The sequence below is a fragment of the Strongylocentrotus purpuratus genome, unplaced genomic scaffold (genome assembly GCF_000002235.5).
Source record: "Strongylocentrotus purpuratus isolate Spur 01 unplaced genomic scaffold, Spur_5.0 spur5_scaffold_1, whole genome shotgun sequence".
NCBI lineage: Eukaryota > Metazoa > Echinodermata > Echinoidea > Camarodonta > Strongylocentrotidae > Strongylocentrotus > Strongylocentrotus purpuratus.
The window spans coordinates 36,510,071-36,582,159 of NW_022145594.1; the positions used below are offsets into that span (position 1 = coordinate 36,510,071).

The 72,089-nt window shown below is 36.2% G+C and overlaps 3 long non-coding RNA genes across 3 annotated transcripts; 1 reads left to right on the plus strand and 2 right to left on the minus strand.

Moving 5' to 3' along the window:
• Positions 1 to 11,369: 11,369 nt before the first annotated feature.
• On the minus strand, positions 11,370 to 29,038 carry LOC105439346. Its single transcript, XR_971268.1, has 3 exons — positions 28,995 to 29,038; positions 12,382 to 12,479; positions 11,370 to 11,857 (listed from the first exon to the last, which is right to left on the minus strand). It is a non-coding gene; the product is annotated as an uncharacterized LOC105439346 (long non-coding RNA).
• On the minus strand, positions 23,616 to 26,254 carry LOC115921089. The gene is made up of 4 exons (XR_004062737.1): positions 26,114 to 26,254; positions 24,884 to 24,977; positions 24,290 to 24,432; positions 23,616 to 23,785 (listed from the first exon to the last, which is right to left on the minus strand). It is a non-coding gene; the product is annotated as an uncharacterized LOC115921089 (long non-coding RNA).
• A 15,932-nt stretch (positions 29,039 to 44,970) lies between the features above and the next one.
• On the plus strand, positions 44,971 to 46,730 carry LOC105438622. The gene is made up of 2 exons (XR_971024.2): positions 44,971 to 45,135; positions 46,176 to 46,730. It is a non-coding gene; the product is annotated as an uncharacterized LOC105438622 (long non-coding RNA).
• The last annotated feature ends 25,359 nt before the right edge of the window (positions 46,731 to 72,089 follow it).

Genomic DNA, 72,089 nt, shown 5'->3' on the forward strand with positions numbered 1-72,089 from the left:
TTTTTCTTGTTTTAAGAAAGTGGTGTGAATTTCATGTTACATTACATTCATCATGTAGATGTTATTGGTTGTCCGTAGCAACAGCTCGCAAAATACAACTTAATTCTAAGTTCTAAATGGTGGCAGGCAGATGGCAGCATTTACATAAGCGTATATAAGTGTGCATTGTTGTGTTCATTACTATGTTTGACACGAGAAAGCCGGAGTGTAAGAGAGAGAAAAAGAGAAAGAGAGAGTGTGAGAGAGACAGAGAGAGAGAGAGAGAGAGTCAATAACTAGAGAAAAAGTACGTACGGTGTTTCCGTTTGGAGCCCAAAGGGCGTTAACTCATTTATTTCAACACAGAGTAAACACCCTGCTGGCTCTCAACAGACTATAATGATAAAAAAGAGAGGGTATAATGAAAGATAAGGTGGTTTTAAGAGACGGAAAATGAGCAGTTTCATACATTCAACGGCACCGAGTATTACCAAAAACAACTCTTCACAAAGCAAAAAAACAGCAGTAAACAATGACATATATAATTATTTTGTTCTGATTACATATATACTATGTCACGCAAAAAGGAAGGAAAGATCATGAGAGATCAAAATAACATGATATAACACCCACCTCGTATTCGGCCTAGGCCTACATTGTGAAAATATGGGGAAATTCACCAACCATGATCTTGCAAACAAAGTATCCTAATTTTATGCTAATAGTTTTCCAAATTGTTTCAACTGGTATCAACTGGTACCAGTTGATACCAGTTGAAAACAGTAGATACCAGTTTGAATTCCTTACTGGTTTCAACTGGTATCAACTGGAATTTCGACCTGGAAAGTAGGCCTGCAGCAAAATAGGATATGTTGTAGCAAAGCAGATGTACAACACTTTCCGACATCCAGGTGCGTGTTGAAAGTATGCTTTATATCGTCTTTCAAGAAATATACAAGAAATTAGTATTTAAGACTACTGTTACAGTAAAGAATCTCTCCCCCAAACCGCAAGAAATATAATACCTTTCACAACAGATGCTACATATATTAACCTTGGCGTTATTCTGCGAAGAATATTATGTCAGGAAATAGAAGCTGAAAGTGCATTTCGCAATCCTAATGTTTTTCTACCAAAATGACTTTCGCTAAAGTACACTTAGGGCTAATGACTATTCGAAACAAGAAATCAGATGTTATAATCATCAGTGCATTTCAAACGGATGTACAGCATTTCCCGACAGGCCGGGTGCGTGCTGAAAGCATACTTGAGTTCCTCTTTCATCAAATATAACAAATCGTCAGAAATTAGTATTTAAAGAAAAAAAAAGAGTTCTGGTCATGCGATTGCATTGTGAAAGAAACGGTGTGGCATTTTATAAAAAATAGCGCACACGCGTATGCGCGCGCGTTTTCGCGCGTAAAACTATTACACAACATAGAATCGCCATTTTTTTTTCTTTCATCATATTTCAAATATTTTTACAAACAAATTGATACCATGTTTGTCTCTTTATGACTATTAATAACGGAATGATCGACCGTTTAACAAAAATTTCCGTGCGCGCGAGCTCTTGTAATACATAGCATATAGTGGCAAAAACATGCCTATACACAATCCATTGTAGCTCTTTAGGATGCTAGGTGACCCCAATTTTTTTCATATTTTAATAGAGTATGATTCGGAGATATTTTTGTATGTCTCATTTGACCCTCAATTAACTCATGACGTCATCATAATGGCCTTCGAACTCAAAATTCCAATTTGCATATTATGGCGTCAGCATATTTATGAAAAATTGATTGTATCTCTGTAAATATTGATCGATTTTCTTCCAAATTTTGATATGTTCTAGCTGAGACAATGTTCTACAAATGCGGTTACTACTATTCTTCATTTTGACAAAGGCATCATGGCGTATTTTTGCGATTAAAGGAGGCATGTCAATTTTTCACATTTTGCGTGTATTTTCTATGGGACATGACTTTTTCTCAAAACTTGATTCTACATTCCCGTCTTTCAGTTTCGCGAGCAATATCTATGCCGTTTTAGCTTCATTTACGCTGAACTTCGAGTATGTTGTAGCTGAGACAAAAAGCTATCTCAAATGTACCCTTTATTTTGTCTCAATTTTTTGTTGGACCAGCCCACCTATACTTGTTCCAAACAAGTATTACAAATCTAGTTTTATGTGTATTTATTAATAAATTCTATGAAATATATTTAGGCTTTGGCATACTCTAAAATGAGATATCAACGACATTCAAGCTATGTAACATATTTATACCCTGACCTGTAGGCCGATTTTGTACTGTTTAAATAAGCCGATCATGCTATGAATTTAGTATAAATTGGTGTAGAAAACAAGAAAATGTGTTTAATTTGAAACATAAATTATAACAAAATCACTAGATAAAAAATATATGAATAATGGTTTGGTTAAAGTCTGCGTATTGATTGAAATAATTAAAGAGAAACATTTTAGAATGATATGGATGTTATGATATTTATCTACTCTACTACACTATTAGGTTGTCTTTTTGTTCATAAACTATGCTTTTAGGTTACCGCAAATATCACATATTATCATTATAGCGTGCATGCAGCCTTATGGCATGCTATGAGTTAACACCAACACGCAGGTTAGTTGAGCCATGATGTACATCAGTGGCATAAATCCATGTTTGAGTACAAATGGGACACTTTTTATTTTATTTCAGTGATTTTGTTTTAATTCTTCCAAAAGTGTAATACAAACAAAAACATACACTTGAATCAAATAAATACACACACACAATTTCACACAAACACATACACATCGGCTCAAGTAACACCACACCTACCATTTTGAATTCATCATCGTGAAAAGTGAAAGTCTTACTAGACACGAATCAAGTAATAAGGTTAAAATGACATACAATGATACTCCTTTCAACTTCATCATGATAGTCAGTTAATTCTATAAGGTGTAGAAAATATGAAGACATATATGTCCACTTTAAACAACAAAAATCAAATTTTGTTGATTTACACAAGCTCCTAGTCTGCATCCTAAGAAAAAATTGTTTATTTTTGGCACCCGAAATTTGAAAATCGCGCAGAACGTGGTTTTTGGGGCTCAGTAGGGGAAGGGGGGAGGGGAGGTGGGAAGGGTTGTGTGATCTCTTACTAATTTTTTTTTTTAAATTAAAAAAAGGGAAAAAAGCCAGGCCCCCCCCCCCCCTGGATCCGCGCCTGAGACAGGCTGTGTATCTGGACTAGCCACTAAGTGATTATGTAAAATATTATACAGATATCACATTTGAAATGATTTTACATTATCACTTAGCCCTGGCATAAGTAACTTAGTTAAGGCTAATCTGGACAGCTAACAGTTGATTTCAAAACTGTTTTTTGAAGAAGTTTACATGCAATATTTCATAAATATTTTAAAACTTATGGTATAAAATATCATAAAGGATGAAATTAAAATGAATCGTTAAATCCATCGACACTCGACCCCCATGACCAATCATACAACAACCAACGACTAGGAACTAGACACTAGTACTAGTAGTAGTACCGTTGAAATAGACTACGGTAGTTCTGCATCGGCGTCGGCCGGAGCTTACTGGAGTTACGGTAGTAGTAGACTATACGACTAGTAGTATTTACTTACCTTGTTTCAGTCGATCTGATCAGTTTCCAAAGGCAGCATGTCGTCGACAGACTTATCTAAATCTACTGCAACTGAAGAAAGATCTTAAAATGTATTCATTAAGATCATGCAATCCCTGAATCTAACTGGGAAGCGAGGTGCCGTGGCCGTGACTAACGTGCAAATTCCTGGCAGAAAATGGCGATTGCACGATTGGGCGGGGCGGGTCGTCGGATAGACTCCGATGGCTCTAGACAAAACAAGAAACTGAGCGAATGAAAGGGGAAGCCCCTATTGCGCAATTCGTTTTATTTTCTTTTTTCTTACCAATACTAGGCAATACAGCCTATTCTATATAGTCATTTCAGCAAGATGATCTTCTACTGTCTATTGCTCAGCGATTAACAGGCGGCCAACCCCTTTTGACGGTGTAAAAAAAGGGAAGAGTGAGAGAGAGAGAGAGAGAGATTTTTTGTTTTGATCGCTACCCTGTAACGGATTGGCAACGTATTGGATGGGGTCTATACCCCAACCCACCGCTAGATATTCGTAATGCATAATTGAATTTATAAATCACTGGTGGAGGGGGGGGGGGGCGAATCGGCCGCGGCCCCATTTCTTCTAAATTGCGCTTCAAAATGATCAAGAAGTGCCTCAAAAAAGTAAAAATTTGAGTGACCGGTTTTTACCAAACTCGTTTCCCCCAATAAACTGTAGTGTTATAAAAACCATTAGGAAAACGCAAAATTTGATTTCGATTTCCAGTCATAAAAATCTTGATAATCAGATGGCGATCGGCTTGTAAAAGTCATGGGATTACTGAATGACCTAATAATAAGCCAGTTTACGGTTGCAGTCTGAGCATGAGCAGATAAAAGTCATTTGTACCAAAAAGGTAAAACCCACAGAGATGAATACTGGATATGCGCACATGAAAGTTATGTAACATTATTCATTTATGCACCAACGGTACATTCTAAGATACGCAGGTGGAAGTATTCTTTTCAAGAGGGCAAACAAAAGGTATTCATGAAGCACATCTAGGACGTTGGCAGTTATTATTCTAAGATGCTCAAAGTCCGGTGGGGTCACTCCCCTGCAGAGAGTGACACGATGACCGTTACCACAAATGCATATAACCCCCTTTTGCGGTCAATTTCAAGGACATTTTGTGAAATTTAACCCCCTTTTTAACGTCAAAACAATGTGTAAAAGATCTGTGGATATTTGGGGTCATTTGTACCATGTGCTATCTGTAAACTCCCTAGTGGTAGTACGCTGATTTGGGCAAAACATTGACCTAAAGGGGGCGCTAGAGCCATAAGAGGAGATGGGCTGGGTTGATTATTTGCATGTACGGTTATTAGTTTGACTTGGTATCTAAAAAGTTAAATAGCATTAATTATGTTTCCAATAGTATGCCGGGAAGCGTCATTTTTTTCTTCTGCGGCATAGATTGGGGCTTTTATTTTTTAAAGAGGTCTTTATTTAACCCTAACCCTAACCCTAAACTTTCCCATAGGCTCAACACGCACCTAACCCCAATCTGTGCCGCCGAAAAAAATAACGCTGCCGGGAACGGGTAAACAACCCCTGGTCTTGATTAAAGTGTTCATTTCGATATTAAGCACGTTGGAAATAAATTCCTGCATTAAAGGCACAATGTCCCATTTGCAGGCCAAAAGAATGAAAAGGTTAATTTCCAACGGCATTTGAAAGATAATACTAATTTAGAACTTCCCTAAAAAAAAGGGGGGCGGGGGGCTTAAAAATGTCTTTAAGTGGGAAAATAACGACTATTAGTTGTTGAATCGACTTTCTATAGAGCCAGTAAGTAATAGTCTGATTTTCAGACCATTGTACCGAGTGGTTGTACATTTTATGCTGCGCAAAGATTCAATCAGTTTAATTTTGGCCATTACAAGAAGTGGGTTATTGATGTAGAAAATGCTCATGTACCCTTTACAGCTCATTTTATGTATGTTATTACCAAAGAAGAAAAGAGCAAGTCAGTCACTCAATAGTGTCTGACAGTGAAGTCTAGCAAGTAAACGGGTTCATGCATAATTTGAATATTAAGACACTGCTAACGTTTAAATTTCACAGATAGGACATACACGACATATTCATAATTCCTACAAAGTTCTACAGAATTTGATGTTGGCTGCAAAAGGGACATAGTATCTTTGAAATGTGCAGGTGTTCATTTCCGATAAACACGTTAGACAATAGACTGTTTTTCCGGGGACCTGACATTCTCGCGAAGAGATAGACTCGTCTCATTTTTGTCGGTGACTAGTCACTCTTATCTATTATGCTTTGTCATTGGTTATAATTAATTAAATGTATAACTCCTCTCTTCATTGGTCGGATGACCTAAGGGTAATTTATATATCCTATCTTGTAATCGGTTGTCTTCGTAAGGGTCCTCCTGGTTGGCTGGTAATACTATGTGATATCTAAGCCTCGTCGGGTGCCAGAGTATTTAAATGCCACGTGCGGGATTTTGCAGTTGAGTTTATTTGAGTTTTATTTCATTCCGTTATCATGTTTAGGATGTGCTGCTAGTTTTACTGTCTACAGGGCCGCCCAGCGTCTGAGAGAATCAGCTAGTTTGAAATGTTCTAAAATAATTTATCTTCGTTTGTAACTACTGGAGCTTCGGCTGACTTTTATAAATAATAAAGTGGACTTCAACTGTATATCCGAGCTTCTTTCGTTTTCATTTTGTTTCTGAACTTGTCGTCACGACCCATTTACGGGCCCATTACATTATCATTGCAGCATGAACTAAATCCAGGATTTTGTTTCAGAATCCGAGACCAAGTTACCAAATCCCTTTAAAGGTTCTAACATCGATTGTTAAACACAATGGCCCGAATTCACATTTAATTCGGGCTTAAGTTTGTTTGAGGGTTAAATATGAAAGAAAAACTATAACGCTCGTTTATTAAATAATGCCACTGATTGCTCCTTTGTTTTGTTTAAATGTTTTCTCTCTTCCTTTCTCTTTCACTATCTTTCACTCTAACCCCTCTCCCTCCCTCGCTCTCTCATTCACCACCATTCCGTTTGTTTCTGTCCCGGTATGTGGCTCCTTCTCTCTTTCTAGTTCATGTCCCATTCCTCCATATTTTTGTCCCGGGAGCGTTATTTTTTTCTGCGGCACAGATTGGGATTAGGTGCGTGTTGAGCCTTCGGGAAAGTTAGGCCAGGGTTAAATCAAGACCTCTTTAAAAAAAAAAAAAAGCCCCAATCTGTGCCGCAGAAAAAAATGACGCGTCCCGGGATATCTCCCTTTTTTCTGCTCCTCTCACTGAATCCCTTTACTCCCCTTTCTTCTCGGTCTCTCTACAATCCTTAATGTTCTTATCTCTTTTTATAACCCTCTTACCGTTTTTCCTGCTCGTTCTCTCTCAAACCCCACCTCAACCTCCTTCCCAATTATCACTCACTGCAGGTATCTCTCTCTATTTGCCCCCCCCCCCACTCCTTTCCCTTCATCACCCAAATTCTTCGTATCTCTCTTCATCAACATTAGTCTCTCTCTCATCCCGCCCCATCTCCTTTGTGCTCCCCTCTCACTATTTCTCTTTCTTCTCACTCAGTCTCCCTCCAAAGTCATCTAGCCATCACCTTTTCCCATACTGTCACTAGCTATTATTTTCCGTTTAATTCCCCTTTTCTTGATTTTTCTCTCACACATCTTTTTAAATTCTCGTACGTTTTTCTTAGCATCTCCCTTTTCTGCTCCTTTATATTTATGTTTTTCTTGCCCACTGCCTTTTGAAACTCATCTCTCTCTCTCTTTCCCCCTTCCTCTCTTACCCTCATTAGCCCACTCCCCTTCTCTCTCTCCCCCTCTCATCGTCATTACATGTCTCTTCTAGATTTCACATCAGACGAAGAGAACAGAGATACAGAAGATATATTTAAATCTTCCTTGTTTATCATGACTTCTTATGACATATTACGTATAAGTACGAGTATATTATTTATTGTTCATATCAGGAAATTTTATTTTCACTGGTTGATACAAGTAATACAATACAAACTACACATAATGAGGCAAAATACATACATAACACACAAAGTACTCGAGTTATATCATCATACTTTATACAATCACTTCCATCGGAAAGGTTATCAACAAAATCAGCTTGCCAGTATGATTTTCATTATTATATTATTTACAGTAGTTACTTACTCACTACATGTTATTACTAATTATGCAATATCATTTATCAAATTAGTGGTATCGATAAAGTATGACTAGATCATATCGTGTTTAGACAATCCAGTACTGTTGTGGCTTAAGTGATTATTGATAATTAAGAGACATGTATGAAATCTATGTACCGGCAATGTAATTGTTGATTTATTTTAAAAAGTGCCCACTACCCCCTCCCACCCCCCCCCCCCCTGCTTATTCGCCGGCTGGCTGATTCGCCGCTAAACATTTTCTCACAAATTGGGCCCCCTGTTTAGCTCCTTCCCATGCCGCCCATGGTGTACACATGTGTATTTCTGATCTGTTAACCCTATTTAGCCCGGGCTATTTTGAAACTGCATAGCCCGGGGGGGGGGGGGGGGGGGCTTCTATTTGCATATTTATGGTAATTTATGCAAATAAGGTCATAAAATTCACATTTTTGCCCATAAATCAGACATTATTCATTTTTAAGCATTCTTTCTCACTACATATATTTGTTAGACCATTTGGAATAATAATAAAACACAAAAATTGAAAAACCAGGGTTATTACTTATGTTATCGATTGTTTTGATAATTTTTTATGTATTTTTAATTGTTTTTTTAACCTATGTATTTTATTGTTTTTGTTGTTTTATTTCATTTCCAACTATAATTGAACTATTGTGACCCCAAAATAAACACCTAAACTATAAACAAGACCAAATAACCAATGTTTTATCTCTTTATTTGAAAAATGAGATTTCCATATGTTTTGTACACAAATCACAAAAATTAGTGATTTTCGGGCTGACATGCAAAGACAAAAGGACACGTGACTTTGTAATGTAGGTCCGATTTTCGAAAAAAAAAAATCAAAAGATGCGCAAGACTCGAAAGAAAAAAGTCAAAAAAATGTCAGTGCAAAATTTGTTTCCGTTAAAAAATTATCGCGAAAAATGTCGAGGGGGGGGGGGGCTTCTAAAGCCCCCCCCCCCCCCTCGGGCTAAATAGGGTTAAAGATCAGTTATGGTCATGCAATTGCATTGTGAAAGAAACGTTGCGGAATCCATCAGAAAAGGTTGATCATCTAGCATATAAGTATTGGTGTGTACTGAAAGGTTCTGGAATTATTAAAATGATAAGAAATTTGGCCCAGTCTTGGTTAAGTTACAAGCACTGTACACAAAAAGATGTATATGGGACCTTGTAAGCACACGTGCATTATATCTATCAGGTCCAAATAGATATAATAATTTACCAAATATATCAATTAGTAGGCAGTTTATCTGCAAAACTTGTATCATCACGTATTAGTCATAACATATTTTGTTCACATGATTGGTAATAAGAGCTTCCATTTCATTTTTTGAGAGGGGGCGTTTCGAAAACTGGACTTTACCTTTAAAGATAAAGTTTTCACTGAGTGGATGCGAGGAGTCCTGCATTATCTGTTTCACTTCAGAGAGAACATTATTCTGGTATAGATCTTCGATTGATGGTAAATCGACTGCTATGATGCGTTTTGCTACCTTTCTTGGACGTTCTAACAGATTCCTGATAGCATTAGTAGCATTTGCATAGCAGCAGATTAGGTTGAATTTATAGACAAAAATAAACAAAGATGTATATCTAATTATAATATGATTACATCTTCATTAAGTAATCACATTTGCATAGTTTACCAATATATATATATATATATACGTATACAAGTATGTATATATGAACCAAAAACAAATATCATAATTTCCTGCGTGATCTTATGTTTCACTGAGGCAATAGGATGAGAATGAAATAAAACGGCACTAGGGGAATTTCGAATTTGGAGGTGAATACATGTTATAATGAATGATAAAATGCATGCAATATTTGTTACATGAAATTGTGAGTATTTGCGAATCTTCGGAGTTATGCCCTCTCGATTACTAATAGGCTGTCTTCGCATCAGATGCGCGCAACTGAGACAATGTAAACAATGGGTACGCGTAAAGAAGAGTCTAAATCGCTTTTGCACGCGTTATATCATGCAAAATATCGGAGTGTCACATGAGACCATTTCAGCTAAAAGGATACTCACTAACAAATACACCGTCATCAAACAACAACTCCTTTGTACATCAAAGTGTTGAAATATCTAAAGGCACTGCAAACTTCATTTCAGTAATTCATGATCATCCAATAAACATAGAAAGACCTGTTAAGTACATCGATCTTTGAATGACATAATTCAGAATAAATTCACAGATCTGAGCAATTTACATTGTCTTTTATGAAAATCAGAGTGGATTACAAAAATGACATCACTTAATCAGAAGAGGATGGTGATCAAAAGGCAAGATAACGGAATGCTCATAAGAGTATACCTACGTTTGTATCTTATAAGCCAATCAGAAATGCAAACTTACTAAAATATTAAAACGTATTGACAAGGCAAGTATGGAAATTAACATATACAGGTTCAAAATATACATGTATGACACCATTGCATAATCATAATCATAATGATGCAAAGAAAAACCTGGTATCATCACAATTATTGAAATCCAGTAATGAATACAATTAGAATAAACATGTATCGTATAATTATAGTCACTAACATATATACATGTACACTGGAATTATGTCAAGAAAATCCTGGAAAATATTTCCGTAGTACTGGAGCGTGTAGTTAAACATGTATAAACAGTCAATCATTTCAAATTCAACATCACACTGATAACTTAGGCATGTTACATTGTCAAAAGAGACATGTATTTTAAAATTACAGAAGCATATTTACAAATACACTGGAATGATGTGAAGAAAATCCTGGAAAATATTATCTCAGATGGATATAATACACTGTATCTAGAACTGGATGTAGCTCTAAATTTATTAACAACAATCCATGTCAGATAAAATTTTACACTGATAAGTCAGGCCTATGACATACACCCTTACCAGACAAAGCTAGTTCTCAACCTTCATATTGAGTTCTATCAAGTCTACTAACATGATATGGCTCTTAACATCTGGGTCATTTCTGGTAACAAATTCACAAGTTAATTTAGATTGTACTTGATTATACATTTGAAGAGTTCAATTTCAAATTGTACTCAATCACAAGTGTCTGAAATTTTGAATTGTTGATTTTACTGCCTTGTATTGTCCTGTTGTGGTTTTGTGCGGTAATGCGTATTTTTTAAATAAAATATGTCATATTTTCGTAATTGTTTATTCCTTTATAGTACTTTATTATCTTTTAAATTGCCAATATTATATTGTATGTTCAATGAAACTGATTTTACCTTCATCAAGGGTGGTTGTCTCGACAAATCCTCATGGTTTTTCATGGTCATCCAATTCCAATTTTGCGATATCTTATGTTGTTATCTAATGTATCGCTTTATTGTTTTATCATTTTAGCTTATTTTATACTCTTGATCGATTTATACTCTTATTCTGTCATGATTGTATTCTGTTTTGTTTATTTTATTGGAATTGAATAAACTGAATTGAATTGAAAAGAGGCTAAATCCATTTTTGTAACTTCAGAGAAAAAAATGGTAGTAATGCCCTTCTTGGAGAGTGTACATTATTCATTGGTGGTAGTTGAGGGTGGTCTGATGGTGGTAATGTCCTTCTTAGATAGATCATAGTGTACATTAACCATGGGTTGCTGTTGATGGTGATCTGGTGGTGGCAATGTCCTTCTTGGATAATGGATAGAGCAGGGTGTGGTACACAGCAAACATGCCTGATTAGAGATTGGAAGGCATATCATTTTCCAAATAGTCTGGCCAAAAACCAGTCTGAGTCGTCAATGTATGTGGCTCTTGTAAAGGTTGCCTAACAATGACATTGTCCTGAGGCTCTTGCAAGATTGAAATATTAGCACCTAACCCCCTTGGTAGTGTGTCTGGGGTACCACTGATGTTGGCACGTACCGGGTTCCCAGGACTAGCGCTTGCTATGGTTTCTTGGTAAATTGCTCTTGATTGCTCTGAGACATTTCCTGTGTTGTGTGTGTTTCCATGGTTACTGCCAATTAATGGTTGGCGAGGTGACCTAAAATAAGGTTGATAAGGACTGTAACTGTAACGTTTAATTTGGCTAAGTTGGCTGAGCTAAAAAGGAAACAGACTATTTCTTACCATCTGTTTGCAAGAAGAGAAATAAGTAATCAACTACTTTTGGTCTTATTGAAAGTACTAGTCTCAATAACCATTTTGATCTGTCATTGAAGAAGAAGAAAACAGAAATAGAACAGACTACAGTCCCCCCCCCCCCCAAAAAAAAAGAACACCAAAATTTAACAAATTTTAAGTTGATTGATTCCACTTTACAGTAGGAAATTTGTTCAATAAAGCTGTTACTGAATATTTAGTTCTGTCAGACAAGTAAACTTAAATTTTTTGTTAAAGTTAAACAGTATCACAATATTGCATGCTCCCAGCAGGGGTATCAACATTGTAGCTTTTCTTAGTATCCCATTAAAGGCTCTTTATATTGTTTCTATATCGCACTGTTCATGGAAAGTCTACATGCTTTTATCTGAATAAATTAAATTTATTTTAAGCACATATACTGACCTTTGCGAACATATGAGGGTGTGAAGAAATGAGTTCAAGTCATCTTGAGCAACTCCATTGAACCTGAAGTTTCCCTTCCTGATCTGAGGAAAACAACCCTGTAACATATAAAAGCAACATTGCTGGTAAACCTTGTTTCAGTTACAAGTGGATCTATTTCATTCTGGCATTTAATCAATTTTTCTTGGGAATATACACTCAAGAGCTACATCTAATTAAATTTGTTTAAACACTGCATGCTTCTTTGAAAATCTGATATTTACTTTGCAATTATAACAAGTTTTATTACTTATTGCCGTTGCAAGGCAAGTTTGGACTAGTCACGGAACGAACTTGCAGTACACTGCATTAGCTGTAATGCATGCCCCCCCCCCCCAAAAAAAAAAAAAAAAAAAAAAATGAAAATAAAATAAAAATAAAAAAAAAAAAAAAATAAATAAATAAATAAAAAAAAAAAAAATAATAATAAAAAAAAAAAAAAAAAATTAAAAAAAATGTCCTAATTGTACCAAGGTATCATTCAAACCTAAGAAAACACAACTGAAAATTACCATAAGCAGGTAGTCGTTTTGGATACAGGTAGTTCCAAGTAATGCCACAGAAATAGTGATACTTGAAGAGTAATTACTGGGTACATTTTTATTGAAATCATCAAATGGGCCTGCTGCTCATCAATTGTTTTTGCTAATCACTATGCTCGAATCCACAGGTATACTGATTTTTACAATATACATTTGGTTTTAAAAATTAATTTATTTATTCATAACCCTGGATTTCATGTGCACAAGGCCCCTAAGTCATGAGGTTTTATGCTATGGTTCAGTTTGGTTAATTCAAGCCTTTATTAAAATTGGCTTTAAAAAACTGTATGAAATATTTTTGCTATCAATCGAACTTGGAAAAGGTAAGATATTGATTATTGATCAAAACAATGTCAATCTTATACATACTTGAATTTCAACTGAATCAGTCCATGTGTAGTTTGCTTTTATTTCACGTTTCTTGAAAGATATACCAAGTGAATGGCCTTTGAACAATGGTGTTTGAAAGGAGGAAAAAACATGTATACATGTGCACCCTATGATCATTACTGCTCTTTCTATATATCAATGACCCTCTAATTGACATTTACATTAGGACACACATACCTGCGTGGATAATGCCTTTGCTTTCAGTGTTGAGTAACAGTAGAACTCATCATTGCGATTCATTTCAAGTGTCAGGTCAGTCAGGTTTGGCATAGAACACAGTGCTTCTGCTAAGTGATGTGATGAGGCTGGGGTGGGACACTGGACATGAAAAAACCTGAGAGTCTGGACCTGCATTAGTTGTGAATATAGTTCAGTAACTCATCTATACTTCCATGTGTTTTTGTTACTAATTCAAAAGGTTACAGTTATCATGTGATCAAGGGTGTCTCAAATAGGGGCATAGAATTGTAGTTCCAAAATCACTGAGACAAAAACTACTTGGTGTGCTACATTCAGAGCATTGGGGGTGGTAGCCATGAAAGTTGTTGCTATGGGATTCATGGTTTGTAAAGAAAAAGTCTAAGAAGTTGACCTCCAAAAGCCCCACTGGGAGCATGGCATTGGCCCTCAAGGCCATTCCAAAGAGTAATGTTGATGTTTGTGAATTTGGGAATGACAATTTCCTTGTTTTTATTGCACAACAACCCAAAGGACCATGCGAGTTGAGAGCATAGTCCGCACTTAAGGGCCGCAACCTTCCAAGAGCTTATGAAACAAAATTATGTCAAACACATATTGGTGTCTATATACCACGCATCATCAAATGGTACTGCTGAAAGATCTGTCAGGATTGCCGAAGAAACTCTCAAAATGCCAGTCTTAAAAGGTCAGTATGAAGCAGAGGTTGGCAAACTTATTATTAAAGTATCATACCACACCACATTCAACAACTGGGTATACTCCAGCAGAACTTTTGATGAAAAAAAAGGTCAAGACAAGGTTGAGTTTGGTTTTGCCAGATATGTCATCAAAAGTTGAAAACAAGCAGGCAAGTCAAAAGAAACAATTTGGTGATAGTTATAAACGATGCAAATTTGACATTGGTAACATATTTTGTGTTCTCAGTCGGCAGTCCCCCATACAAGACATGCAAGAAAAACAAATGGGAAGTAGGGACTGTTGTAGCAGTTTTTGGCACAAAGAAGGTACTTGGTAGACATTAAAGACCGAGTCAGAAATGTACGTGCTTGAGCCAAAGGTGACATACAGAGTTTGCATGAATCTGTTAGTAGCAGAATTTTTGATAATTTTGATTTAGTTTCAGCACCAGAGATGTTCATACCCCAAACTGAACACTCCAATCAGACTGATGAGGGAGCAAGAAAATCCCCATCCAAAAACACAGATGCTCCAGGTGAAGTACACCAAAAACCATTAAGAAGGTCGCAAAGAAAATCGCAAACCTGTAGTCAAGTTAACTTACTGAGCATTATTCTTTGTTCTAAAATAAGCTGAAGGTTGCATTAAGCAAAGCACAATCTTCAACAAAAAAAGAAAAAAAAAAGATGATGGAACAGAAACAAATGGAGAAAATTTAAATCGACTGCTTTTTTTAACCTCTTTTTTTTTAAGCACATTTTTGTCAAGCCTGGATAATACTATGCTGCAATTTAAGCAGGAGTTAAAATGTAACTAATTTGAAGAAAGGAAGGAAGGAAGAGAAGGCGGTAGTTATGTCATATGTTCACAATTACAAACAATAATATTGTAGATGAAGTAATGACAAGAAATGTTTTTGATGGTATCTTACAAAAATATTGCAGTCTACGACAGTGGTTTGAATTTATGAAGAAAAAAATAAATAATCATGGAATACACAACAAAGCCACATTCCTGTTAAAGTTCAGTATGAATTTAAAATTGATATTGAATAATAATTTGTTCTTTATATTTCTCAGATGGCTTGAAAGATTTAAAGTTAAATTGCTGTTATCGATAATGCAGTACAAAATATAATAATAATTAAAATTGAAACTAGCTTTAAAAGGAATGTAATCTGCTATTAATTATGCTGTTTCAGTTTGCACACAACTATGTAGGCTAGTGATAAATAATAGCATTGGTTTGTTTATATGAAACATATAATAGTGGTTCATTGATTTTGAATATTGATTCGATTTGTATCATTGCATGAGGGAAGGTTAGATCGAACAAGTTTATTAGAATCACTTACTTGAAAATATTCAAACTTCAAAGTAATGATTATTATCAACTTTAAAATGGTAAATTACCTCCCCAGTTTCACACTTGAAGAGCTCTCCGAACACTGCTGAGATTTGTGACCTCATTTAATGGATCGAATTTGCATAAGCAGATGATGTCACATAACAATGCACACATTTTCAATGCCTGTTTCATTGACTCCTCTTCCATATTTTTCTCACTCTACCAGTGTCACTTAAATTGTTTGATCTGTTACCTCACTCAAAATTTTAGACATGGTTCATTTTGATAAAAAAGATCATTTGTCCTTGCCCTGATTGGTTCCAAGTAAACAATTATTATTATCAGCATCACTTCCCCTTGTAAAATGGTATGAAATATGTTCATGTTTGAAATCAATCAAACTCATTTAACTGGATATATGTTGATTAGTTAAGGGATGTTGTCTGTTTTAATAATAATACAGCATTTATTATACGCCATCGATCTAGTAAACTATTCTGAGGCACAGAGGGATAGAATTAGAACGAGATAAAAAGAGAAATGAGAAGGGGGAAATGCATAGATGTACATTCAACATATAATTAACTAAAATAACATGCGAACATATATGACTTTAGATTCTTTTTAAATGTTCTAGGGATTCTAGTGATCGGATCCTCAGTGGAAGAGCATTCCAAAGAGATGTTAACTGTTTAGTACCAGAAGAACGCAGATTTCTACCTGGGACATATTCTGTGATGAGATTTCCCAAGTACTGTGGAGCCTGACTATACATTACTTTCCATGTGTGGAGTAAGATTTTTTAACTCTATTTGTTTGGATACTGGCAGCCAGTGTAGACTTTTCAGAACTGGGGTAATGTGGGGAAAGCGAGATGTTCTACTGAGGACCCGAGCAGCAGAATTTTGAGCACGTAGCATTTGGCAAGTTGATAAGAGGAGGCCTTGAACAATAAAGCATTTCCATAATCGATACGAGACATAACATACAAATTGAATTGAATTGAATTGAAAATTTATTGTCCCTTTCGGGAAATTCTTTTTTTCACTGGTTTACAGTCTTTGTACATATATACATAATACAAGAACAATACATAATACAATAATTATCAAATGAACATCGTTACAAACGTAGTTACATTCTGAAAATAATTGTTGCAATGGAAAACGGAACAAAACGAATACATGATTGCAGTATAACATAAACATGGCATTCCTGGTGAAAAATTCGAACATTAAGCTAGCTGTTTATTTGAGGATATAGGTGAGTTTAATATTATGAGCCCTAGCGAAAATTAAATTCAGAAAAAAAGTATAAGTTGAGACCAGTATTTACGTTTGAGTTCCAGACCTCCGGGCTTGTGCATTAAAGTGGTGAATGGCGTTGGGAACAAAAGATTGCCTGAAACGGGTTTTCTATGTGCGCGGTGCGCACAAACGTATGCCTGAACGGTTAAATTTAAAGTTCTCGTTGAGTGGGTGGGTGGGGTCCTGCATAACCTGTCTTAATTTAGATGAAACTCTCTCTTGGTACAGATTATCAAGTAGTGGCAAGTCTATCCCTAGTATACGTTGAACTATTTTCCTGGGTTTATTGAGCTTCTTCTGGTCAATTTTTGTTGCATTAGCAAAGTAGCAGACTAGGTTGTACGTCAGAACACTCTAGATTAGGGACTTGTAGAAAAAACAATTAGTGTATTGTCTACCCTTAACTTTCTTAAGGTCCTTACAAAGTATAGCCTCTGATTTGCCTTCTTTTGAATTAGTTGAACGTTTTTTGACCAGTCTAGTGAATTGCTTATGGTTGTACCCAAATACTTATATTCTTGTACTTGCTCCACATCTTCCCCATGAATGGAAATTGTTCTGTGTTCAGTAGCATTTCGTCGGAAATCTATTATCAGTTCCTTTGTTTTGGATATATTTAGTTTAAGGAAGTGATCGTCACACCATTTTACAAAGTTATCTATCGTCGTAGTATATGATTCGGTATTGTCAGATGCAAGGTAACCGGTAATGACTGTGTCATCTGCATATTTTATGATGCTACACTCACTTGAGGAACATCGACAATCACTGGTGTACAGAGAGAAAAGTACAGGAGAAAGGACGCATCCTGAATGATGAATAAATGAATAACATAGGCTGCAACCTTGCATGATAATGACGTTCTAATACTGTGAACATTGCGTACCGGTATTTGCATATAAACAGATCAACACATGGTTGTAACGTGAGCAGACATTGACATTTCAGAGTCGAAATGGACTCCAAGATTCCTACAACACATCCTATGCGTAATGAATGACTACGGATCTTAGCTGCCAGGTGTTTTGAGGCAATTATCATAAATAATACACAGTATTGGTTCCTGATGTGACGTCATTGAAACATCGTTAAATTTTCTAGCGAAGGGCTTGTAAATCCCAGATTATGAGAGGCACTCTTATTTAAATTCATTAGACTCCTAGGTCAGCAGATTTGTTGCTATACAGTAGAGTTTGATCAAATTCAAGCCTTTATTAAAATTGGCTCTTAAAAACCACATGCCAAATCTTTCCTATTAAAACTTGGAAAAATTTGAATATTGATCATTAATCAGGGCAATGTAAATCTTATAAATACTTGAATTTCAACTGAATCAGCACATGCGTAGTGTCATGACTATTCCTATTCATATTTGGTGAATGGCCTTTAAAAAACAAAACTGTGCTTCAAATTAAAAAAAAAAATGCAGGTGCACCATATACGTATTACTGCTCCATCTTCCTGTCAATGACCCTCCATGACATTAAAATTAGTACACATGCACATACCTGTATTGATAATGCCTTTGCTTTCAATGTGGAGTAGAACTCCTCTTTGAGATTCATTCCTCCAAGTGTCAGGTCAGTCAGGTTTGGCATAGAACAAAGTGCTTCTGACAGGTGATGTGATGAGGCTGGTGTCAAAAACTCGAAAACAGCATAAATCCTGAGAGTCTGAACCTGCATTCATGGTGAATATAGTTGAGTAACTCATCTACACATGCAAACGTTTTTTTAAACTAATTTTTCACTGTATTCTTACATTTCACACAAATTACTTTAATTACATAGTTACATTCATAATATCATTTATCAACAAGAGTAATTGAATAGATTTTAATGTCAAAATTCAATTCTTGCCTATTTAGAGAAAGAACACACCAAAGTTTTTATGAAGAGGTTGATTTAGTAAGAGTGATTTTCTAAACTTATTTTTGTATAGGGCTTCCAACCTATTTGCATTGACAAGTCTTACTCCCGATGACACTGAAATTAATAATACCCCAAAAATATATCTGCTATAAATGTACCATAAATCTACATGTTTAAGACGCACCTGTGTATAAGACGCACCCCTTTTTTAAGACCAAGACCATGACAAATAAAAAAAAAAAAAGCTTTTGGTTTTGCTTTTTTGCTGACTCCAAAGGCAGCAAGCCAGATCAGATCGCATCTTATTTCAGTGTTTTGAAAGGTATACCGTTCGGAATCCCAGGCCATGAAGGAAAGGACTTTTATTTATTACGCTGCGCAGTTGAAGTGTTCGTGAACTTGTCACAAATAATAGTAACAATGTTGTTTTTAAAACTAAAGATGCAGACAAATTTTCCTCCAAGTCCAAACAGAAATTTGGACAGACTATTTTTCGAGTGGTGAGTCAATATCCCCTGTGTGAGTGTGCTGCATGATACGGGTGTGTTAGCTGAAGACACGGTTGAGCTTTAGCCGGCAAAGTGCTAGGTGAAGGGACATAATTTATCGAGGCTGAAAAAACTCTCGTCCCTTCAAATAAGGAACGTAGTTTAACTTGAAATAGTTGATCCTATTCTTTATTTGCATTTTGTAATTCATGTTGAGACACAGAGATTCTCGAAAAACATTAAAAAGTAGCATGTTGAGGACTCAAATTTCCTGTACTTTACACAGAGATAGTATAGGCCTACGCAGGCGCGTATGCAGGCGCGTACGTATTAATAAATTTGAATTTCAAGTGCACGAGACCCCTAGGTCACGAGGTTTGTTGCCAACTTGCCATGGTACAGTTCCAATTCAAGCCTATATCAAAATTGGCTCTTACAAAAACATTAGACATATTTTTTCTATCAATCAAACTTGGAAAAGTTTGAGTTTTTATTATTGATCAAAACACTTTCTATCTTATACACACTTGACTTTTCAACTGAATCGGTACAGTTTGCTTCCATACCATGTTTCATGATTGTTCCAATAAACCAAGTGAATAGCTTTTAAATTAAGGTCTTCAGCTAACTGCACTACTGCTTTTTACCGCAGAGGGCAGTAGCTAGAGTGGATTCTAGCATAGTGACCAAGATGAACAGTACATATTTAAGAACCACACAGCAGGCCCATTTCAATAAAAATGTACTTTAAGCAACTCCTCAAATATCACTATTTCTATGGCATTTCTTGGACAACTGCCGTAAATCTTTATGTATAAGACGCACTCCTATTTCGGGGACAAAAAAAGAGGTGCTGATGAAGGTCTTGATTTGTGCTTGTGAACTTGTCACAAATAATAGTAACAATGTCGTTTTTAAAACTAAAGATGACAGACAAATTTTCCTCAAAGTCCAAACAGAAATCCGGCCCTACAGGTAGTGTTGTTCTAGTTTCCGAGTGCTGAGTCGATATACCGTGAATGACTGAGTTGGGAGACATTGCCAAGTGGAGGGGCATAAATCCACACTTGTGTACCTGTGTATAAGACGCACCCCCGACATTCAATTTTTTTCGGCGGGAAAAAGGTGCATCTTATACACGGAGATTTACGGTATTGAATTCTTTGTCCAACTATTATGTTTTCAATAATTTTGATTAGTTGTTGTCTTTCTCCTTATGCTCTCATATTTTTTAATATCTTGGTAGGATCACATGTTTTTGTTTAGGTTTGTTTCAGCATGTAATACAGCTACCATACTATGCATACACCTTCTGTGACTATTCTGCCTGGCAACAACGATGAGTGTTGAAACTTGTTGTGATAACTAAGGTTTTAAAAGAAACGTGAGGTATCTAGACTAAAAGAAAAGCCCAAAATATTGCCAAACATGCATGAAAATAACTTCATATGAGATATATTCTGATATAAACCAAGGTATGCATGTGATTTGGCTGCTACGATGAAATTTAAGCATATTAATGGTAACATTTAGATCTGACAACAGTAGTTGATCTAGCAGATGGTTTCTCTTGTATCATTTTTACAAAAAAAAAAAATGTACATAAATGTGCACCATATGACTATACATGGGAAACTCTGTATAACGAGGCCGTCAGAACCAATTGATTTTCCTCGTTATATCAGAACCGTTATATCAGTACATACATACAGAAAAATGCACAAATGGGACCTGTACAATAATGATCATACCGAATTTTTTCTGCTCCTATAAGGCTATTATTATTATCATTATTATTATTATTATTATTATTATTATTATTATTAAAACATTAATATATGCAATTTGGTGAACTTCTGAATTAATTTTTTTAATTGAAATGTTAAATCCTATCGGCAAAGGCTTCCGATGTATTTTAACTAAAAAAAAAGACCTTAAATTACCGGTGAACAGTCGCAGCCTCTCGATCTCAATCATGCACGCTACGTGAATCTAGCGACTTAAAAGCAGCCAACGACCAAATAAGGAGTAAGCAAGCCACCATTAAAGGGTTATAGTGTCCTAAAAAACGTCTAATCGAAAAGGAAAAGGGTGATTTCGCACGTTCTCAGATTTTGTTTATTGAGCGTGATCGGAAAAGACGCTAATGTGGATAAGGGAGTTTAAAAAAGAGAAAAAGGAAAGAAAAAAATCAATGCAATATTTCAGCCCATCGTTTACTGGTCCTGGTGCATATCGCCCCCCTCCCCCTTCTGCTCCTGAATATTGAATTATGCACCTCCGAGTTAGACTGTTTTTAGCCAATCGTATCGGCCTCTCCGATGAATGCGCAGACTATGTGTAACTGAATTCCTGTCTTAATTGTGCATGCGTGTGATGCCGTCTTACCCAATCGACTGTATTATCCTCTGTTCTAGTCACACCTCCACTCTTTCTCACGCGCTATCGAGAGCAAGCATGCTTTGAAAGCAATGTCTATGAAGTGTTCGTACCAGGCCCCCCAAGCTCCGCCATTTTGTCCGGATCCATTAGAAGCCAAAATAAGCCCCCCTTGCATAATTCATGAGCCTTATGAATTATGCATTCTGTAGGATGCTCCCCACGACAAGTGTACTGGAATTATGTTCACTACATGGTAAAAGACAATACGCGTATCAGCGTAATTAGAGAGGTCAAATAATCTAGTGTACGGAATTATGGGTAATTTATTCATCACGCTGCGCGCTCGCAACGCAAGTGATTCAGCGAATCAGCGTGGATTATTCTGATGCGATCACCGTTAGGTGAAATACGCGCTCGAACTCGTATTATCGATCACCAGTATAACAGCTGGTGTACCCAGGATGCATCGGGAAGTGGACCTTGAAAGTCCCACTCGTTGTTGTGTTGTTGTTGTTTTTTAATATGGGGGAGTGGCCTCAACTTCATTGAATAAGAAATACTGATATTGTCTCGATCTTATTCCCTTTTTAGTCTATCAATAACTGGGTCTGTTTTTGTTTTATTAAATCAAACATGCTATATATAAAGCCATATAACAACACATTCTCTCACTATGATTATACATTTTAAATATGCTAATGTATAAAGTTTCCTTATTTTAGACAAACAAATAATGTGGCAAAGTGGATGGTTTTCTCCACCCACTCCCATCGTACCTAAATGATTCCCTTTCTCTCTCTTTCTCTGTCTTTCGTAAATTATCTTCTGCAACTAACGGTTTGTTGTCTTGACTGAACAACCTGTTGCAGTTCCGTTCTGTCTCACTTTCAGTCGTAGTTATTATTACCACTCATTTACATTTACTCGTTATCAACTACGATCAACCATTCCATATTCACTCCATTACTGTCCACATTTCACTTGGATTATCTTCCCTTTTCCCTGCAGCCTTTGCAGGAGCTTTGAACATTTTTAATGTACAGACCAGAGAGATCGGAAAATATGTTAATAATTTTATTCAATTTTTTCTAACTTGAAAACGGAAAATGAAACATTGTTTAATTCAACACCTTGACATAAAAGATTTTTTTTTTTTTAAGACAATCGAATTTAACACTGGAACAACAACCCAGAAGTGGTACCAGGGTTTTAGTTAGGAGGCCTATGTCCTGTATATTTTTTATTATAAGGAATAATTTCTCTTTTTTTAAAATTAATTTTACATTGGTATACCGTTAATTTCACTGGGAAAACCATCCCTTTCCCTTAACAATCAACACTGCCATTATACTTATATTATTACTTCTAGCAACAGAAATGCTATAATTCATAACGTTTTCACTTTCTAAATCCTTATAACATAAACATATGATAAATATAATATTGTTTACACTTTTGCAACCAGTTACATGTACATGGTCCATGTAGAAACAGCACCAGGAAGAGGATAGCAAGCCCCCCCCCCTGTTTTTCTTAAGTTAGGAAGTATCAAAACATGATTCTATTAAAATTAGTAGTTTGGATACGAAAGACAATGATGAAATGGCAGTCTTTCCATGTCTCTCTATATTTAATGCATTTAGAGGGTTGACTTTTAAACCTTCTTATACATACACTACTTGAAACAGCAGTAATGTAATAATTTACAAATCCTCTAAAATACAGAAGTCCATAGAGGTAAATGAATTTCAGCATGTATAATTATAATAAAAATATTATTGATTAATTCAATCTTTGGTATAGATTGATAGATCTTTGTCACTCAAATTTCAAGGAAAATATTTCTGCCCAGTCCTCCTATAAGATGGTTGACATTGTTAAAATGTTTATTCATTGGTGATTAGTTTTTTTTAAATATTTGAAAGTTGACAAGATGATAAATTCATTAGCTTTATTGAATGTGGTATTTTACAAACATAATAATACAAATAATAAATAAATATCATGTAAATATTCAAATTTAAACCCATCTCTACTGTCCTCTTTCATTATATGAGGGTGGCATCCTTAAGACGTAGTCCCATGTAGATGTCTCCTGCATTCATCAATACAGTTGTAGCCTAGTTTTCAGAAGAAAGGGCTGTAATGATAACCCAAATCTGTTGAATGGAAAAATGAAAATAAGATACAGTGTATAAGAAAATCAACGATGACTAATAACATACACCCTGATACCTGCTCTGACAAAATGACGAAGGACTGAAATTCACTTGGGGTTCTAGTGGGCAAACCTAAACTATTTTTTCCAACAAGACTAGTTACTGTACAAATCTTAGATAGGCCTGCTGGAGCTTGGATCTGACAAGGTACGAAATAAGTAATACATGTACAATTTACTTGTATTGTGAACTTTTGCTCATAATAGAATAATACTTGGTTTAAGTATGGGATACAAAATGACCCAACATCTTGGACTAGAGAATGTTATACGTAATGTAGACTTATATTTCATCTATATCAAAATTTTATTTTAAATCTAAATCACAATTGTGATATTCAGTCAAGTATTCTTTTATGAGTAATGGACAATGAAAAATATCTTTGTCAGATCTATAACTTTCTGCATGATATGTGTTCTACAATAGTTTATTGGGGGTACCTACATTGTATATTAGCACACTTGCTCGTATGAAGTGTATAGTAGGCCCGCATCTCTAGATATGATCCGGTCAATATCTGGTTTTTTGTTCCTCTCCTGGGTTTGTAACCAGCATGCCTTCATCATCCACTGTAGAAAAGCATCATCCTACATAAGAGAAGACAATGTAGGTACTTCAATTAAAAAGTAATAATAATAGATACATATCAACCATAATACATCCTTTAAACAGACTTCCATTAATCTCATTTTGTGTTCTTCTTCATCTTCATTGCTCAAGAAGTGAAAGGACCACTTTAAAAAAAAAAGTAATGAGGGGTCCTGTGTATACCCTACATGTATGATTGTAGTGCTTTTAATGTGCATTAGACATTGTTCTCCTACACACAGGACTTCCTGTAAATAAGGACAATTTCCCTTTGTAGACAAAGAAAGGAAAGATATCATTATGTGTGTGCTAAGTGCAGAACTAGAATAAAATATACCCTCCACTATGTATGCTTGCAACATCATGACATAAACTTAGTTTCATTTCCTTTTTAGTGAATTAATAGGTGGTCGTTTAATATCTGTGTGCTAAATATCCTGAAAATGTTACCTGCATGGCACTTTCTGCTTCATCTTGCAAATATAAGAAATGTTGTAATGTCCACTCATCAGTTAACTCCTTCCAGCTCTTCATCAGTTTCAATCTGTTGGAACAAAAAGAAAAAAAAATCAATATGACAATCAAGGCGTCCCTTTCTCCATAACAAAATAAAATAGATCTAGCATATAAACTAGTTTCGATGTCATGGTTGGCCACAAATTTAATATTGTTTGGAAATCAACATTCCTATTTAAATTAATGGACCACGGTACAAAGTAAAACTAAATAGAAGATATAATTTGTGCCTCAAACAGTGCTTTGTATGGCCCATGAATATTTTAAAGTAGTCTTAAGTAGAATTGGTTTATTAAAACAAGAAGAAGAGGTGGACTACCCTACATAAGTATTCATAATTGTGGACTAGGGGTCTTCTCTTACACAAAAAATAGATTTATCAACATGAACTGCACAATTTGGAGAGGAAAAAAACAAATCTCTAATAGACCTAGATCTATATTAAAAGTAATTAGGGGTCTAGAGGTCTAGATCTAGAAATAATGACAACTTGACAAGCACGCTGGACCCACACAAAATCTAAATATTAAATAAACAAATCCTAGTGTTGTTGTTTTTTAATATTTTTATTAATAACTTCCAGGTATACATCTAAATGAAATAGGATTTGGAGTTGTTTGATTATCAATGGTCACAGATAATTTTGGTCAAAATAACGTTGACACGCATCGCGTACCGATGATGCAACTGAGCGAACGGATGACACTGATAAACCATCAGAGTCAACATCTACTAAAGATTTTAACAAGAATTAATCCACTTGGATTATCAAAAAAATCATGCTTCATAGATTATTTTAAGGTGTAACGATTTATTGGTGATGATTGGTGATTTAGATTCATGATGACGATCAAATCTGAAATAAAACCTGATTAGAAAGTTTGACCTTGATGAAGATGAGCACCGAAATCCCCCGGGGTGGGCCTGCCGGAACCCCGGGCCCTAACTGGAGTACTATAGGGTGAAGTGACGGCAAACCGCAGTCAAACTACTTCATGACGTTGAATTTCAAGAGCACTATTTTCCTAGTCTTTTCCCAAAAAATCTGTTGAGAACTGTCTCAAAATGTAACAAAATTACCGTAGATCACGAAGACTATTGCAGCTTTTTCAAAATTGATGACTAAATTCACTTAATCTACTCATATTTCAATCAATTACTCACCCATTCTCAATGAACTAACTCTTCTCAGTTTGTGCGAGTGTAGTAGCGTCGTGCATAAATCTGCATAATTAAAGTGACGCAATGAGGTCAAATATATTATCCGGTTTCTTAAACGATACTATCGATAAAATACATATTCATGAGGCTCTTATCCAATCGAAAAGCCGCCTCGGGTGCTTATTTTGTCTTCAAATGATCCAAAAGAGGCGGAGCCTAATCCCATTCGTCTGTATGGTTTCCGCGCGTGCTGCTTTCCGTCTAGTAATTATATTTAAACGTCTTTGGTTCGTACCCTGTACATAAGTCTATGAGAGCTTCGATACTGCTACCTAGCTAGGCGCGCCCAATGTCATTATTACACTGCTTGCACAATTTGTGTGCAATGATCTCGGGCAAAAGCAGGTTCTGCTCCAATGAATTGTTGTACACATGAAGAGCAGTGAAATTGCTTGTTATAACGGGAATGATTAACAATGCTTTATTTGTTTTAGGGGCACTGGATTTGGCTCGTTATAGCCAAAATCTTGTAATGCCCGATCTCTATATAAGAGGACGCCATAGAATTACACGTAAATTGGTTTGGGCCTGTGACAATCCTTGTTATAACAGTTTTCTCTTTTATGGCCGACCTCTTTATATCAGATTTTCCCTGTATTGCTGTTTCTGCGATCAATGACCCTCCATGACATTTAAATTAGGACAAACATACCTGTATGGATGATGCCTTTGCACTCAATGTAGAGTAGAACTTCTCACTGAGATTCAATCCAAAGTAATTCAGGTCAGTCAGGTTTGGCATAGAGCACAGTGCTTCCGCTAAGTGATGTGATGAGGCTGGTGTGGGACACGAGTGATAATCAAGCCTGAGAGTCTGGACCTGCATACACGGTGAATATAGTTAAGTAACTCATCTACACATGCATACATTGTATTTACTAATTTCTCACTGTATCCTTACACATTTCACACAAATTCCATATTTTCATATTCACTTATGTCTCCTGAAAAAAACATATTTCAGTTTCTATGGAGAGGCTGATTAGTAAAAGTGATTAAAAAAATTGTATTCTTTAAAGGGCTTCCAACATGTTTGCATTGATAAGTCCTACTCCCTATAATGCTGAAACCAACCATACCCGTAAATATGCATTTGCTATTAATGTATAAAACATATTCATAACTTTGGATTTCATGTGCACAAGAATCCTTATAAGTCAGGTGATTTATTGCTATGGTGCGGTTTGGAAAAAATCAAGCCTTTATTTAGATTGGCTCTTTAAATATATTATATTATATTATATTTTCCTAACAATCAAACTTGGGAAAGGTTGGATATAGATTATTGATTAAAACATTGTAAATCTTATACAAACTTGAATTTCAACTGTATCAGCACATGAGTTATTTGCTTCCTTCCGTGTTTCGAGACATTTCCTACATATTCGGGGAGTGGCCTTTGAATATAAAAGTGTTTTCGGAATTAAAAAAGCTGCATGTACACCGTATAGCTATTACTGCTTCTTCTTTCTTTCAATGACCCTCCATGACATTAGAATTAAGACACATATACCTGTATGGTTGATGCATTTGCTTTCAATGTAGAGAAGAACTCCTCATTGAGATACGTTTCAAGTTTCAAGTAAGTCAGGTTTGGCATAGAACACAGTGCTTCTGCTAGGTGATGTGAGGAGGCTGGTGTGGAACGCTGGAGATATTGAAGCTTGAGTGTCTGGACCTGCAATGTTTGTGAATAAAGTTTTAAAACAACAAGTCTATATATGCATATGATTCATTTAATAATTTCTTAAAGTATTCTTACATTTCACACAAATTCCATTAATTACATAGCTGATTTATACGAGGGAAACTCTCTTGCTAGTCTCGCCTGCATAACGCAATTAGATGTAATGAAATATTGAGTTTGGAACATTATATACATAGGCAGGAGTGACCCGTAGCATGCCCTGAAAAATGAAATCCTCTGAATATAATCAGCATTTTGAATTGAATATTGACTAAGAATCATCAGAAGAATGATTTACTATTATTTGTACCAACATGATAACTTTCATGATATATGAACAATTATAAAAATATAATTTTATTAATTCTCATATTAAGTTGTTAAAAAAACATAATCCAAGTCTACCGACCTAAAATGACCTTTAACCTTGACTTTGTGACCTGGAATTTGTGTCATTTGATTTGTGATACTTGATAACTCTTGGGTACAAAAAACTTTGAAAATTATGCTAAAAACTCAAAATCTTGATGTTGATGCCATAACAAAGTCTAAGTTTGCAGACCTGAAATGTCACTCGACCTTGACTTTGACACGTAGAAGACTAAACACATGATTGATGATACTTGATGTCCCTAATGGTGAAGTTTCATGGAATAGGAATGTATGCTTTCAAAATTATTATACAAATTCAAATACTTAAAAAACTTTAAAAACTTAGGTTAGATGTTTATTGTTGATGTTGCAATCGCCGCTGCTCTCACTGGAAAAGAGGCGCCTACGTCTCGATTTTGCTATGCAGACGAGACAAAAAAATTGTTGAATAGATTTTGTTTTCAAACTCAACTCTTGCCTATTGAAAAAACACTAAAGTTCCGACAGCGATGATTTAATTTTTTGCTTAAATGCATTCTTTATAGGGCTTCTAACCTGTTTGCATTGACAAGTCCTACTCCTACCAACACTTAAATTTAAAGTGCCCAGAGGCCGGCATAGAATTACACGTAAATTGATTTGGACCAGTGACAATATCCTCGTTATACTCGTTATCTCATTATGGCCAAAATATCGAGTTTTCCCTGTACTGCTGTTTCTGTGGATCAGTGATCCTCCATGAAATTTACATTAGGACACGCATACCTGTATGGATGATGCCTTTGCACTCAATGTAGAGCAGAACTCCACGTTGAGATCCCCATCAAAGTGTATCAGGTCAGTCAGGTTCGGCATAGAGCACAAAGCTTCTGCTAGGTGATGTGATGAGGCTGGTGTGGGACACTGGTGATCATTAAGCCTGAGAGTTTGGACCTGCATTTATGGTGAATATAGTTAAGTAACTCATCTATACATGCACACATCTTACTACTAATTTCACACTGTATCCTTACATTTCACACAAATACCATTAATACATAGTTGCATTCAACATGACATCCTCATACAAAATGAATGATTTAATGTAATTTCAAATTCATATTGTCTATTGAGAAGAAGAAAAACGCCAATGTTTTCATGGAGAGGTTGCTTTAGAAAGAGTATTTAAAAAAAAAATATTTATGTTTTCTTTATAGGGCTTCTAACATTTTTGTATTAATAAGTACTACTCCTTATAACACTGAAATAAATAATACCCATAAATATGAATTAGCTATCAATCTATTAACCCTATTCTAAGCGGGCTATTTCAGACAAGGTTTTTACCGAGGGGGGGGGGGGTCAATTTGAACCCCCCTAAGATCTCGGCTGTTTCACAGCCGATCGCCTTGAAAATTTGCGTGCATGTCAAGTAAAATGTATAAAATACTATGGTAATTACAATTTTTTGAAAAATTTACTCAATTGCATATTTATGGTAATTTATGCGAACAAGGTCACAGAATTCACATTATTACCCATAAATCATATATTATTCATATTTAAGCGTTATTTTTCACTACATATGTTTGTTAGACCATTTGTAATAATAATACGACAAAAAAATTGGAAAAGCCAGGATATTCCTTATGTTATCTCTTCTTTTGATCATTTCTTATGTATTTCATTGTTCTTTAACTTACCGGTATGTATTTTATTGTTTTTGTTGTTTTATTTCATTTCTAACTACAATTCAACTATTTTGACTCCAAAACAAACACCTAAACTCTTAAACAAGACCAAGTAACCAATGTTTTCCCTCTTTTTTGGAAAAATTATATTTCCATATGTTTTGTACACAAATCACAAAAATAAGCGATTTTCGGGCCGACATGCAAAGACAAAAGGTCACGTGACTATGTAACTATAGGTCCGATTTTCCAAAAAATTGTTTTAAAAGATGCGTTGGACTCGGAAGAAAAAAGTCACGAAAGGAAGACTTTTCATCTGCCACGGTTCCGGAGTAGGCGCGAAATTACCACAGGGGGGGGGGGGGCAAAATTGACCCCCACCCCCCCCCACCCCTCACTGAACAAAAACAGACTTTACTGTCGAGCATGCATTGGAACAATGAATGGGTTTCACTTTGCTTAATATGAAGCTAAAAAATCAAGTTTTGCCGACATTATAGTCATCTAGTCATCTAGGAAGAACAGAGCCATTTTAATAATGGCTCTGAATAGAGCTTTCCAGCCGTTTTTTAATTCTTGATTTGTATTATTTGTAAATTGTATTCTTGTATGTATTGAATTTTTATACGGAAAATAAAACCAAACCAAACCAATAATTAGTCAGCCCCAACTTGTGATGTTGAATTTCAGAGCAACAATCTACACGATAATCATAACCATCAATTGCGAGATTGTAGATTGAGAAGTTGACTCGTAAAACTAAGTCCCCAGCCTCGCAATACATGCACGATAGTAAAATAGTTCAATTAAAATCCTCTAAAAATAACTCTGGCTCACGTGACAGAGTAACGTACCAAAAATCCCAACCATAACAAAATCAATGACCCAAGCTCATGCCCCAGTTTTTCTTGCCCAATAAACAAATTTGGTGAGGTCTGGGTGAAACAAATAGTCTGTGCTTTCAGTCACTGATAATAACGTTAACGTTCAAAGACTCCAAATTATATTTTAATTTTTAAGATTACTTACAAATACGATATAACTTTACAAGATTACTACAAAAGACATGATTATAGTAAATACTGAAGAATTATAAGTACAAGAAGGAATCAATTAACCCAGACAAATCATTCAGTTTCAATAAAGTTTTGGAGTTTATGTTTGTATTTGTCTCGATATTTGTAAAAAGCTACGTTACTGGTACTGGTAAATGATATGGTACGGGGAAGGGGGAGATCAGTGCGCATGTGTGGATGAGGGGTTGGTGTCGGTGACCGGTGATAAAAATAAACATAAATCAGAAATTATTTGAAATCACGCATGGTGTCTGGCAATCGATAAAGGCACATGGCTGGGCATGACTCACGGATTATTCGTAACTAAACACTTGTACTTTTGGGATGAAATTTTAAAGGAGATAGGTAATTAGGTATATCTGTTCGAAAATGTTTGAGGAATTGCCACATGTTCCTAGTGGATTGCAGTGTCTGGATATTTACAAACTGAACAAGAAATAACAACCAAGTGATAACCTAGTATTATCAGGTGGGCTGTATAACGTACAGACCACCTTATAATTTCGTTAGAATTGCCTTTATTTATTTATTATCAGGTGGGCTGTATATAGTACAGACCACCTTATAATTTCGTTAGAATTGCCTTTATTTATCAGGTGGGCTGTATATAGTACAGACCACCTTATAATTTCGTTAGAATTGCCTTTATTTATTATCAGGTGGGCTGTATATAGTACAGACCACCTTATAATTTCGTTAGAATTGCCTTTATTTATTATTATTATTAAATATTTTTCTTATTTCTAACCACTTTTTTGTGAACAAAATAACACAAAAATGGCTCAATCAAATGCCTTGAAATTTGGCACACATATGTATAGGCATATGTACGAAGCACAATAACGTTTTCAACATTGACCTTCACTGATGACGTCATCTAGGCGCCATTTTGTAAAATTTTACGAAAATCAACTCATGATCATATCTTCATAACCAAAAGCTATTTCTCATTCATATTTATCATGATCAAGGTCAATATCCGTTTGGTCAATTTCAGGTCAAATAACGCGCGCGTGCGCGTACGTCCGCGCGTCAATGCGCGCGCAAAATTTAAAAATGCTCAAAATCGTCTCAAAATCATTTTGCATACGTTTTAGGCCATTCTAAGCATTTTATAAAAAATCGCGCACATGCGCATGCGCGCGCGTTTTCGCGCGTAAAACTATTACACAACATAGAATCGCCATTTTTTTTTCTTTCATAATATTTCACATATTTTTACAAACAAATTGATACCATGTTTGTCTCTTTATGACTATTAATAACGGAATGATCGACCGTTTAACATAAATTTCCGTGCGCGCGAGCTCTTGTAATACATAGCATATATGGGCAAAAACATGCCCATACAAAATCCATTGTAGCTCTTTAGGATGCAAGGTGACCCCAATTTGTTTTCATATTTTAAAAGAGTATGATTCGGAGATATTGTTTCATGTCTCATTTGACCCTCAATTAACTCATGACGTCATCATAATGGCCTCCGAACTCAAAATTCCAATTTGCATATTATGACGTCAGCATATTTATGGAAAATTGATTGTATCTCTGTAAATGTTGATTGATTTTCTTCCAAATTTTAGTATGTTCTAGCTGAGACAATTTTCAACAAATAATAAAGTCACGATTTTTCATTTTGACAAAGGCATCATGGCGTATATTTGCGATTAAAGGTGGCATGTCAATTTTTCACATTTTGCCTGTATTCTCTACGGGACATTACTCTTTCTCAAAACTGGGTTCTACATTTCCGTCTTTCGCGAGCAATATCTCCGTCGTTTTAGATTCTTTTACGCTGAACTTCGAGTATGTTGTAGCTGAGACAATAAGTTATCTTAAATGTGCCTTTGATTTTGTCTCAATTTTAGTTGGACCAGCCCACCTATACTTGTTCGAAACAAGTATTACAAATCTAGTTATTAAATATTTTTCTTATTTCTAACCACTTTTTTGTGAACAAAATAACACGAAAATGGCTCAATCAAATGCCTTGAAATTTGGCACACATATGTATAGGCATATGTACGAAGCACAATAACGTTTTCAACATTGACCTTCACTGATGACGTCATCTAGGCGCCATTTTGTAAAATTTTACGAAAATCAACTCCTGATCATATCTTCATAACCAAAAGGTATTTCTGATTCATATTTATCATGATCAGGGTCAATATCCGTCCGGTCAATTTCAGGTCAAATAACGCGCGCGTGCGCGTACGTCCGCGCGTCAATGCGCGCGCAAAATTTTGAAATGCTCAAAATCGTCTCAAAATCATTTTGCATACGTTTTAGGCCATTCTAAGCATTTTTTTTAAAAATCGCGCACACGCGCATGCGCGCGCGTTTTCGCGCGTAAAACTATTAGACACCATAGAATCGCCATTTTTTTTCTTTCATAATATTCCACATATTCTTACAAACAAATTGATACCATGTTTGTCTCTTTATGACTATAAATAATTGAATAATCGACCGTTTAACATAAATTTCAATGCGCGCGAGCTCTTGTAATACATAGCATATATGGGCAAAAACATGCCTATGCAAAATCCATTATAGCTCTTTAGGATGCAAGGTGACCCCAATTTTTTTTTCATATTTTGAGCGAGTATGAATCAGAGATATGATTTCATGTCTCATTTGACCCTCAATTAACTCATGACGTCATCATAATGGCCTCCGAACTCAAAATTTCAATTTGCCTATTATGACGTCAGCATTTTTTTGGAAAATTGATTGTATCTTTCTAAAAATTTATTAATTTTCTTTAAAATTTTGATATGTTCTAGCTGAGACAATTCTCTACAAATCCAGTTGTCACAATTTTTCATTTTGACAAAGGCATCATGGCGTATTTTTGCGATTAAAGGAGGCAAGCTAATTTTTTCACATTTTGCGTGTATTCTCTATGGGACATGACTTTTTCTCAAAACTTGATTCTACATTCCCGTCTTTCGCGAGCAATATCTACGTCGTTTTAGCTTCATTTACGCTGAACTCTGAATATGTTGTAGCTGAGACAAAAAGCTATTTCAAATGTAACCTTTATTTTGTCTCAATTTTTTGTTGGATCAGCCCACCTATACTTGTTCCAAACAAGTATTACAAATCTAGTTATTAAATATTTTTCTTATTTCTAACCACTTTTTTGTGAACAAAATAACACGAAAATGGCTTGATCAAATGCCTTGAAATTTGGCACACATATGTATAGGCATATGTACGAAGCACAATAACGTTTTCAACATTGACCTTTACTGATGACGTCATCTAGGCGCCATTTTGTAAAATTTTACGAAAATCAACTCATGATCATATCTTCATAACCAAAAGGTATTTCTCATTAATATTTACCATGATCAAGGTCAATATCCGTCCGGTCAATTTCAGGTCAAATAACGCGCGCGTGCGCGTACGTCCGCGCGTCAATGCGCGCGCAAAATTTTTAAATGCTCAAAATCGTCTCAAAATCATTTTGCATACGTTTTAGGCCATTCTAAGCATTTGATAAAAAATCGCGCACACGCACATGCGCGCGCGTTGCGCGTGCGTTTTCGCGCGTAAAACTATTACAAAACATAGAATCTCCTTTTTTTTCTTTCATAATATTCCACATATTTTTAAGAACAAATTGATACCATGTTTGTCTCTTTATGACTATTAATAACGGAATGATCGACCGTTTAACATAAATTTCCGTGCGCGCGAGCTCTTGTAATACATAGCATATATAGGCAAAAACATGCCCATACAAAATCCATTGTAGCCCTTTAGGATGCAAGGTGACCCCAATTTCTTTTCATATTTTGATAGAGTATGATTCGGAGATATTTTTTCATGTCTCATTTGACCCTCAATAAACTCATGACGTCATCATAATGGCCTCCGAACTCAACATTCCAATTTGCATATTATGACGTCAGCATATTTACGGAAAATTGATTGTTTCTCTGTAGATATTGATCGATTTTCTTTAAAATTTGTATATGTTGTAGCTGAGACAATTTTCTACAAATAAAGTGACTACGATCCTTCATTTTGGCATAGTCATCATGGCGTATTTTTTGCGATTAAAGGAGGCATGTCAATTTTTCACATTTTGCGTGTATTCTCTATGGGACATGACTTTTTCTCAAAACTGGATTCTACATTCCCGTCTTTCGCGAGCAATATCTCCGTCGTATTAGCTTCATTTACGCTGAACTTTGAGTATGATGTAGCTGAGACAATTAACTATCTCAAATGTGCCCTTCATTTTGTCTAAAATTTTAGCTGGACCAGCCCACCTATACTTGTACCAAACAAGTATTACAAATCTAGTTAAATATTTTTCTTATTTCTAACCACTTTTTTGTGAACAAAATAACACAAAAATGGCTCAATCAAATGCCTTCAAATTTGGCACACATATGTATAGGCATATGTACAAGGCGCAATAACGTTTTCAACATTGACCTTTACTGATGACGTCATCTAGGCGCCATTTTGTAAAATTTTACGAAAATCAACTCATGATCATATCTTCATAACCAAAAGGTATTTCTCATTAATATTTACCATGATCAAGGTCAATATCCGTCCGGTAAATTTCAGGTCAAATAACGCGCGCGTGCGCGTACGTCCGCGCGTCAATGCGCGCGCAAATTTTTTAAATGCTCAAAATCGTCTCAAAATCATTTTGCATACGTTTTAGGCCATTCTAAGCATTTGATAAAAAATCGCGCACACGCACATGCGCGCGCGTTGCGCGCGCGTTTTCGCGCGTAAAACTATTACAAAACATAGAATCTCCTTTTTTTTCTTTCATAATATTCCACATATTTTTAAGAACAAATTGATACCATGTTTGTCTCTTTATGACTATTAATAACGGAATGATCGACCGTTTAACATAAATTTCCGTGCGCGCGAGCTCTTGTAATACATAGCATATATGGGCAAAAACATGCCCATACAAAATCCATTGTAGCCCTTTAGGATGCAAGGTGACCCCAATTTGTTTTCAAATTTTGATAGAGTATGATTCGGAGATATTTTTTCATGTCTCATTTGACCCTCAATTAACTCATGACGTCATCATAATGGCCTCCGAACTCAACATTCCAATTTGCATATTATGACGTCAGCATATTTACGGAAAATTGATTGTTTCTCTGTAGATATTGATCGATTTTCTTTAAAATTTGTATATGTTGTAGCTGAGACAATTCTCTACAAATAAAGTGACTACGATCCTTCATTTTGGCATAGTCATCATGGCGTATTTTTTGCGATTAAAGGAGGCATGTCAATTTTTCACATTTTGCGTGTATTCTCTTTGGGACATGACTTTTTCTCAAAACTGGATTCTACATTCCCGTCTTTCGCGAGCAATATCTCCGTCGTTTTAGCTTCGTTTACGCTGAACTTTGAGTATGATGTAGCTGAGACAATTAACTATCTCAAATGTGCCCTTCATTTTCAGTGTCTAAAATTTTAGCTGGACCAGCCCACCTATACTTGTACCAAACAAGTATTACAAATCTAGTTAAATATTTTTCTTATTTCTAACCACTTTTTTTGTGAACAAAATAACACAAAAATGGCTCAATCAAATGCCTTGAAATTTGGCACACATATGTATAGGCATATGTACGAAGCACAATAACGTTTTCAACATTGACCTTTACTGATGACGTCATCTAGGCGCCATTTTGTAAAATTTTACGAAAATCAACTCATGATCATATCTTCATAACCAAAAGGTATTTCTCATTAATATTTACCATGATCAAGGTCAATATCCGTCCGGTCAATTTCAGGTCAAATAACGCGCGCGTGCGCGTACGTCCGCGCGTCAATGCGCGCGCAAAATTTTTAAATGCTCAAAATCGTCTCAAAATCATTTTGCATACGTTTTAGGCCATTCTAAGCATTTGATAAAAAATCGCGCACACGCACATGCGCGCGCGTTGCGCGTGCGTTTTCGCGCGTAAAACTATTACACAACATAGAATCGCCATTTTTTTTTCTTTCATAATATTTCACATATTTTTACAAACAAATTGATACCATGTTTGTCTCTTTATGACTATTAATAACGGAATGATCGACCGTTTAACATAAATTTCCGTGCGCGCGAGCTCTTGTAATACATAGCATATATGGGCAAAAACATGCCCATACAAAATCCATTGTAGCCCTTTAGGATGCAAGGTGACCCCAATTTGTTTTCATATTTTGATAGAGTATGATTCGGAGATATTTTTTCATGTCTCATTTGACCCTCAATAAACTCATGACGTCATCATAATGGCCTCCGAACTCAACATTCCAATTTGCATATTATGACGTCAGCATATTTACGGAAAATTGATTGTTTCTCTGTAGATATTGATCGATTTTCTTTAAAATTTGTATATGTTGTAGCTGAGACAATTTTCTACAAATAAAGTGACTACGATCCTTCATTTTGGCATAGTCATCATGGCGTATTTTTTGCGATTAAAGGAGGCATGTCAATTTTTCACATTTTGCGTGTATTCTCTATGGGACATGACTTTTTCTCAAAACTGGATTCTACATTCCCGTCTTTCGCGAGCAATATCTCCGTCGTATTAGCTTCATTTACGCTGAACTTTGAGTATGATGTAGCTGAGACAATTAACTATCTCAAATGTGCCCTTCATTTTGTCTAAAATTTTAGCTGGACCAGCCCACCTATACTTGTACCAAACAAGTATTACAAATCTAGTTATATATTTTTCTTATTTCTAACCACTTTTTTGTGAACAAGATAACTTGGAAATGGCTCAATCAAATGCCTAGAAATTTGGCACACATATGTATAGACATATGTACAAAGCACAATAACGTTTTCAACATTGACCTTCACTGATGACGTCATCTAGGCGCCATTTTGTAAAATTTTACGAAAATCAACTCATGATCATATCTTCATAACCAAAAGGTATTTCTCGTTCATATTTATCATGATCAAGGTCAATATCCGTCCGGTCAATAAAAGGTCAAATAACGCGCGCCTGCGCGTACGTCCGCGCGTCAATGCGCGCGCAAAATTGTGAAATGCTCAAAATCGTCTGAAAATCATTTTTCATACGTTTTAGGCCATTCTAAGCATTTTATAAAAAATCGCGCGTACGAGCATGCGCGCGCGTTTTCGCGCGTAAAACTTTTGCACAACATTGAATTGCTTTTTTTTTTCTTTCATAATATACCACATATATTTACAAACAAATTGATACCACGTTTGTCTCTTTATGACTATTAATAACGGATTGATCGACCGTTTAACAAAAATTTCCGTGCGCGCGAGCTCTTGTAATACATAGCAAATATGGGCAAAAACATGCCTATACAAAATCCATTGTAGCTCTTTAGGATGCAAGGTGACCCCAATTTGTTTTCATATTTTAATAGAGTATGATTCGGAGATGTTGTTTCATGTCTCATTCGACCCTCAATTAACTCATGACGTCATCACAATGGCCTCCGAACGCAAAATTCCAATTTGCATATTATGACGTCAGCATATTTATGGAAAATTGATTGTATCTCTGTAAATATTGATTGATTTTCTTCCAAATTTTGATATGTTCTAGCTGAGACAATTCTCTACAAAGGCAATTGCTATTATTTTTCATTTTGACAAAGGCATGGCGTATTTTTGCGATTAAAGGAGGCATGTAAATTTTTTACATTTTGCGTGTATTCTCTATGGGATATGACTTTTTCTCAAAACTCTATTCTACATTCCCGTCTTTCGCGAGCAATATCTACGTCGTTTTAGCTTCGTTTACGCTGAACTTCGAGTATGTTGTAGATGAGACAAAAAGCTATCTCAAATGTACCCTTTATTTTGTCTCAATTTTTTGTTGGATCAGCCCACCTATACTTGTTCCAAACAAGTATTACAAATCTAGTTCAGCTTAGAATTCAGCTGGATATTAACAAACTGAACAAAAACAACAACAATAGTATTCAGCTGCCAGGGGCTGTGTTTAGAAACAGAGCGGCGATAACATCGCACCATACCGATGAGTGATTGAGTGCAACGAATGGAAATCACGTTTGACCTAGAAATTTGATACCTGGTGCGTGCTGGGTGCGTGCAGCCTTTTCACACACAGCTAAAATTCTATAAACATGACTAGTATAAACGTGTTTCGAACGTATTTAAACTAATCACAAGCCTTTCACACACAGAAATTTCGGTGCGATCGTTAATTGTTTCGTGATTAACTACTGCTCGTAAAATGCGCAGTAGTGCCATTGCGCATTGAAGGTCATGTCATGTCAATCAAAGCGCACGCTCCATCCAGTTTAAACACGTTTAAACAAGAATTTCCTTTCACACACAAAATGTCAAGCTCTCTAGATACGAACTTCGTATCAGTCTGCAGCCTGCTTTTAGGGGCGTATGGATCGCGACTTCGTATCTATCCCAACATCGTATAAACGATGTTCACACTGGGAAATTTTGTCTATAAACATGTTTAAAATTTTACGATGATTCTAATCATCACTAGATACGATGAATTTTAGCTGTGTGTGAAAAGGCTGGTGGTATACTACTATTCTTAGTTTTAATCAGCAGCGACCTTGGTAATAGTGAGTAGTTTTTGTTTAACCGAAAACCGTCCGGTTTTGACTATTGGTTTAAAGGAATTGGAAATATCTTTGTGATGTTACAACACTAATCAAAGCAATGCAAATCGTATACACATTTGGATTACAACTGAATCAGCACACGAGTAGTTTGCTTTCTTTCCATGTTTCGTGACTATTCCTACATTTTAGGTGAATGGCCTTAAAAAAACAAAAGTGTGTTTGGAATAAAGGAAAGCTGCATGTGCACCATATAACTGTTTTACTGCTCTTTCTCTCTACCATGACATTAAAATCAAGACGCACATACCTGTATGGATGATGCCTTTGCTTTCAATGTAGAGTAGAACTCCTCAGTGAGATTCCTTACAAGTGTCAGTTCAGTCAGCTTTGGCATAGAACACAGTGCTTCTGCTAGGTGATGTGACGAGGCTGGTGTGGGACACTTGACGTCATCAAGCTCGAGAGTCTTGACCTGCATTGTTTGTCAATATAGTTAAGCAGCTCATCTATAAACACATAAGATTTTAGTTTCTAGTTCTGATGTCTCATTGCATTCTTATATTTATCACCAAACTGCATGCATGACAAAGCTGTGTTGATATTCACATTCTTAATAAAAATACCCAGAAATTTGCTATTAACCCTTTAAGAGCAAGCCCGCGCACGGCGATTGTTTCCCCTGTGACGGAGCGATTTCGGTTACATCGCCAGTAATGGAAAATTTGGCGGTGCTTTCTACTTTCATTGCCCATTGCTCCTCATTCAGTCATTTTCGTGATTATTAGTTAATGTAAAAATGAAACATCAGACTTTTTTGTTCATCAATAAGAAAAACTAGGTCTGTTTTTTTTGAGGGAAATTGCCGTCTTATTTTGCTGAAGCTTCACGTTTTTCCTTTTCAATACACTCACAATACAAATTGCGCAAGCACCTCCGCACGCGCAGATTGGTCGATACCTCCATTCATTTCCCCATTGTCAATGATTGTCGTCCGCTAAAGCTCGGCCGATTATCCTACATCCTCTTCTTTCAAAACAGTAATCTTCCAGAGTAGTTACTTAGAGTAGTTTAGGCCTACATCATCTTCTTTCAAAACGGTAATCTTCCAGAGTAGTTACTTCTTTACATTCATTTGTTCCTCTTAGCGTTTCATAAAAGAGGAGGTCCATACATGAAAGATTCGCTAAATTGATGAAGTTGATAAAATGAAAAGGCACTGGTATTATAGGAGAGAAGAATTACTAAGTCCTTTTATCAATGCATACTTTTATAGTTACACAGTTGAGAATAAGGTTGGTTATTTGTAGCCCGAGTGAAACGCGGCGGATCGCAAATTTCCTTTAAAAGGAATAGTCCTATAGGTCTTTATGAATAGGCTTCTATAGTCCTAATAATATTACTATATGAATAACTACAATACATCTATGGAAATGTGAGGAAAACAACGCCCTCTCATATTGCCCAGCGAAAATAATCCAATTACCGATGGAAAATCGCCATGTAATCATCTTCATCAACAAAACCAATAATCCAAGGCCTTGAATCAAGTCATGAATATAGAACGGACGCGCGTGTACGCGTCCGTCTCCAGCTGCACGGTTATTTCGAGGGCCTTTTTTTTTATCCGAACACTAACTTAGGGTAAAGTTGAAATATCATCTTTTCCTCGATTTTTTTTCCACGTAACTTTAAAAAAATAAATATATGAGATTAATGAATATATATAAATAATTCTTCAAAGAACTTTAGCACATAATAGCTAATAATGAGCTGGAAAACTTTGTCAAAATATTAGGGATACATCTCGGCTTCTGTAGAAGCCCGTCGTCACAGACTTAACAACTTGTGTAAATGGGGTTCATTCCAATTCACAAAAGATGCAATGTGGAATACCGCAGGGGTCAAATATTGGCCCATTGTTATTTATCCTATTTATTAATGATATGCCTTTATGTCTGAAAAAACATGTAAAATATCTTTATATGCTGATGATACGTGTCTATATTACGCTAGTGCAAATCATCAAATTCTTACCGAATCATTAAATGCAGACTTATTACTTATTGATATTTGGTTAAAAAGGAACAGACTTGCTTTAAATGTGCCAAAATGTGAATTACTTTTTATCGGAACGAAGAAACGGCTAAAAAATATTATAGTACCAGATGTTTACATACAAAATGTTCCTCTCAAACGTGTAACCCACTGTAAGTATCTTGGAATAGTTATTGATGAACATTTGGATTGGGGTAAACATTTTAAATTTTTAAGTAAGAAGGTATTAAAATATATATATTTGTTAACCCATTGCTTACTGGAACCTGGTGGTCCCTGTGTTAAGTCTATGAGAATTAGATAATTCAGTATTCAACGGGTTAAAAAGAATTAGACCATATGTTACACAGCAAACTGCACTAATATTTTATAAATCAGTAATAAAATGTAAGTTTGATTACTGTAGTGCAATTTGGGGGAATACCGGAAAAGGACATTTTAAAAAAAGTTTGCAAAGCTACAGAATAGGACACTCCGGGTGGTACTCCAAGTTGAATGGAGGTTCCCAAGCCGAGATTTATTTCTTTGTCTGAAAATAGAAAATCTATCAAAACGGAGAGATGAACGTGTTCTATGTATTTTGTATAAAATAGTGCATGGAATGATATATGGTGGGTTTAGAAAGTACTTTGTTACTAAAGAATATCATTATAGCTTGAAAAATGCTCATAAAACCTTAAAACTACCAAAAAAACATACGAATTTTAAGAAAAGGAACTTGTGTTATAGAGGCATTAAATCTTGGAATCAGCTACCTATGAACGTAAAAAATATGTCTTTCTCTGTATTTAAATCAAGGTAATATAAATATTAATTTTATATTTTGTTCACTTAAATATATTTATTTATATAACTATAAAACCTAAAATAAACGCTGTTTGGAAAGAATAACCTGCGACGGGGGGGGGGGGGGGAGGGGCTGGGTAGTAGTATCTTGGTTTGTAAATTTTTATTTTTATTTGTATACTTATGTTCTTGTTTTTTGTTTTTTTTTTTTTTTTTAATATTTCATATGTTATGATAAAATGTGTTATTTTATAATTGTACATGTAATTTGTATATTGCGCACGGAACAACAGAAGAACAGCCTTTGGCTGAAGTTGGTGCCGTGCAAAAATAAAATAAACTAAACTGAACTGAACTGAACTCACTCCCCGTCGTCTCCGAAGTGTTAACATAGTGAAGGTTTTCATTACTCTGGTTTCATGTGCACAATAACCCTAAGTTAGGAGGATGTGGCTAATGTAAAGGTTTGGTAAATGTAATCCTTGATCAAAATTTGCTGAGTGTTACAAAAGCTACATGAAATATTTTTCCTGTCAATCAGAACTAGACAAGCTTGGATATTGATTATCACTCAAAATGATATTAATGTCATACACACTAGAATTTAAACTGAATCATTATGTGTAGTGTTGTTTTCTCCCATGTTTCATGATTTTTCCAATACACCAAGTGGATGGATTTTTAAAAGGGTGTTTGGATACATGCAGCATGTGCACCATATAACTACTACTGCTGTTTCTTTTTCTAGTAGCCCTTTTCCATGACATTCACATTAGTATAAACATACCGGTATGGATGATCCTGTTGCTTTCAATGTAGAGTAGAACTCCTCAGTGAGATCCCCTCCATAGAGTAGCAGGTCAGTCAGGTTTGGCATAGAACAAAGTGCTTCTGCCAGGTGATGTGATGAGGCTGGTGTGGAACGCTGGAGATATTGAAGCTTGAGTGTCTGGACCTGCATTGTTTGTGAATATAGTTTTAAAACAACACGTCTATATATGCATATGATTCATTTTTAATAAACATACCTATATACTAAACAGATCACCTCTTAATTTCGTCAGAACTTTCTTTCTTTCTGTATTCATTATTTATTTTTATTCCTTCCGTACACTTTTTTGTGTACACGTTTACTCGAAATCGACATGGTCAATCAGTCATCAGGCCCTATAATATCAAGTTCCTGTGACCTTTTTAAGGTCATGGGGTCATCGTGACGTCATCTACGTGCCAGCCATTTTGTAAAAATCAGGTCATTATCATATCTCGATAACGAGTCATCAAAAATCAACCATATTTAGTATACATCAATTTTAGGTAAAAGGTCAACAAAAAATGTCGAAAAAAGTTACGCGCGCACCTTGACGCGCGCGTAAGCGTACATCAACATTTTTAAATGCTCCAATTCGTCCCAAATTTTTGTTTGCACACGTTTCAGGCCATTTTAAGCATTTTCAAAATTTCTGGGCGCAACTTATGTGCGGGCGTTTCCGCGCGTACTGGCATTTGCAACATAGAATCGCAACATTTTCTCTGTCATCATATATGGCACATTTTCCCAAGCATTTTGATACCTTGTTCACCTTTTTCTGACCAGTAATAACGCAATGAGCGAACGTCAAAGTTGACAGCACGCGCGGACGTGCGCTTTGGGATGCACAGGGACCCCCAAATTTTTTCTTCATATTTGGATAGATTATGAGTTGGAGATATGATTTCATGTCTCATTTGACCTTCAATTAACTCATGACGTCATCATAATGGCCTCCGAACTCAAAATTTCAATTTGCATATTATGACGTCAGCAGACTTTTGGAAAATTGATTGTATCTCTGTAAATATTGATCAATTTTCTTCCAAATTTTAAAATGTTCTAGCTGAGACAATTTTCTACAAATGCAGTTACACGATTTTTCATTTTGACAAAAGCATCATGGCGTATTTTTGCGATTAAAGGAGGCATGTCAATTTTTCACATTTTGCGTGTATTCTCTATGGGACATGACTTTTTCTAAAACCTAGATTCTACATTCCCGTCATTCGCGAGCAATAACTCCGTCGTTTTAGCTTTGTTTTCGCTGAGCTTTGAGTATGTTGTAGCTCAGACAATGAGCTATTACCAATGTTCCGATGCCGGGATCATGCTCATATTTCACTTGCAAAGTGGGATTTGAGAATTCCATTTTCCGTTCACGTGTAATCGCTATGGGAAATGTTTTGGTATATCGGTAACGCACTTGAGTTCCATTCCGGTGACCCAGGTTCGAGTACGGGCGTCTCAAACAATTTTCTTCTTCACTTTTTTTTTCTTTTTGACCTTTCTCCTTTGAATATTAAAACACGTAGAATGCAATTAATGTAATAAACAACCATATTTACTTTATTATTACCCTATTATCACTTGATCCATTACTTTTTGCGTGTAATCCCTATGGGAGATGACTTTTTCTCGAATCTGGATTCTACATTCCTGTCTTTTTCGAGCAATATCACAGTTATTTCCACTTAGTTTTTTTTTTATTTTTTGCAGTCAGACCGCAGCGTGCACGATAATGAGGCTGTGCGGCAAATTTTACTCAGATTCCCGTTCGGTGAAAAGCTCGCTTACAACGCTCTCGTAAAACACGAGACCAGCCACGGGATTTTGGTAGCATCATTTTGTCGGCCTCGTATGGCTTACAGTGCAATTCATCATGGCGGAATCGTGGGGTAAGTCAATCTCTGAAATTTTCGCTGTTCTTTTTTTTGCTTACTTTTATCGCAAACAAAAAGAGCGTTTTTTTAGTCCTCGGAAATTAACTACTCATTACATAGTGCCGTATTTTGCTAGTTCCTGACTGGTATTGATAATATTTTTTCGAATTTTTGCGTCCTACGTCGACTTTGATAACCAGTCCATCGTTTGATGTTGAAAACACGTAGACGCAAGTAATGTTTGAATAAGAAATATGCCCAAATTATTGGACTATATTTTGGAAATCTACCGGAAGTAGACGGACAATTATTCGAAACCGCGGGAAATTGCTATGGTTACGGCCTTTTAGTCGGGTATGGCGGGGTTTCTTGTGGATCGCTGTGCTATTGTGTGGCGCACAGAGTAGTCCCATGTGTATATATTTTTGTCAGCTTTTTAGTTTTTGTTGTCGCAAATCGACAGCAATGTAAATAAATCGACTGCTGACACTGCTCATCAGTCATTGCTATTTGTTATTAATCTAGATCAAATGATATGTTTTAAATGTATATTTACAAGGGTTTAAACATGTTTAGACAAGTAATGAAAGGGGTTTGATAACTGTGATCGAATTGTAAAGAACTGGAATCCTGAGCTGAGCTGAGCTGGATATTGGATTTGGAATGACAAATTACAGGACAATTAATTTTATTAATTTGGGATTCTCAAACTTTGGTTCTGCCTTCTGGTCAACTCAAACCTTACAGCCAATCACAGAAATAAGCAGCTTTTCCTTGTGCGAGTTGTATATAGCCTATTATGATTATGAACAGAGCAGAATTAAAACAAAAAGCCAAAGTAAAAGTTAAACACTTACATTTTAGAACTTGAAAAATGAAGGGAAACTTCATGAATCTGACACCTGTAATTTGTTTTCATTTAAAAATAAATTTGAAAGCAAGCCAGTTTTGTCTACCATAAACGGTTAGCTACTTTGATAAGTTCTTTTCAAATCCCCATACATCGAACTGAGCCATTTTATTCTTCTTATCATTTGTTGTTGTTTTTCTGACAGACGCACTCAACCATCGAAGCTTGCGGGACATTGACAGACATCACACATCAGTCTCCATTGCATTCCTGGATCAACATTTGCTGGACTCCATGCCTTTGTTCGTTTTAATGGTTATTTATTTGAAGACTCATCAGCAGTTTTGCTCCACGTTGGAACAAATAATCTTAAACGGGGAGTTTGGGAGGACGAGACGGATTTTGTTAAGCTTAATCCTTTCAATAAATAAAAATCTCTGATACTTCCAAAGTTCCAAGGTGTGATTCCAGAGCTTCACACGAACAAAGCATTTATTATATTAATAGAAAACTGACTGAACAACAATAATTTGTTGTTGTTTTTCTGACGCACTCAACCATCGAAGCTTGCGGAACATGGACAGACGTCAATCTTCGTTGTGTGAAGTAGCATTTACCGAGGAAGAAGAAAAAAGAACTGTCACCTTTATACAATTTAACAATATTTAACAATAATAATACTTTTATTCTCAGCGACACATTTTATGCGTGTGATGGTCTCAATATAAATGTCAAAGTCAGTTCATAAATAAAATATAAAAATTAGAAAATGCAAATTTTATCGCTAGTCCTATCGCATTTATTATTAGTAGTAGTGTTAAATAATACATTTTTTGTTTAACCGTTGTCCGTTTACTAGGCTATTCAGAAGAAACCAGAGCTGGTCTTCTCCTGGGTTAGTTAGCATGAATTTTGATTAAGAAATGTAAATTACACAGACCTGTTAAATAATAGCCCCCCCCCCCACCCCACAAAAGAAAAAAGAAAAAACAATCTTTTTAAAAGATATTTTTTGCAGATTTGTATTTCATCCAGAAATAGTACCTACACAGGTAAACATAATATACATAGTCAAGCATTGACATATTTTGATATGTTGGTGACGATGATTGTGATGGTGGTGATGGCGATGGTGGAGATGATGGCGACGGTGGAGATGATGGCAATTGTGATGATGTCAGTGGTAAAGGCGATCATGATGGCTATGGTGATGATGATAATGATGACGGTGATTATGATGATGGCAATGGTGATGGCGATCATGATGACAGTGATCATGACGATGATTATAGTGATGATGGCGATGATGATCTTGATGGCAATGCTGATGGTGGTGATGATGAGGGTGCTTATGATGGCAATGCTGGTCCTTAACGTGATGGTGATGATGGCAATTAATGGTGATGGTGGTGGTGATGATCGTGATTCGTGATGGCAATGATGACGGTGATTATTATGGCGATGATGATCGTGGTTATGATGATGATCATGATGACGGTGATTATGATGATGACGATGATGATTGTGATGGCAATGCTAATGGTGGTGATGATGATGTAGGTGGTGACGGCGAAGATGGCTATGGTGATGATGATAATGATTGTGATGGCGATGACGATTGTGATAATGATGTTGAAGATGAACATTAGAATTCTACAAGTTTTATTTGAGCCCTTCAGCCCACCACACAATAATATTTCTATCCGAGGTAAAAAAAAACCCGAAAATAAATGTTCATATATATATATATATACCACGGGTCATTTAAAAAAAAAAGAAGTTTTATTTGAGCTCTTCAGCCCACCGCACACTAATATTTCTATCCGAGAGTCTTGCAAACAAACAATGAAAATAAATTTTCAGATATATATATTCCGCGGGTCACTTTAAAACAAAATCAAACAGAAAAGAGAATAAGGGAAAGAATTTTGTAATATTTTATTTCCAGGAATACACATCAACTGGAGTAACACAATTGACAAAAGAACTATGAAATAAAATATTACCATCCTCGAATGTTTGGGAATTACCAAAAGAAATTCCTGTTTAAGGCTCTTCTCATAAGCCCATGGTTTACAAATATAAAAACACATTTCAGAACTTTTACAACCATGATATTATTAGCAGGGATGGGAACAATCATAATTTCAATTTTCAATCACATTGCCCCCCCCCCCCCGAAAGTTTGTATTTACACAAACATACATTTCATAACGAATAATGTGTCTTCTTTGTTAAAATGATATCAAAGCCTGGCCAAAAATAGCCTATATAGACACTTAAATCACCTTTTCTGTCCCTAGAGCTGGTATTCTATATTGTACTCGATTGTACTTGTGTGCGAATCTGTGTCCAACTTTGTACTTTCCGCTCACTTCTAAGTAGGTAGCGCATGAATATCGTACACAATAATAAGTATGTGGGGCAATACAAAACTTCTACGACCGGGGGTTACGCACACGAGAGTAATTCATGAATATCCTTAATCTCCGTCTACCTTCAGTACCCCCGGTCGTGTTCACGTACAGCGCGCAGACTGGTTGGACCGCGAATCGACGCAGAGCTATATATATAACGTGGTATCCCCCGGTTGATCTCGATGCGAAACGCTCGCCGATCGGCCATGTCTTATTTTCCGCCGAAGTCTATTATTCATCAGCTACTACTTTCAGTGGCGGATCCAGGGGGGGGGGCCGGGTGGCCCGGGCCACCCCCCCCCCCCTTGAGAAAAAATTCATGTAAAATCACGTGATTTTTACCCCCCCCCCCCCCCCTGGCGCTCAAGGGGGGGAGGGGTGCAAATTGAATTTTTTTTTGAGCATCAAACAAAAAAAAATGTGCTCACTACCCCCCCCCCCCCCCCCCCCCACTGAGCGAATTTTTGGCCGGCACGTTTTTCAAATTTTCGGGAGAAAAAAAAAATTGTGCTCTGTACCCCCCCCCCCCCCCCCCCCCCCCCCCCCCCCCCCCCCCCCCCCCCCCCCCCCCCCCCCCCCCCCCACTGAGCGACTTTTCGGCCGGCGCGATTTTCAAATTTTCGGGAGCAAAAAAAAAAAAAAAGTTGGGCCCCCTCCCCTAAGAAATCCTGGATCCGCGCCTGACTACTTTGCTAGTTCCTCACTGGTATTAAAACAGACATTGACAGGAAGTATAATATTATGTTAGGAAAATATCTACATTATGTGGTAAGCCAAAATTCAGCGAGACGCACCCCCGATAAAAATGGTTATTTAACATATATATTCGACTCTTCAAATATTTTTTTTTGCAAGTTTTATTTGGTGCTTTTTCATACTTTGAAACTTCACTCACTATTTATTGAATAGTACATTATAATGTTTATAGTTCTGGCTCAATATTCATGACGAATTCAATGTCATTAAATGAATCCTGAGCATAGCAGAAAGATGAGAACTGTGCCGTGTTTTTGCTTATTACGTATTCATGAGGAGAAAAAACGTGCATACGACTTGAGTAAATACGTGCGATTTGGCGAGCGCTGCGGTCTGACTGTTTGAGTATGTTGTAGCTAAGACTATATGCTATCTAAATATTTCCTCATTTTGTCAATCAGATGTCAGGATCATGCTCATGATCATGATCACGATCATCATTATCAATATCATCATGATCATCATTATCATTATGGTCTGATGATCATCATCAACATCATCATGATCATGATCATCAACATCATCATGATCACGATCATCATCATCATCATTATCATCATCATCATTAACATTATCATTATTATCATCATCTAACATTATCATTATCATCATCATCATCACCATTATTATTATGATCATCATGATCATGCCGCCAGCCTCACAACTACAATGCACAGCAGACGACAGCAGACTACAACGCCGCCTACGCCAGGGACACACACAGCGTCTCGCCGACAGCACACCCCACTCATGGATTCGGAACTCTCCTAAGTCCGCAACCCGGAGACTCCAGCCCAGACGGACAGTCAGACGGACCAGCAAACCATCCATGTCCAGAGCTGCCAACCTGTCACTTTCAAAAAACATATTTTTCTGCTTGAAAAAGCATATTTTTAGGTAAAAAAAAACAGATTTTTGTTTTTTGTTATTTTCCCTATAAAATGCTACTGCAATCATGTTTCTTTGAATAAAAGAGCTTTCAGTCATTGAGAGCTGCCGCCCTGTCACTGTAAAATATATATATATATAAATATATATATATATATTTATTTTTTTTAATTAACAAAAAATGATTTGATTTACCTATTTTATAAAAAAAAATCCATTATTTAAATCTAAAATAATTTTAGTCAACGAATACGAGGGCCGCTGAATTGCGGTGCAGCACACGATGATGTTGTATGCCGAAGTTGCGGGACCCATTGGTGCTTCATTGCGGTCGAATCAAGACAAGTCTAGTACATAAAGTCAATGCATCAGCAGGTCCGTTGTTTGTTTTTAGTTTGGCTTTTTGAAGATACCATCACACTCGAAGGACTTACGATTTACTAGCGACAGACGGACGTCCATTCCTGATATCGTCCTGATTGGTCCGTTAAGGAAGGTCCTTGTACGTGAGATGCGAGTGGAGCCCTATCTCAGATCGCACGGACCGAGGGAATTTAACTAAATAAATTCACTCAAATCAGTGGATATTTAGCAAGAATGAACAGGCTCTTTAAGAATAAGTACACTAGAAAATAAGATTATACGATGTGAATGGTTTAAAGCGAAATTGCAAACCCAAAATCAGAAATAGAGATCGTCAATTTGGTGAGACTGATAAATAGTTCGAATCGAAGTACGGAGGTGTATCTGTATCTATACTGTGTATGTACGTGTATGCAGCTATAGACGCACCAGCCAGTCGTTTTGTGTAAATTAGGATTTAAAAAAGTTTAAAGATACGATATACACAAGATAGCCAACACAGTGGGATATGTGGTGGATATATCCAGCTCAAGCCTTCATCTATCAAGAAACTTTCTACTTCAATGCAACTACTATTGATAATGATAATCATTGGATAAACAGACCAGATATGAAAATCAAAGAGCACATCAAAATCATTCATTCAGCAACCACATATACATATATACATTGAAAAATGGCAACGTGCCGGTTGATATTTCTTTATATATAGTACATTGAAAATGGCAACGTGCCAGTTCATATGTCTTTATACATTGAAATTGGCAACATGTCGGTTGATATACATTGAAAATGGCAATGTGCCGGTTGATATTTCTTTATACCGGTATATATATATATATATATATATATAAAGTACATTAAGAACGTGGCGGTTCATATGTCTTCATACATTGAAAACGGCAACGTGCCGGTTCATATGTCTTCATACATTGAATATAGCAACATGCCGGTTGATATGTCTTCATACATTGAAAATAGCAACATGCCGGTTCATATGTCTTTATACATTAAGAATGACAACGTGGCGGTTCATATGTCTTTATATTAGATAGCTTAGACAGATACCGAGATGTGATTGGTCCAGAGCTCGTCACGTGATATCAATTGTGAGGATCCAAATTGTTATATTTTCCTGGCCGGTCACTTTTCGGTGTTATATTAACCAGCTGGTGAAATGAATATATTTTTAATCAATGTATGTCGCCCTCTTGAGGACTGTATGTCACCAATTACACACATTACACCATTACCGAGGGTCATTTGATTTTTTCAATATTTTTTTTTCATGAATTTTTTTTTCCCTTAAAATTATTTTTTCCACATTTTCTTTTTTTCCCCAAAAATGCTTTTTTGGGTAATTTTTTTTTTTTTTCCCGAAAAATGCTTTTTTGGGTAAGAATTTTTTTTTTTCGATTTTTTTTTTTTTTTTTTTTTCCCCAAATTTTTTTTATAATTTTTTTTTTTTTTTGTAAGGTTTTTTTTTCTTTCTTGAACTATCTTGACAGATTATTTTTCTGTAATTTCCGAATTTTTTTTTTTTTTTTTCTTCGGGCAAACAATTTTTGGAACCTACCTCCCCCCCCCCCACCCCCCCCCCCCCCCCCCCCCCCCCCCACAAAAAAAGGGCTATCTAATATAACAGTTATTGACTGGCAGGGGGTATATAACATTCTTTGGACCTGAAGGGAGTTATATTTCCCCTCGTGACCATATTTTCCCTCAGCGCTGCGCGCTTCGGGAAAATATAACCACTTGGGAAATATAACTCCCTTCAGGTCCAAAGAATGTTATATTACACCCCCTGCCAGTCAATAACTGTATAATACATTAAGAATGGCAACGTGCCGGTTGATATGTCTTCATACATTAAAAACGGCAACGTGCCGGTTGATATGTCTTTATACATTGAAAATGGCAACATGCACGCCAGCTATTCTCCACTCGTGATGACGGAAAGTCAACCTGTTTGAAACGTCGAGCCACTCCCGCCACTTATCCTCTCCAAGCGCTATAGTTCTCCTTAGAACTATAAGCTAAGAAAGATAACCAACAGTCTTTTTCAAGACTACACAAACAGTCCTTTTTAGGACTTCACACCCCCAAGAAAGATTACCGAGAGTCCTTTTCAGGACTCCTCAATCCTCTCTCTCTCTCTCACATGGTGCACTCGCAAGCCTACTGTATATCATCATCATCATGTTCATCATCATCATCATCATCGTTATCACCATTGTTTACATGTCTATATAAGTTCTCCCTTTCTCTATATAGTAAATATTCAAATCTTTCATAAGATTTGAAGACAGACCACCTAATTCGTCCTCATGACGATTTAAATTTCTAGTTATTATTAATAATTCTTTTCACACTGGTAAAATTTTGCTTGACCCCACCTTTAGTCTAGGGTAAAGCTTAGCCCACTTTCTGTTCAGACATAAATTCACCAAAGTAGGCTAGCCCCACCTATAGTAATAAAAGCAGGGCTGACTCCGCATTTGTGATGCCAAAAAATGAATGAGACGCAAACGAACCAGATGGATGTTCGACAGCACGCAGTCGAAAATGATGCCTCCGCCATAGAGCGACTTTAAAAACCAAAACAGAAGTAATTCTAAAAATTCAAGTTTGATTGTAATCCATGAACAGCTAGGTTCTCAGCATATCGTGATTACAAGCTATTTTTCATATACATGTATGACCCTAAAATCTAATCAGTTCATTGGCTCTGCAAGATACAAACATGTCCCAAGGTTTGATAGTAATCCATCCCTCTGTATTGACAATGCGTTCACAAGCTATTTTGCATACATAATGAGTCCCAGGATCTTTGACCTTATGGCCCAAAAATCTAATCAGTTCATTGGCTTTGCAATTATATATGTCCCAAGTTTGGTGGTAATCCATCAATCTTTTTTGAGATGACGCGATCACAAGCTATTTTTGCATACATAATAAGCCCTGAGACATTTGAACTTTGACCTTGTGACCCCAAAATCTAATCAGCTCATTGGCTTTGCACGACACATACATGGACTAAGTTTGGCGGTAATCCATCAATTGGTTCTTGATATAACGCTATCACAAGCCCTTTTTTGCAAACATGAGCCCTGTGACCTTTGACTTTTTGACCCCAAAATATAATCGGTTCATTAGCTCTGCAGGATACATACATGACACAAGTTTGGTGGTAATCCATCGATTGATTCTTGAGATAATGCGATCACGAGAACAGGACGTACAGACGTACACTGCTTCCGATCTGCACGAATTTCACATAAAAAACTGCTTTAAACTTCACTATTTGTGAAGAAAAGTAGTACTTACATACATATTTCCATCTTTAATCGTGTTTTATTTGCAACTTACAAGAATCATTTTTTCGATTTGACAATAAATGATATTTTTTTTAAAGATTTGCCGAGACGGTTGTTGTCTAATGATACGATTCATGGAAGCTGCCATACTGAATTTTCGCCCAGGCTCGTTCGGTTTCTGTTCTTTTAAATTTTTATTTTTAATAAGGTAAATAACAAAGTTCCGATTTTCCTGAATAAGTAATTGAAATCCTATACATTTAGTTCATTATTTATATCGTAGAATTTGTCCGATATTGTTACAATTACAATATTAATTGTTTTATTGATTGGGTTTGAGCCGAACTTGTTTTGATCAGTGCCTGGTACGCACATGTATTCTTGTTTATAGCTTGCAGAGGTCAGGATTTGGGATTTAAATGGCGTCAGTGAAGCCGCGCCCACCACTTGAGGGGCATAAATCACAAAGATTAAAAATTGAAAAAAGTTAATATAAAATTAGGTACAAAATGACTAGTTAATTAGCTTGCGAAAACGTTAACATCCAAACCAGGCATTTGCGTTCGGTTCGGTTCGGTTCGGAAGTGCTATATTTGGCGAACTTCAATTTGGTTCGGCGGTTCGGCTACAGCACTACATGTGAATTTTATCATCACTACTACCCTTTCTTTTTTTAATGACCCTTTCCATGACATTTACATAAGTATACACATACCTGTATGGATGATGCCTTTGCTTTCACTGCAAGGTAGAACTCCTCAGTGAGATTCTTTACAAGTGTCAAGTCAGTCAGGTTTGGCATAGAACACAGTGTTTCTACTAGGTGATGTGATGAGGCCGTTGTGGGACACTGGACATCATCAAGCTTGAGAGTCTGGACCTGCATGGTTTGTCAATATAAAGGAGCTCATTTATAAACACATAGATTTTAGTTTCTAGTTCGAATTTCTCATTGCATTCTTAAATTTATCACTAGAATGATAATTAGATATTTTCCTGAAATATCTATTCTTTAAAAGGCTTCCAACCTGTTAACATTAATAAGACCTACTTCTAACAATATTGAAATAAATAATACCCAGAAATCTGTATTTGCCATTAATATGTTTTTCACACTGTTAAAATTTTGCTCAGCCCCACCTATAGTCCAGGGTTAACTCTTATCCTGCCATAATGAATACAGCCCAGAGCCACAGCGCAAATCCCCATTGTGCCAAGCCACAAAACCCCCCTGTGCCAAGTTTATTTTGAGATAATCTGATGCACGCGATGGTATGATCAATAGCGCGTGTGAAGCACTCAGTATATTACAATAAGCATGAACAATAACTGCTATTACAAATGCGAGCAAGCATGCATGAAGCATTGAAGCGGTGGCTCGCTCGCGTGAATTAAGCAGACAATTGATAGCGCGCTCGCGTGAGCAAAGCACTATAACAGTAGCGTGCATGCGGCCTCATTGCAGGATATGAGATAAGCTTAGCCCACTTTATGTTCAGACAAAAATTTACCAAATTAACCCCACCTATAGTACGGGGTTAGTTGGCCCTGCAAAAAAGAAGGGCTAACTCTGAAATTGCGGTGCCAAGCAAATGATTGAGAACAGAAACTAATAATAGTATGGTACTACGCAATGGGGTGTATCAAAGCTGGCCAGAAGCGTTGCGAGAAACCCACTGTCCAATCAGACACGACGTATTCATGAATATGCATTTCCCGATAAGCGTTACTGGTGCGAAAGGTCATGTTAAGTGTGCGTTTATTGTATAGTATACTCTGCAGACTTTTCACTGTGAATTGTTTTTTGACTACCGGTATTCTTTTTTTAAGCAACTTTTATTAATTAGTGATACTACCGAAAAGTAAAGAGTGCTCTGATTGGCTAATATTTTTCTGCATAGTCTAACGGACTCTGAGGTCACCAGGCGCTCCAGTTGTTTTGTTAACACAACAAACCACACAATGTGGTCAATTGTCGCGAATGAGTTTAAAAAAAGGGTGTTTGGAAGAAAAAATATAGACATGTGCACCATATACTTATAATGCTTTTTCTTTTTTTCAATGACCCTTTCCATGAGATTTACATTAGTATAACATACCTGTATGGATGATGCCTGTGCTTTCAATGTTGAGTAGAACTCCTCAGTGAGATTCCCTCCACAGAGTGTCAGGTCAGTCAGGTTTGGCATAGAACACAGTGCTTCTGCTAGGTTATGTGATGAGGCCGTTGTGGGACACTGGACATCATCGACCTTGACAGTCTGGACCTGCATGGTTTGTCAATATAGTTAAGGATTCATTCAGTGTTCTTGTTCTCGAATTACTTTGCCACGTTCTCTCTTGTTTAGATTGTTCAGATCCAGGGTTGGATGCATTGCATTCCGCAGAGGGTCAGTGCTTAAAGATCTTCTTGGGTGCAAGATCACAGTTCTATTAATATTACAATTCTTCACAAAAACATTAAATTCTTGTCTATGAAAACAAAACTTCAACAAAAATGAAACCAAACAAATTTTAACTGATATAGGATCGCTAACAAAAAAATTGAGCCGCTCAAAATATCTTAAAATTACTCCTATTTGATTACATAGCAAGGAAGACAAACTTTCAATATTTTGCAGTTTCCTCGCTAGCCATTCTCTCATGGGAGTTGCCATTTTGATTAAAATAGTGATGTCATAGTATATATGAACATTTCATCAGGCATGCATAAGTTGTTGCTTGGTCAGAAAAAACTTAACCAATTATTCAAAAAGTGACTAAGACATAAATAGAACTGCTCAATGATATCACCTGTTTGAGACGCCAGAGTATAACAAGAAGGCTTTAATTTTGCATCATGGTTCTATGTGTACAATACCCATTCATTATGCAATATACCATCTATTTATGCAGGTCAATGGATATATGTATATGTACAGTGTACTCTGACATAACAAGTTTACTCATATGGCAGCTACCAGGTGTAATGTATACACCCACAATGCTTTTAAGGGTTTTTGCAATTCGTCGAGTTCATGTGTATGATTATTCAAATATAACCTCTGCATGAATCAAGTGATACAGTTATAATTATGCCGATCTGCAGTCTTTGGACCGAATACAGAGATAGACGTAAGAGTGAATATATATATATATATGTATGTTCTATACTATGTTACTATGTGTATATATGTTTGGTGGTGACTAGTGGTGACACCTGTGAACCTCCAAGGCTTTTCCCTCATACTGCCATAGGGTTATATAACTAGTTGAATACAATGATTTATTTGATATTAATACAGATTCAAAAACATGTACCTCCAATATCCTTCTGTCAAAATAACCAGCATTTATAAAACATTCAAAGGAATTTAAGAAAACTAAAATGTTGATTAGAAAAGATTAGAGATTGTAATGGAATGAAATTAGATTAAACACTACTACACATACACATGTATATCACAATTGTGGATGAACTGCTCACCTTTGATTCTTCTCCTTTCCTTGCAAGTGTTGCAAAAAAACAATGATGTAATGCACATTTAAGAGAAACTTTCTTCATGGAGGGCATGGAGCATATCTCTGCCAAATCGAGTGACATAGTAGGTCCACAATCTCTCGCAATACTCAGTTCAACCTGGATAAAATGGCAAAGTGATTACTGATGGGATGCAGAATATAGATTTTCACTTGGATGTTAGGCATACATGTGTCACCTTCATGAGCGGTTGCATATGTGCTGCTAGAACTACAGAGAGTAATGCTACGGTCACAAAGGAGCAAAATGTAGGCTTGCAAGAAGAAAATAAGTGAAATGTTAATACCCCCTGAGCAAATATATATTCAAACTCTCCAAGGAAGAGTCAGGATGAACTGATCTACAGTAATCATGGTTCTCCAATCACATGTACGTTAACAGTTGCAAATACCCTATAGTTGCAACTGCTATTAAATTACAAACGTTGCTACACCGATTCATATCAATAGCACCAATATTAAACAGAGCCAAGGATATCAGATATATTCCTTCGTATGTTGTTAACCATTTATAAACCATGAATTTGGATTTGAAGGCAAAAGAGCTTTTTTTTAAAGGGATGAACATGTGCAAACCATAGTCTCCTTTCCTTAATTCATCTCGGGTAGATCGCACTGTGTTTATATTGTACATGCACGTGTCAGTACATAGCTTCAATCAGGGATATAACTCACATATCCCTGCTTCAATGTACTTTCAAATTATTACTGTTCAAACCTCTTTGATGCACCTTCCAAAATTATATTGTTGTATTTTAAGAAAATTGCAAAAGGTGTTAAAGTAAGAACTTGTTCAAACATTAATGTACTACTTTTGTTTATCAAACTATGATTAAGCTCACCACATGTGGTCGTATAAACGCATAACCTGCTACATTGTGTGCTGTCATTTCTGTATCCGCATTCAGCACAATCTTCGCTAACAAAGCGTCGTCCTTCACCAAGGCTACTACATCTGGGTCCTGACTCTCAAAGGCCACATCAACAATGAAATCGTCAATTCCAAAGAAGTATGAAAAATTCATGGGAGGTACACATTTTCCCTGAAGAATAGATTTCATTAAATGGGTTGCAATACTTTTGTTTTGTGACACGGTAAAGTACAGGAGATAGCTAAACTCCTCCTTTCTTGGTAACACTACTTGCTCAATTAGCCTGTTGAATTCATTGCGATCTGATTCATATAGGGAAGCAAGATAGACTCCAGCCATGTACTCTTGAAACAGTTTGTGAGGGAAGAAGACTGGCAATTGTACATGAGAATTCTTCTCATGTATTTCCATGATTGTGGTAATTCTGTCCTCCTGAGACAAAATCCCGACCCTACAGGCAGTGTCCTTGGATTCTGGGCATATTTGGAAATCATCTTCACCAAAAACCAAGGTATTTTCAAGCAGACCATTGAGGGCCTGTTTGGCAATCGGTCCAAGGAGCTCGTCAATTCTTTTCAAATAGGCATGAAGTGAGGGGCTGCCTACTTTCTTCACCTCTTTCTGCGCATAATGTTCTTTTAGAAATGCAATCATTGTTTTGAATATTGGAGAAAAAGTTTTCAGTGATTTCATTTCCTTTAGTTTTTGCTCATCAAGTTCTTTCCACATAAGACACAACATGGCTACATATATAGGATAGTGGGCCATGTTTTCAGATACGACATCATTCTCACTGGTAAACTGGATAAGCTGATTTGCTTTATCCTCATTCTTTGGAAAGTATTTGTGAATGTAAACTGACAAATACTCTGAATTGAAACCCTCAACATGGATGAATGTGTAGAGCTTCATTAGATCACCATCTGATCTAATCTCTACTGCTCTCCATGGGCGAGTGGTCACCAAGACTGGGCAAGAGGCAAGTTGATCTGAACAAAGAATATCTACAAGTCCAATATCACATGTCTCAGATGATCTTCCACATGCCTCTGAGGAGAAGACACTTGGCTGTGATGACTGTGATTCGCAGGATTTGGGCTTTATGATTTTGCCACGGACTTCGTCTAGCCCATCGAATGCGATGAATACCTTGTCAGGATTTGACCGAATATACTCAGTAATCTGAGAAACCGTTGCTGGATTGTTTTTGGCCAGATAAGACTTTGCAATCTCGCCAATAGTGTGTTGCTTAAATTCACGTAGAGGAACAATCAATACCCACACAAAGTGACTGAATTGCCTCCCTTCCATCCAGTCCCAGGCAATCTTAGCACAAAATGTAGTTTTTCCAGCCCCTGCCTCTCCCTGAACCATGATCCGCTTAGGGAACTCTCCATTGACTTTGAGATCAAGGATAGCATTGTAATCTAGCATTCGCTTCTCTGTCCCATGTTCTTCTTGTAAGAAGAGATTAGTATACATGTCGTCAAGCTGCACAGTGGAAGCAGGATTGAGAGGATCAGCTCTGATCTTACAGAGAGTTGACCTGTACTTGAACTTGAAATCATTTGCACACCGCTCAACCAGTTCAGGAGAAAGTGGTTTGTTCTGAGATTCAGCTGAAGGAGGTTTGGTCTGAGAGTCTAGCAGTCTTAATGGCCCTCCTGAAAAAAATACATGGATAATCCATATTCACATGATTATAAGTAAACATATTTTGATACACCTTAAAGAATTGTAAAGGCCTGAGGCTAATAGTGTGAGATGCAACTTGGTGCATGTACTCAAAGACACACAGTCCTACAAGTTTGGCTGAATTTATATGATTGCATTCAATTTAAAGGCATTTAAAAGCTGAATAATGTGTGAATACACATGTACTTACACTGTCGCTCATATAGTTGGAATATTTTTGTTTTACCCCAATTGATGGAATTATTTAAAAAATGATTTATTCCTAATAGAACTAGATGATAGTATACATTCTCAGATTTTATTGAATAATAATTTGCCAGTGTTTGTTTTGCGTGACTGCTAAAACATATGTATGCTACTATGCTTATTAACTAGGGGACCTACGCCCCTAAGTCATAAATGATAGTAATGAGGATTAATGCCCAACAAAAGGGCATTAATATAGCACATCGACACGGTTTTGATCCTGGGGCCTCACAGTTAAGAGGCCATTGTTTTGTCACTGAACCATGACTGTACGCAGCGAGGGCTAAGGTAAGGGGCAGTTCCCCTACCTCCCACCTAAATTCAGTTAAAGCCCCTCTAAAGTGTTTTGGAGGCCCAACAAATTGATGGCAAACTTTCTCTTAAATTCTATCATACTGTGAAAGAGGATGTCAGTTAAGACACATTTCTGCATGGATTTCAAAACAAATGTGTCTAAAGTCGAATATTGATGAAAGAATCCTTACTTATTCTTTTTATCAATACTTGTCTTCAAACACATTTTTTTTTGGGGGGGGGGGATCTTTGCAGAACTGTGTCTTAAATAACATCTTTTTCATATTATGATACAATTAAGTGATTTCTTTTCTTTAAAATTTTCTAGCTAATTTGGAGATCCAAACACTCTAGAGGGGCTTTAAGATCAGGGCTTGCATCCATCTTTAAATTCCACAATGAGAACAAAAAGTCTCTCTATACAGTGCACACCCCCCAAAAAACGGATTATGCATCAAGTCTTTCTTCTTCTTTGTGCATGGCTGATCGTCAACGAAACGGAGTTAAGTGTTTTGTCAACTCTGTTCGTTACTGCGGCAGCAGCCAATTAAAACGAATTCATTTAATCAAATTATGGAAATACAAGCATGACTTAAAAAAAAAAAACTTTGTTATTCCTGGCTTATTTTTCCTGATTGAGGTTTCATGTGAAATGACAGAAAATGAATTTTCTTGAAATGTGATTCCCTCTTTAAAATTCAGATGCCGTCCGCCAAATGACTTTTTGGTACCCTCTCTTCAAATTGTTTTTAATCACGTATGCGTGAAATATGCATCATACGATTTGCATGACATAAAAGAGGAGGTCTAAGCGTTACAGATATGTGTCATTTATTAATTATAATTGTGATTAAGTTATGATAAAACATCGATAATTCTCGGTTTCGTTTTTTTTCTTGGACACAATGTATATATACACTTTACCTATTTTGTATCACTCAATGAGAAAGAGTATCTTTAAAAAGGGATGCGAATGAAGATTGTAATCATCATAACAAGCTATATATATATATATATATATACAGGGAATATCAATAAAAAGTTTACCCAACTTTGGAAGCTCCTAATTGAAGAGTCGTAACCATGACTTTTGAGTTTCTTTTTTAAAATGTACAATGTAACTAGGCTTAAACCTAGGGAAAACTTTAATTAGTTTGAACAGCCTACTAATTTCTTTTTTTCCTGATATCTAAGTTATCTCTGCTCACTTGTCCACTGCACCATTTCACACGCGTAAAGAGCATAAGGTGTTTATCTCAAATAGCAAGCTAAAACTCAAAGGTTACTAAATCCAAATGCAAGAAAGAACGTTTGTAATGATAAATTGATTGCAGACTTTCATTTTTGTTAAACATCCCGGATAAACTTTACCCATTTTGTATCACTCAATGAGAAGAGTATCTTTAAAAAGGGATGCGAATGAAGATTGTAATCATCATAACAAGCTTTTCTTTGAATTAGAGTTGATGTTTACACTTTTTTAGACTGCCTAGTAGTCGATGTAAATAAAAGAGCAATTGTTTTGGAATGAGATATTGAGAAAACACACACACATAATGGCTTTTGACCCACATTCATTGCTTCAGCCCAAACTTGGTACAAAAAGATTTTGACAACTTTTTTTGAAAATCCTGGTGTTCAGTCATCCTTGGCAGCACAATTTGGAAAAAGTTTCACTAGACAGGGCATCAGTTCTATAATTACAATTAATAACATATGATTAATGGTCACACAGGATATACATTTTTAATTAGAAGCCACCAAAGTTGGGTAAACATTTTTTAAATACGCACTGTATATATACATATATAAATATATGTTGATTGATCTTTACAACCTTTCACCCTAGACCTAACAATCCACCTTCTGATCACTTGTGCCCCTATGTTGACGCGTACCATATTCACATGTGGTTTTTGATATGGTGATAATCTTTCATTTTGCTTACCTTTGATCTTCTTAACGCAAAATATAATCAGTTTGTCTCAATATGGGGATGCATTCCAACACCAAATATGAAATTCATGGCTCAAACCGTTTTTGAGACATTGCAATAATGGGGCTAAAAACCTGCACATTAATTTAATTCGACCCTCATGGCCCTTGTCGTTTGACATTCTTTTCCCAAAATCTAATCATTTCGTCTCACTTTGGTGATGCATGCTAACACCAAGTTTGAAGTTCATATCTCAACTGGTTCTTGAGATATCGCAATAGCAAAAATACAGGACGAATCGATACACAACCCAGAAACATATCCACCACCACTTTCGGTGGGTGGATGCATAATGCAGCCATCAAAATGGAATTACGCCAAAAAAATATAATTTGTTTGTGGAACATGTACACATTAAGGAAGCCGACATACATTAAATTTTGCTGTCGCTCAAATTTCTTGTACTATATTGGTGTCCAGAAAATATCTAGGATCAATAAATTTAAATTAGTAAATTATAAAACATACATGGGGCCTGATAAAATTTGACACTTTTGAAAATTGTGACAAATGTATAGAACATAGAGCACTCATATATAATCTCTAGGGTAAAAACTTACTTTAGTTTTATGCATGTTTTTTTGGTGTAGCAAGAATTAGTTTCTGTTTACCTGTGCTGTTTAGAAATGGAGGTTCGTTGAGTAGTCTGTCTGATAGGTCACCCAAGTCAATCTCTCGAAGTTTGTCTGCCAAAAGTTGTCGTTTGTTTGAGTGTAGAGAAACCTGCATTGCATTCCATTTCATAAAGATATCCATAAAGGCGTTTTTGTAGTTTTTCAACTTCTCACTTAGGACTGCCTGCAGCTGAGCATAGGGGATCCCTAGAGATATCCCTACATCCTCGTAGTGAGATGGAGGGATATTTCGGGCCAGCTTCAGGAATTCCATTTCACTGACAGAACTGTAATTGTAAAATAAATAATAAATGAATTGGGTATCATAGGATATTAGTTTGACAGCATCATATTGACTAATTTGTATTATGTGCTTAAACATGTAATATAACAACCTGGGGATATCAAAATATATAACCTGTGATATTAACATTTAAAACATATTGCCCAAAATTGCAGGTGAGGGCAATATTGTTCTGGCAAAGATAGTATATGGGCTTACTTCGAATCATCGGGTCATCAGTTCACTTTGGGTCGGGTGTTCGTTTTAGCTTGCCTTTTGTAAAAACATGCCCTTTTCATTCATGACATATCGGGGGGGGGGGGTAATGTTTGTTAAATAAAGCCCTCTCATCTACAAATGGTCTGGTCCAATTTACCCGACACTTTGTAAAAACCCTACAGCAAATCTACTTAAGATCGCATCCTGAACGTGCATCTGTTGTTTCATGAAAGGTCTTGTAACGCTGAAGCAAACCATGATATGCATACCTTTCTGCATTGTTAGGACCTGGATTGGTTTCAACGTCACCGGATCTCATCAAGAGGATCAGGAGCAGATAGAGAAGGCAAAATCCATCCATGGTGTAAAATGTCCTTCTCACTTGACAGAAATGTAGTTCTCTGGAAAATGGTGATGACATGAGCAACAATAAAAATATCTACATTACAAGATGGAATAATGATCCTCGAGGGTTTCAATTTACTACATCTATTCCAAGCCGTAAGCATTTTTGCCCCTGCTCCTGAAACATGCCCTTGGGGGAGTGGCTGGGACCAGCCAAGAAGATGTGCCTATATTCGTGTTTGATAAATGCTGTATTTGGGCAGATAAGAATGAGTTTGTGATTTTTGTTTTGTAGTCGTCAATCAGGGCGCCATGGTTTCTTTCACAGCGTAAAATAACAATCATCATGTACTGCACTGCATGCGGATATCCCGGAAGAATGTCAGTGCATAAGATATACGTAGCAGCTTGTACGAAGTAAAGTGAACGCATTGCCATACGCGACATGGAGATAGGCTGCCATGCACGTCACACCTCGTAGAATGAATCTCATTGGATGATCCTTTTTTGCTTCTCCCCTCTGGTAAGGTAGAATTCAAAAGTGATGGCCTCTTCTAGAAAGTTCACCGCAAGGAACTTCCTATATATTTCTTTCACGCATTCCTCATATCAAGAGCTCATTTTTTTATTAAAACAGTATACATTTATAAAAGCCTGATGATAATGATTAAGGTCATCGAACCGAACATAGTTAATTATTTTCCAAGAAGTGAGGCAAAATACCCACAGGAGATGAGTATCTTTGATAAGCCATATCTTCATAAATCAATATCCAATTTTAGTCACCACTGATTTTCTCTTATCAAGAGCTTTACATTGATGTATAGTTTGACCGTATTTGAAGAAAAAAGACTTGTTGTCATGCAGTGCGTATATATAAAAACAGTGTACCCAACTTTGGTATCTCCAAATTGGAAAGCCATAACTGAAATGACTTAGAAATAAATTTGATGATGAGGAGTAATTTGTTTTCTGTCCAATAATACCCTATTCATAATATTTCTACCATGGGTGACCGAACACCAGGGTCTTTAAAAAGTGTTATCGAAATCACCCTGTACCAAGTTTGGGTTGATAGAACAAACGTGGGTCACACTATGCATGTTCTTATCTTAAATCTTTTTAAAAGTTAAACTGTGCCTCGTGCTTTATTGCTTCATTGTTTAAAATGATCTAATATGTAGACTATAGGCCTCACAGAACCTTGTGTTTAATCCAAAGGATAACGTTTAATTATCTTTAACAACCTACAAACTTCTATAAAGCCCCTTTCACACCGGATCTGCGTAGAGTTGTGTAGTGTGGTGTACCGACAACACCGAAATCAGGCAGCGTATTCATTTAAAAAATGTTGCTTCGGCGTAGTCCCTGCGTAGGTTTTGCGTAAGCTGGCGTACAATGGTGTATGGTTACGGGGTAGGGTTGCGTACATTAACGTAGGCCTGGCGTGCAGGTTTGCTTACGAGTGCGTACGGTTGCTCACTGTGTGCACAAGCTTTTACTGCTTCGTCAGACTGACGTAGGGTAGCGTTCTGTTGCGTAGGCTTGGCGTACTGTAGCGTAGTGTTGCATTGACTTGCGTAAACAATGCAAACTTTCACCATCTGGAATCTATGCCGAAAGTACGCGGAAAAAATAAAAATGTTTAATATTTTGCGTCCATCTGGCGTACCTCTTTGCGTCTTTCATCGTATAGTAACGCAAGCCATCATAGTCGGTACGCAACAATACGCAACTCTACGTAGGGCCCTGTGTGAAAGGGGCTTAAGTTCTCTCTGCTCACTTTTCCGCTGCGCTATTTTACACGCGCTAGGAGCATAAGGTGTTTATCTAGAACAGTGGATGAAAACTCAGAGGATAATAATCCTAAATGCAAGAAAGAACACACATATGATAATAAGCATCAATTAAAGAAGTTGGCAGTAGACTTTAAAAAGATAACATCCCAAAGAAACGCTATATCTTTTGAACCACTCAATAAGAAGGATTACCTTAAACGAGATGTGAATGAAATCAAGATTGTAATCATCATAACGAAGAGAATATCATGAATTCTGCTTGTAATAAGTATTTTTTACGTTTGACTTGATATTAACAAAGTTTCTTTCCAACTGCCTAATAATCAATGTAAATAAGTGAGCATAGGATTTGTTAATGTGAAAACACACACAACTTAGGGACTTTTGACCCACATTCATTGCTTTAGCCCAAACTTTGTACATGTACAAGAGGATTTTGACAATACTTTTTGAAAAGCCTGCTGCCCGGTCATCTGCGGTAGCACAATTATGAATATAATATCATTAGACAGGGTATTTGTTCCCCTTTACGATAAAATATGATTAAAGGTCACATAGGTTATAGATTTTTCATTTAAAGCTACCCCAGTTTGGTACTCTTTTTTTATATATATATAGCTACATTTTGTGCATTTCTCGTTTCTCGTGATCATCATTGAGTATTCCCCATTTGAAAAGATTACTTCTTACTGGCAATAAATTATACAGTAATTTCAAGTTAAACTCTTGTAATTTGATTTCTCTAATTTGTGCAAGATTATGCTTGAATACCGGCCGTAGACCAATCAATATCTACATTAACTTTTGTTCGTCCAATAAAGGCAACATGTGTTAGTTAATACAGTTCTCGAAGGAATGAGTTTATAGAAACGATTGCTACTTATATCGGTAACATGTTTTACCTTATGTGCAACCAACATATAAGGAACTTTGTTTTCATTTTCTTGTCTAGAATAATCATGCATAATCATCAAAGTCTTGTCTCAATTTAAACCCAGGTTTAAGGTGCACATGCTCAGTATAGCTCACCCATCTTCCAGGTTAGCTGCTAGCTGGATTTCGTGCTACAAATTTCAATTCATTGTTTTAACCTTGATTTATTGTAAAACTGCTTTAAAAAAAAGTCTGAATCTAGGCCTAGGGTGTAATCAATTGGCCTTTAAAAATATTGAATAAATGATCGATACAAAACTCGGTTATTCTACAATTTCCTCCCAGATTATAGTCAAAATACATTCAGAACATCCTAAAAATGCTCTCAATAAGATTAAAATGACTAAAACGGATACTAAAAATAATCAAAATACCTCCTTGATGCAGAATAATTAGTCCTGGTAAACATTGAAGCTTATTTGGTCGAATTTTAGGCATTCTTTTTGGACGATGCAATCCGTTTTTTAACCGTATGTTTACGTACGCACGGCGGCCGAGAAGGGAAGGCATCGCAAAAAAGTGCGATCTACTTTTCGGCCCGGCCGCCGTGCGTTCATGGTTCGTATACACACGGTTAGCAAACGGATTGCATTGTCCCAGAGAGTTGTAATGAATGGAGATACCATCTCGAAAGAATTTACCGAGGGAAAGATACTCAGGATTAACTTGGCTTAATTAACAACAAGAAATGTTACCCTCTCCAGCCATCAAATCCATCAACAGTTGTCCTTATTAATGCACAGATCCCCTCTGGCATTCCAAATATTACGAAATGTTACGCAACGTCGTCTGCTTCCCTAAGTTCTCTATACACTCGGTCGTAAAAAATATACAGGCATCGAATATAGAAGTCATGCGTGGCACCGCAAACATTACGTCATGTTCAGTCAAGATGTCTATACATGTAGCTATAAGATTTTCTGTTAGTGGGTGTCGCACAGTGACACCTTCAAAGAACTAAACCAGACTTCAGAATACGGGCCATTGGCCTTACATATTGTTAAGTATAAATGTGGCAACACGACAATATCGAGTAAATTCTTTTTTGTTTTACAAACAGGGTTCAGAAATGATAGTAAAGCTAAGCTCATTGCTTACAATCTAAACATGTATAAAGCAATAATGATGTAGTAATGATTTTAATGATAGTAATAGTAAAAGTAATAGTAATACTAACTTCTGGATTGATGAGGTAAAAGCCGTAAAGCAGTGTTTCTTGATATCCCTTGATATCATCAGATACATTTAATCGTCAAGTTTGGGACATGCAAATAATAGAGGTACAGTGGGTTGCTAGGCAAACAGGTCAGCCAATGTTGCGTTTTTGGTTTGCCTGTAGATAATATATAGCTGGGAAAATAGCGTGTGGTATTGTGTTGATAGCAGAAGTTTCAAGGTTAAAATTATAGACACTGAATATATATATTCTTCTCACAGTATATGACGTTTTCTAAATCAATATGTAAGAAAACGTGTCAAGCTCTACACATGCTCTAGTTCTGTAAGAGGGGCGCCATTATATATACAGTGCGTCCCAGAAAAAACGAAACCGAGAGTTATTGATGATTTATCATAACTTAATCACAATTATAATTAATAAATGTCACATATCTGTAAAGCTTAGATCCTCAAATTTCATTTAAGGCAAATCATATGATGCATATTTCACGCATGAGTGATTAAAAACAATTTGAAGGATACCAAAAATTCATTGGCGGTATCTGAATTTTCCAGAAAGTTCATTTTCTGCCCTTTCATATGACACCTCAATCAGAGAAATTTAGCAAGGAATAACAAAGTTCTATTCGTTTAAAGTAATGCTTGCATTTCTATAATTTTATTAAACGAATCCGTTCCACTGGCTGCCTGTCCTTACTAGCAATTAGTTTTTATCATTGTTACTCACCACTCCGTTTCGTTGACGATCAACCATGCATAAAGTCTTTTGTCAACTCTGTTGGTTGCTACGGCAGGCCCTATTGTGCTTCGACTAACTATTACATAAAACATGTCCTCAGTAAAAAAAAAAATAGATTTGAACTTCATGTCGACGACATTTACTTAGTCTGTTGTTTGAAACTATTAACATGAATACATATCTATGCTTTTGCAGCATATGCAATGGTCGAATATATATTTAATGGCGTTCCTCCAACAAGAGCATGTACAGTGCGTCCCAGAAAAAACGAAACCGAGAACTATCGATGTTTTATCATAACTTAATCACAATTATAATTGATAAATGACACATATTTGTAAAGCTTAGATCCTCTTCTTTCATTTGGTGCAACTCGTATAATGCATATTTCACGCATGAGTGATTAAAATGAATTTGAAGAGGGGAAAACAAAAAGTCATTTGGCGGACGGTATCTGAATTCCAAAGAGAGAAAGCTGGGTTTCTGCTCTTTCATATGACACCTCAGTCAGGAAAAATGAGCTAAGAATAACAAAGTTATGTTTGTTTAAAGGATTGCTTGCATTTCCATAATTTCATTAAACGAATTTGTTTTCACTGGCTGTCTGATGTAGCAACAAACGGAATTAACAAAAGACTTTACTCCGTTTCGTCGACAATCAGCTGTAGACGAAAGACTTCAATCATGCATGAAATATGCATCATATGAGTTGCATCAAATGAAAGAGGAGGCTCTAAGCTTTCCAAATATGTGTCATTTATTAATTATAAATATGACTAAGTTATGATAACGCATCGATAGTTCTCGGTTTCGTTTTTTCTGGGACGCACTGTATAGAGCTCGACACGCTTTCAAAAATATTGATTCATAATATTTTCATACGATGTGAGAGAAATGTGTATCTATACAGTGTCTGTAATTTCAACCTTCAAACTTTTGCTATCAATACAATACCACACGCTATTTTCCAAGCTATATATTTCCAGGTAAACCAAAAGCGCTATATTGAGAGGGCCGCTTACTTTAATAATAACTTAAATAGGCCTCTAGTTTTCGAGACCCAGACTTGACTATCGAATTTGTTAAATAATATATATAAACGCTGCTTTACGGCTGTTACCTCATCAATTTAGAAGATATTATTACTATAACTTTTACTATTATTATCATCATCCCTATCATTCTTTTTAGTTTTAAGTGATTTCATTGGTCATGTAACATATGTATTTTTGTATTTTCCTTTCTCATTAACGTATTTGGAACATTATTAAACAAGTTATATAAATAATTGATTATCAACTGATAAATCATTTTGGTGAACATACTGAATATAATAATACATGAATTCTCAACATGCAACTGTATATAATTTAAATTTAAACAAAATAATATTATATGGTATATTAAAAATATATCATTTGAATACAAATAAAATCAACTGTTATTCATTTATAGAAGAAAAAAAACACGGTTCAATATGGTTCAGACAGCAACAAAAAAAGAGACAAGAAATTAACATTACTAACAACACACGACGAACAAAAACAGAAATAGAAGAACAAAAAAAGTACCCCCCCCCCAAAAAAAAAAAAAAAAAAAAAAAAGAACAAAGTAATAAGACGGACATCGTTAAGGTTGGTCATGGCTGCATCCTATCCTCTGTTTGGAGGACCATGTGTCAGGTCCATGGGAGGATCATTTTTTGTAACAATGTTTATTTTTTGGCCACTTTACTCTGTGTCTATCTTTCGGATACGAATAGGGAAGGTTACGTACCCCCACCCCCGTTCCCCCCCCCCCCCCGTATCTACACCACTGGTAACGCCCGATCAGGGAGGGGGTGACAAGTGTGAAACTTCAATAAAAACATTGTAATACAATACTTAATAGCATTTCCATCTAACCACATAATAATGAACAGTTAATGTGACTATTTTTAGTCTGTGAAAGCGTAGATCTTTCCTCACTCTGCCTAACTTTACCCTAATACAGTCATGTGCGAATATCCATGTTCATTTATATCGCGAGACAAAATAAAGAGGAAATACATAGGATGAAGAGAGAGAGAGAGAGAGAGTATAAGACCATGATTCTACCAAAACTCTTATATAATTTTCCATTCATTCAATACATTCAATACATCAGTTTTGCAAGACAAACTCATCACATCAAATTAACTCTTTACTACTTATTATTCACAGAGTGTATACTACTAACAGTAATACAATTAAGAACACAATGGCTGACAAGTCGTTGGTAAATTGTGTCTGCAAACTAGACTAACAATTATTCAATCTCCCAAATAAAGTCACTATTATAATGCAATTTGAGAGAAAACACTAATTGTCATCTGGATTGCATCATCCAACAGTCCAAAAATATATCTAATCGTAAATTGTACTCATCCAAGGAATATAAAGGTTATCAATATATGAATGTTGGCTTAATCATCCATATACGTATGTACTCCCTAATATCTCTGATTTCTTATTCAGAGACTGACAATCATCCCTGCAATCTATATTCTTTGACTACAATACCATACAGTTTTGGTCCCTCACTGTATACATGTATCAAGTTTATCTTAAAAGGGAAGTCCACCATGATATCAAGTTAATAGAAGCAGAAAAATTAGAAGAACAGGTCAGTGAAAGTTTACGCCAATTCAAATTAAAAATGAGAAAGTTTTAAGTGAAAATTGGGAACTCTGTGACGTACCTTGCAAGCTCCCCTCCCATGTGCTCTAAATGTTGAATTTGTTAATTTTTCATTTTCGTCGTTATTTAGGAGGGATTATATATTTTTGTCCATACAGGGATGTATATAACATATTTCCAATAATCATATTGAAGGTGCATGTATGATTGAAAATCTTGAGGGAATAATCGAAATTTCTGAGTTACTTTAATTAGTACAGAGTGAATGGGAGGGGAGCTCGCAATATACGTCACATTGTTGCCAATTTGTGTTTGACTGATTGCAACTTAAAAACTGCATAACTCTTTTATTTTTAACAAACAAACGTTATACAATTACATGAGATGGAGTAATTTTAAAGAAAAGGGCTTTCAAATGAGAGAAACCTAGACAATAATCAACGCTCGCTTTCCAACTCTCATGAGGTTAACTGCAACACATGTAGTATGTACTTCTATAGAGGTTATACTATACTTAGATCATATTCTGCACAAACATATCGCATTGGTGTATCAAAATGTTTATATATAATACAAACAGCGGTTTCCATTAGTATTACATATATTAGAGAAAGTGTGAACAGGTTTCTTACCTTATAGAGAATAATTAATGAAAATGAGTCAAGATGCTGTTATTGTGAAGTACGCATGAGCAAGTGAGCACCAGACCACATGGTCACAGCTAGTCCACTGCCTGGGTTGTTTCCGTGTCACGCACCCAAATCAGCAGAGAATATAACACACCTTTAACGCCCAAAGGAGACAAAGGATACAGTTCTTTCCTTTCCTTCTTATATACCCTCGCAATACGGATTTGTTTTTTTGATTTGCGCGATCGGAGGAGACACCGCGCTATATGGGGGTGCGTGTTGGGGAGGAGGACAAAGACAATTGAAGAAGAAAAAAAAATCCATGTACTGTATATGAAAGTGGACTAGGTTACAGCATC